The sequence below is a fragment of the Canis lupus genome, chromosome 29 (assembly GCF_011100685.1).
Source record: "Canis lupus familiaris isolate Mischka breed German Shepherd chromosome 29, alternate assembly UU_Cfam_GSD_1.0, whole genome shotgun sequence".
Taxonomy (NCBI): Eukaryota; Metazoa; Chordata; class Mammalia; order Carnivora; family Canidae; genus Canis; species Canis lupus.
The window spans coordinates 4,599,922-4,672,010 of record NC_049250.1 but is presented as its reverse complement, the minus strand read 5'-3'; the positions used below and the strand labels follow the sequence as shown (position 1 = coordinate 4,672,010).

At 38.8% G+C, this 72,089-nt stretch overlaps 1 protein-coding gene and 2 long non-coding RNA genes across 5 annotated transcripts; 2 read left to right on the top strand and 1 right to left on the bottom strand.

The window, feature by feature from the left end:
• Positions 1-22,177: 22,177 nt before the first annotated feature.
• On the top strand, positions 22,178-25,512 carry LOC111093188. The gene is made up of 3 exons (XR_005380953.1): positions 22,178-22,415; positions 23,768-23,842; positions 25,162-25,512. It is a non-coding gene; the product is annotated as an uncharacterized LOC111093188 (long non-coding RNA).
• Positions 25,513-35,809: 10,297 nt separating this feature from the next.
• On the top strand, positions 35,810-49,874 carry LOC102154400. Of its 3 annotated transcripts, none has more exons than XR_005380952.1 (6): positions 35,810-36,078; positions 36,905-36,955; positions 43,743-43,793; positions 44,435-45,714; positions 46,641-46,830; positions 49,736-49,874. It is a non-coding gene; the product is annotated as an uncharacterized LOC102154400 (long non-coding RNA). The 3 variants fall into 3 exon arrangements; XR_005380950.1 differs by having other exon boundaries at positions 46,482-46,830; XR_005380951.1 differs by having other exon boundaries at positions 46,482-46,830; positions 49,722-49,874.
• Positions 49,875-65,445: 15,571 nt separating this feature from the next.
• LOC100685309 (general transcription factor IIH subunit 3-like) lies at positions 65,446-66,403 on the bottom strand. Its single transcript, XM_038579296.1, is given in 3 exon segments — positions 65,446-65,799; positions 65,801-66,253; positions 66,255-66,403. Coding segments are annotated over 3 exon segments (801 nt in total). The 5' UTR covers positions 66,366-66,403; the 3' UTR covers positions 65,446-65,562.
• Positions 66,404-72,089: the final 5,686 nt, after the last annotated feature.

The following is a 72,089-nucleotide window of genomic DNA, read 5'->3' as shown; positions in this document are numbered from 1 at the left end:
CACAACCCTGTGATCAAGAGTTACATGCTCCACCCACTAAGTTGGCCAGATGCTCCCTGTTTACAATTTAACAACATATTCTGATACATTAGAATAGTTTCATGTAAAAACAACAATGAAAAAATGAGAACCCTACAATAAAATATTAGAAAACCCCCATCCTTTTATTTTTTATTGCCATTTTTAAAGATTTTATTTATTTGAGAGAGAGAGAACATGAGTGTGATTGGGGGAGAAAGGGCAGAGGCAGAGGGAAAGGGAGCGGGACAAGCAGACTCTCTATTGAGAGAGAAAAGTCCTATGTCAGGCTTGATCCCAGGACCCAGGATCATGACTTGAGCTGAAGGCAGCCACTTAACTGACTGAGCCATCCAGGCACCCAATCCTCATCCTTATAAAGTAGACAAAGCAGGGCATTGTCAGTACAGTAATGGACTTTGCACTGCTCGTTTCCACTGTTTGTGTTGGTGTCACAGATGCAGTGTGTCTGCACTAGCCAGCGCTTTTCTTTTGCAGTACCTTTGGTCTCTCCCATAGCTGGTGTATCCTGTCTTTGTATATAAGCATACATACTCCTTTATCCATCAGCAAAACAAACTCAAAAATGCCCTTTGGTTTCAGGAATACTGTGAAACTAGATTTTCAATTTTTATTTTTATTTATTTTGCCTATGGGCAAAGACAAATAATTATGTTTAAAAAACATCATGGGAGGGGCAGAACAGAATTTTGTGATAATGCTATGTAATAAAGAATGGGAATACCATATTTTTAGTTCATTGCACTTAACATAGTAATTATGATATTTACAACATTTAGAAAAATGAAGTAGTTTTTGCTCATAACCATTTAAGAGCTGGTGCACTATTTTTATAAAAGTGAAGAGGCGATTGAATAATCACAAGTAAGAACTTAATGATGAGACATATTTGGCTGAAATCAAGAAAATAGCCTAAAGAGCTTCATGATTAGTATGGTTTCAATAAAATACATGGTTTCAGATGGAGTTCTGTGAAATTAGATTTTAAGCGTTCCCATAGATGACTGCTGTGCCTCAGAAATGTATTCTATGCCATATATATGGCATATGTAAAATGTATATATATTTAAAGCCTACAGGGATTGATTAAAAATATCTCCAGTTAAAAAGCTGTTTATTTTATTGCTTGATACTCATTTTCTTTATATTATACTCAACAGGGAGAGCTTGAGAGAGTAATGAATAAAGAGACCCTTAATTTGTCTCCATAGAGAAAATTTTTCTCACATGGGGAAATAAGTGATTGAAAGATTAATAGGGTCGAATATTCATGGTTACTTAGTAACAAAGTAACATCCACACATCACAGAATAATATCATTGTCTAAGCAGCAAGACAGGAGGTTAACAATGTTTACTTCAGAATACTGAGAGCTAGATCAATTAAGTTGGCTGCTCTTCATATAGTCACCTAAGGGCTTCAGCAGGCAGCCCAGTGAATCTCTGAACTACCTGCATAATTACTTGACCTTCCAATTCACTTTCTATTTTTCATCCTTTGCTTTGTTTCTTTTCTAAATATTTTTTTTTATTTATTTATTTATTTATTTATTTATTTATTTATTTATTTATTTATAGCATGAGCCAGGGTTAGGCAGAGGGGCAGAGAGAGAGAGAGAGAAAGAGAGAGAGAGAGAGAGAGAATCTTTTTTTTTTTTTAATTTTTTTTTAATTTTTATTTATTTATGATAGTCACACACACACACACAGAGAGAGAGAGAGAGAGGCAGAGACATAGGCAGAGGGAGAAGCAGGCTCCATGCACTGGGAGCCCGACGTGGGATTCGATCCCAGGTCTCCAGGATCGTGCCCTGGGCCAAAGGCAGGCGCCAAACCGCTGCGCCACCCAGGGATCCCGAGAGAGAGAATCTTAAGCAAGCTTCACACTCAGCATGGAGCCCCATACAGGGTTCAGTCTCATGACCCCTGAGATCATGACATGAGCCAAAATCAAGAGTTGGACACTTAATTCACTGAGCCACCCAGGTGTGCCAGTACAACCTTTGTTTTGAAAGGCAAGATCCATTTACTAAAACTAGTCCTTGAGAGCATCTAGAAGATAGGAAGCGTGTGTGATTTTTGGGGCGAAGGTAGGGTGGTGTAGGTATATGTGTCTCATCACTTTTCTGCATGTTAAAAATTAGAAAATCCAGGCTTGTTTGAAGTAGCCCTTCCCCACATTATCTTGCTTAATTTGTTTCACATCATTTATCACTCTGTGATTATGTTATTTGTCTCTTACCTATCTCTCCACAATGCACAAGGTCTAAAAGAGGAGCACCTATCTTCTGAAGTATTTTTAGAGCCTAGAAGAGTGACTGGCTCATAGTAGGTGTTTTACATAATAAAGAATAAAGTCTAATGAGTGAGATTAAAGAATATATTTTAAATTTATAATAAAAAGCAAACAACGATTTATGAAACACTATTGAAAGGTTGTCTAGTTATGCAGTAAACTCATGTTTTGTGTTTCACAGAAAGACACTGAGACAAAACCCACATGACAGATTTTCCTACCTCATTTCCCCTTTGTAACTGCTTCAGTTTATCCAACTCAGAGGCATGAACATGGTAGTAAAACGGGGAGAGCCATTTAACCTTGTGCATGGTGAATCAAATCCCTATAGGTCCAGGTGACTAATGCAAATGATTCAACTGGGCTCAGGGACAGTGGCTGGTGTTCACAACCCAACAGCAGCAATGGATTTTGGCACTGATGCCATGTTAGAATTCAGCCTCCTTTGAGTTTTCTAGGAACACTGGAATCTGGACTTTGACATTAAATATCTCAACTTCTAAATGTTGGCATTTAATTCGAAAAATGCTAATACACCGTGCCAGCCAAATAAAAAATTTTGCGCCCCGTATGGCTCATGAGCTGCCATTTTTTTGACGTCTTATGAACATTTGGACTTGGGGGTTGTTTTCAATTTGATTTCCTTTTATCCTCTCTGAAGAATCTTGGCTCCCTCTTCTATCTGGTCCCAATAAAGATTTAGTGATGAGTTTCTGCATTTTACCTTGGCTTTGCCCTGGCAATTCCCTAATACCCTGTTTCTAGAAATTTCTCCTGGGACCCATGCTTGCCTGGGCAAGACAAACCATATGTCCACATCTCTCAAAGTACCCTGATATACCTCTTGATCTTTGACAAAGATGACAGTCTTTAGTTTCTTCAGCCTGTGCCAATAATGGGCAGGAAGGTGGATGGAGGGGAGGAGAGAGAAGAAGAACAATCTGAGATATAGAAATGATTCTCTCCACTTGTCTTCATCTGGCCAACAAAATATTCCCTCCTGCACATCTCAGGAGCTTGGTATTAAAAGTACATTTGAGTGAGTGGTCAGTTAATTAGTACCAGGTGATATCATCCTTGCAATTTTCCTTCTCCATTTAGTGGAGCAGCTATGTCTTCATACTTGTGGGTTGTGGAGCAGCGGCAGTTACAATGACCAATACCAACTCCGATGAGTAGTTGTAGCTGGGAGGCAAAGCCCATACAAACTGGGAGAGTAATTTTCAACAATGGGGGATTAATCCCTCATCTGAATAAGGGTGTGTCCAGGCAGGTTTTTTTCAGTTATATTACAAAACAAAAAGGAAAACAAATAATGTTTAAAAAACTTCTTGAGCGTCCTCATCACGATGAGTAGGTTGCAGAATGCTAGAACATCCCTCACTACCAAGTGAAAGTTCTGTTCTAAGGCAAGATCCACTTTTTGTAAAGTGACCTTCCACACGTTAGAACTTCAACTCAGGCTCCAAGCTTGAGGAAAGTCTGTCTTTGATATTTATGTGCTATTTGGTGTCAATACAAGTATAGAAACACAGAAGGGCAGAAAAAGGCTTGGCGGAGGGAGTGAAACTATATGGGGACAAGCGGCCATTGAAGGCATGTGGGGCATCCAGGTTGGCATAGCATAGAGGCGATTGTGAAGACGTCATCAGAATTCAGATGAGTTCTTATCCTCAGGCCAGTGGTATGCTACCAGATGATCTGTGAATCTCTTCTGAAAGTGCATGGAATACACACACGGAGGTATATGTACATATAATTTGTATGTATATTTTATGTTATCCATGCTTCATTTTTCTCAGGAAAGTATCCATGACTTCCATTAAATTGTAGAAAGGTCCATGACACCCTGCTAAGTTAAGAATCACTGATTTAACTGAAGCCTCTGAGAGCAAATTATAGCGTGAGATGCAAAAGGCCTCAAACAGGCCCTAAGGAACAGCCTTTGGGGAATGGAGATGTCACTGGTGATAGCAACTTCAGTAAATTTGAGAAGATTTTAGGGTAGTGGGTTGTGGCATAATGGGAGAAAGGAAGTGGAGGCCCTGAAATGTAGATTATTGTTCAAAAAGCTCAAAGCACCTGTCCAAGATGAGAAAGAAGGCATAGTTGGAGGGGAATGCAAGGCCCAAGGAGTTCTGGGTAAGATATGGGAGGTTTGGTCCCGTTGAAATATTGAGAAATACACAAATCAGTAAAGCAGGCTTTGTAGGAGGTGGAAGGTGATGGGTTCTGGAACAAAAGAGAACAAATTAAGGCTCTTCGTAGGCATTTGAATAAATAAAATCCTTGTCATATGAATGTTTTGGATAACTTTTTGTTTTTTAAATATTTATTATCAGGCTATTCATTTATTTGACACGCAGAGAGAGACCATAAGCAGGGGGAGCGGCAGAGGGAGAAGGAGAGGCAGATTCCCCGCTGAGCAGGGAGCCCGATGTGGGTGGGACTCCACCCCAGCCCTCTGGGATCATGACCTGTGCACAAGGCAGATGCTTAAACAATTGAGCCACCCATGCGCCCCTGGGTAAGTTTTGAATGGATAAGTTACTACTGATGTAGGAACTTGGGATAAAAACAGTAAGCACCTCTTGAGAAACACATCAGCTAATATTGAAGTGTAGCAAAACATCAGAACACACTGAGCACAACATATTGCCACATCAGTGAGTGAAATACACCTGACCCATACTATGCATTGTACCCACGATTATGGTTTTAGGCGTTCATCATCTGGTCGCTAAAATATTGCCCTGAACTTCTGACTAGAGGCTGGTCCTAGGCTTGCCCTCCGCGCATGATCCCAGGACTAACACAAGTCATTTCCCCTAGACAGCATAGGAAAAAACAGCTCTAATAAACATAGTTATAGTTAGTTGATTCTTGTTACAAAACCTTTGTGTTCCGTAATTATCTGCTAAAAACTGGGAAATGGACTTGCTTTTGAACCATCTCGTGTTATTCTTTGCAATTTATGTGGAAAATAATATGCAAAAGTGGATCAGTGAAGCACCTCTGAAACCTCGCCATTTCCTTTGAGCAAAGCAGATAGTATAATTTGCTCAAAAAAAAAAAAAAAAAATATTTGCTCCAAATGGCTGTCTAGACCAAAAACCCAAACGGATTCTTTACGGAAAATGCACGTCCGCAGAAGCTTGAATTCCTGTCGTGCTCTGTACTGACCTCTGAATCAGACTTGGGCAGATGGCAGAAAAGTACATTTTCTGAGTGGAGATGGAAGAGAAAGCTCCAGATGTGTAAAGAGTAGCTGCTAAAAGTTGTGTATCTTGACTGATGATTAAATGTTCCGCTCTGGAAAAAAGCTAACGTCCTTCAGAATTTATTAGAGGCTTGTCTTAACAATTACTTTAACTGTAATGAACATTTATTGATTTTTCTTTAAATTTAGTGTTCTAGTACCCCACTACTTTGCCTGGTTGCAGCTTATCTTTCCAATCTTGGAGGAGATTTTACCTTCTCTGGGAAGACTTCCACTTCTCCCCCTACATTTTCTAGTCCCTACCATCAAATGGACTGAAGCCCGGATGGCAGATAAGTTTGCTATAAATATTTTGACTTTTCTTCAACAAAGATAATTACAGACTAAAGAAACAGCAAGAAGACTCTAAAACCCTATAAATTAATTTGAAGGCTTTTTTTTTAATATTTATTTTATTTATTTATGATAGTCACAGAGAGAGAGAGGCACAGAGACACAGGCAGAGGGAGAAGCAGGCTCCATGCACCGGGAGCCCAATGTGGGATTCGATCCCGGATCTCCAGGATCGTGCCCTGGGCCAAAGGCAGGCACCAAACCGCTGCGCCACCCAGGGATCCCTAATTTGAAGGCTTTTAATGGGTATTTTCTCATTATGAATTTATCATTAACAATGTTTTCTATTATAGGACAATCTATATTTTATTTGGGGTGCTTTTAAAATTTAGGAACTTCTCTATGGATTCTGTACTTTATTTTATTTTTATTTTTGGTTTCTGTACTTTAAAACTTAATTTTAGTTCTTCATTATTGAAATAATTTAAAATAACTTAAATACATTTCAAAAAACCTGAAAAATAGAAAAGTCAAGACAAATTATGTATGCTTTCCTTGCTTAACACAATCATTCTGAGAGTTGGTTTGTATTTCTTCTGCATTTTTTACATAATTGTATCCTGATTTACTTTAATATTGTACAAAAAACCCCCATTGTGTCTGGTGACAATGTGGCCTATATTAGAGATATTCCCTATTTTATTTTAAGGTAGTTTTGCCTATGTAAGTTATTTCCAAAATTTTACTTAAAAAGAAAACTTGAAAACATGTCTAAGGCTCAATTTTTTTTTTCCAATTATCGGTTTATGCCTCTTCTAAAAAATATAATAATGAATATTCTGTTTGATTAATATAGAAGTAGCTGTCCATTTAAAATTCAACCTACACTGAGTGATGTGGTTTGCTTTACATACACTGGAGAAAATTCAGCTGAAATCCTTTCTTCCCTCTGGTGGATTTTAATTCCAAAACAGATAAAACAATTTTTTAGTTTTGCAACAGAATATTTTTACAGAAATCAATGTTTAGTTCATTTTAACAAATGTATTTTTGTAGGTTTTAAAAATTACTGAGGTTCTAAATAACAGGAATAATCTTATGTAGATTAAGCAAAAAGAGAGAGTTTATGGAAGGATATGAGGGTAATTATGGGTTCAAGCTTTGACCTTGGGAAGGACGGGAATCCAGGATCCTGGGACCTTAGCAGTAAGAATTTATGGAATTCTCCTTGGGAATACTGCCATTGATAAGATTGAGCTCTTAAAATGCTCAATTTCTAGATTTTTCCATTCAAAAGTTAAAATTCTTTAAGGGAGATGCTGATTGGCCCAGAGAGGATCATGTGTTGACATCAAAGAATGAGCTTTTCCTAGGAAATAAAGCTGCTCTTCACTGGCTATTTTGCCTCTAAGTGGTGACACCTTTCCAACAGTATGTCAGAGCTTCTCACTTCTGTGAAATATTGAACATCTCTTTAATCTATGTGCTTGAGTTAAATGCCAAGAAGAGAAGCTGTAATAGAGACAAGAAGGAAGGAGATGGATTCTGTTTATCTTACTAATTCTGTTGCATTGCTGATTTATCATCAGTGTGCAAAAGAACCTTAAGTGATTCAAGGGATGTTCTTGGTTTGCTGTAAAGACTTAGAATCTTTCTCCATCATCATCTGGAGTTATGTCACTGTTGTTAAAACAGCAGCTTCCAAAATTAGAATTTTAGTTCAGCAGTTTCAAAGCATTTGTGGAATGACTTTAAATATGAAAATATCAATAAATGAAAGATTCCTGAGCTGTGTTCTAATGGAAACTATTTTATGTGTGTTGAAGTGAAATACAGAGACAATAACAATTTCTCTTTGAATGTTCACTATGTATAAAAACATCAGACTGAGCAGTTTCTCATCTTATTTAATTCTTATGAAATTCAATTATGAGGTAGTTTTCATCAGTGTTCAGCCTTATTTTAGAGGTGAGAGAACTAAACTCAGGGATTTTTAGTAACTTCCTCAAGTGTATACAGACATCAACTAGCAGAGTTAAGATTTATTCTCGTGTTTTTTGATTCTAAGCCTGATATTTTTTGGACTGTATAGTATTGCTCACATAGTCTGAGTCCTTCCAGTTGAGTCTAAATGTGCCCAGTGGGTGTGTCATCACATGTCCTGGTATCTGTAGGGTAGACCTGACAGGAGGGGTACCTTATGAATCATCTGGGACAGACAAAATGAGTTAAGAGAGAGAAAGAGAGAGAGAGAAGAAGGAAGGAAAGAAGGAAGGAAGGAAGGAAGGAAGGAAGGAAGGAAGGAAGGAAGGGAGGAAGGGAGGAAGGAGAAAGAAAGAATAAAAGGAGAGAGGAAAGAAAAAAAAGAAAGCCAAAGTCATAACCAGAAAAGGCAAAAGCATGCAGCAAATCTTAGATGTGAGTCTAGGATACAGCAGAGACATAAACTTGGAGTCTGGAAAAATGAACTGAGAGCAAAGGAGATTTATGGAGGCTTTAGTTTAGATTTTTAGGAGACAGTGTGAATAGGAGTAGATTAGATTATATAGAAGCATGCAGGAGAGGCACTAAGTGAGATTCATTGCTTGAAAAAGCTACATGGAGCTTGGAGTTTGTTGCCTCTTTTCTCTCCTTCCCCTGTAATTTGCCAAACCACACAGAACAGGGTTTATCTGGAGCTTTTTGGTTCTATGTTATAAGTCTATTTTATGTCTGGAAGCATCTGTGGAGTGAGATCCCCAATATATCCAGCCAGTCCTCTTACAGAATCAGATACTGGCAACTATTGTTGGTGGTACTTAGATGTTAGGATTTCTTGTTCCAAGGATTTTGGTTGTATCTTCCAATGGTGTGTGTCCTGGGGTCAAGGAATGAAAATATTATGCTTCTAAGCATGTTGTCTCAAGAAGTTGGTAAGATGGGTTAGATGTGGATGGAATGGGAAACTCTAAGATGTTGGTTGATAGGTATATGATTTCAGATACCCAGGATATCCCCAAAGATTGCTGCTCCAGATGGTCCAAAGCTGTTTCCCATTGAGGGAACTCAGACACTTCTGGCTTAAGCAGGTGCAACATGCAGATTCATTCATAGACCAGATAATTCTTTCAAAATTTTCTCTGATGGTTAGGCACTTTCACCTGAGCTCGACCATCCTAGAACTCCATTGTTTTAGGAAATCAATTCCATTATAGTGTTTCCCATCATTATCACTGCCTACAGAGCCAGAGACCTCTTCAAGGATGTTGATGGTCCCTTTAGCAATGCATTTCATGTTGACTTCGTAATGGAATTTCTTCAGGGCTCTCATAAGGATGGCTAGCAGATTGCCCTTAATAGAATCATATGAAATATCCATTTACAAGAACCTTAAGATTCCTTCTATTCAGGGTTCTATAGGCATCACTAAGTTCAAGCTTCAATTAGCCAACTGAATAGACTTAATTCACATGGGCTCAAACCAATCCAGTAAATCCCAGATCATAGATGATATTGTACCCATGTCAATGAACTCAGGCTGATGGCTAGATTTTTAGAATTTAGAATTTAGAATTTTTTTAGAATCCCCTTTCACGTTGCCCCAGGCTCTGACAAGTTTGACAAAATCTTTTAACCCTTTGATGTATACATTGCCTTTCTAGAGTAGGCCTCATTCCTCTCTCCTCTGATACTTGGGGGTATAACTCATAAGGGCCTGGGAACAGAGGCAGTGGGGTGTGTCCTGAGAAGAGTCCATATGAGTTTGCAAAGCAACTTATACAGATATATCATTTAAAGACTTGAGTGTAGAAGAGGACTGATTTTCTCAGAGTGAAGGAAAGTGGAGGGAGAAAAGAGAAGCTCAGTGGATTTGGAAGATGAGTTTTTAATTTCATCCATTTCTGCTTAGATGTTGCCATGCTATGATTCAGAGTCCTGCTTCTTCTAAACAGGGTCTTTATTTTAGCAAAACTACCTGAAAGGAGCAAACATTTGGTTGGAGCTTTAATTCTGCTAATATTGCAATTAGACTCTTGCTTAATTACATATTAGCTGTGTCTACTCTGTGACTGGGGACCAAGACCCAGTCAATGTCACCACAAGGACTTTCTGGTTCTTCTTCATGAAAGCTCTTAATTGTATTCTTGTATTCACGTTCATGTTCAAATTTGAATTCGTGTTTATATTGTTTAATTTCCATTTTTTCCCCACTGTGCTCCCTAGCTGTCAGGAGAAGCAACATGGCTCCATAATTTTTATCATCAGTACTATGTCCATAGTACCACAGACACTTGATATCCTAGTAACTTGCCCTCCATCTGTACACCATATAATGCTGCCAATAGGGGCAATTTGAGTGACTCTGATGTTTTTATACATTACAGATCATCTGTATCCCATTTTTGCCTGGCTAAGAAAATAGTCCTTGCATTCTTCAAATATATGAACAAGTCTCACCCAATTCCAGGATCCAGTTCTGAGAGTCTGTTTTCTGGAACTATGTAATTGTCAATTTTATGTATAAAACTGGCTAGGCTGTAGTCTTTAGTTATTAAATTCAACATTAATCTAGGTGTTTCCATGAAGTTATTTTGTAAATATCATTAAGTTAAGGAACCAGAGATGGGGAGATTATCCTTGATTATCTGAGTGGGTCCAATGTAACCGCAAAGGTCCTTATAATAGGAAGATAAGAGGATCAGAGTGAGTAGTAGGAGATGTGACAATGGAAGCAAAAGACTGGGGTGACACCAGGAAGGGACATAAACCAGGGAATGCAGATGGCCTCCAGAGGCTAAAAAGAGCAAAGGAATGAATTCTAACCCGAAGCCTCAAGAAGTAATGCAGCCCTGTGACACCTCGATTTTAGACTTCTGACTTTGGGGACTGAAAGAGTAAATTTGTGTTGTTTTAAGCTGCTACATTAATGGTCATTTGTAACAGCAGCAAGAGGAAAGTAATACAGATTTTTACACCAGTAGTTGGTATAACTTTGGCTATATTTATCAGGGTGCCAACAGGAATGCATACTAAAAAATAAGATAATCTGATACAAAAAGGACTGTTTATAAGATGTAGTTGTGGAAGAACCACAAGTGATAGTGCAGAAATAAGGGATCTAGTGCCTCTTGGACTGTAGTTACTCCTAGAATGAAAAAAATGAGGGAAGGGAACCATTACCAGATCCTAAGGGAGATTATTATATAATTGTATAGTTGTATAGTTCATCTGCCTGATGCACAGCAAGGAATGGGTTTATTCAAGAATCAGTCAAATGAAGAGACTGGAGGCTGGCTCAAATCTATCTCACTCACCTGAGAATACAACAAGTTTTTATAACCACAGGGATTGGGATTATATACATATTGATGAAAAGGGCAGGGAAGTTTATGACTCTTCATGAGGAAAGATGGAGTATGTACATTGAGCAAACATATATGTAACATATATCCCATGTCCACTTTGCCTTAAACACTTAATATTAAAATGAAGCAAGATTCAGCCCCTGACTTCAGGAGGTCATCTTAGGACAAGAGGGGTATGCACATGCTCTGAGAGCTAGTATGGGCTGGATAGGGTCTTGGGCTTGATGTCTGGGGTAAGGAACACAAAGCTTTGCTTGTTCAAAGGCTGGAGCCATATCAGTGACCTTCATTTATGTCGGCCTGGGTCTTTGCAGAAAAGCAAATGGATTGTTAGTGGAGTCTGAAAAGACATAATAGTTGATTAGAGAGAAACAGGTCCCTGGCAAAAGCTTTAAGTTTCCTGTTAGTCTTAACCTCATTAATCCTATGGGTCTAAGGTCTATTTATTGCTCTCTACTTTTTTTTTAAATTTTATTTATTTATTTATTTATGATAGTCAGAGAGAGAGAGAGAGAGAGAGAGAGAGAGTGGCAGAGACACAGGCAGAGGGAGAAGCAGGCTCCATGCACCGGGAGCCCAATGTGGGATTCGATCCCGGGTCTCCAGGATCGCGCCCTTGGCCAAAGGCAGGCGCCAAACCCCTGCGCCACCCAGGGATCCCCGGCTCTCTACTTTCATATTAAAGATGTCTAGATCAAAGTCCAGTAGACTATAGCTTGCAGGCCAAATCTTGCCTGTGGCTTATTTTTATACAGCCCATAAGCTAAAAATTGCTTTATACTTTTTTAAAGGCTTAGGGTAAAAAGGGTAGGAGGAAGAACATGTGACAGAGATCCTATTGTAAAACTTAAAATTATATAAAAAGTAAAACATGACAAAAATAGTAAGGAAGAGAAAGAGGTAGAAATAAATCATATACACAAAGAAATCTGAAGATGTATCTAAGATGTCTAACATCTGAATAATAGGAGTTTCAGAAAGAGAGAACAGAAAAAAACACGGAGGGGTGAAACCATCAGTAAAATAACTCAGAAAATATCTCAAATGGAAGTACATGAGTTTTTATGTTGGAAAGTTTCTCTGAGTGTCCAGTACAAAAATTAAGATAGACCTAGACATCATTATGAAATTTCTGAACACTGAGTATAAAGCAGAAATTTTTCTGACCTTCGGAGAGAATATAACAATTCAGGTCGTCCATACAGGATCAGGATGAGTTTGGATTTCTCAACAGAATACTTGAAGCAAGGGGACAATGGAAAGGTATCTTTGAGATTCTTTTTTTTTTAAAAGAGATTTATTTATTTATGGGAGGGGATGGGGCAGAGGGAGAGATAATCTAAAGCAGACTCCATACTGAGTGTAAGCCTGATATGGGGCTCTATCCAGTGACCCTGAAATCATGATTGGAGCCAAAAACCAAGAGTCAGACACTTAACTGACTGAGCCACCCAGGTACCCAATATCTTTGAAATTCTGAAGAAAATTATCTCCTCCCTCAAATTCTTCACCAATGAAACAAATATATTTTCAAGCATTTGAGCTTCAGAAATTTACTGCCACACCCATTTCCTCAAAATCTGTTGGAGGAAGTGATCCACCAAGTAACAAAAGTAAGAGTAGAAAGAAGAAAGCATTTCATACAGACAACAGAGTATCCAACAGATGAGGGAACCTGGGAATCCCTGGTATGATAATAAAGAGAGATCCCAGGATTCTAACTGGGCACCAAAAAGAAGGTATAGATCAGGTCAAGTGACTCAAAAGGCAGAATCATGTGTTTTCACTGGGATCTCAGGAGCCATTGTGCCTTTTTTTTTTTTTTTTTTTTTTTGAGAGAAAGAGGGAGCAAGCATGAAAGAGCATGAGTTGGGGGATGCAGAGAGAAAGGGAGAGCTAGAACCTTAAGCAGGCTCTACATTGACCATGGATCCCAACATGGGGCTTGATTCCATGACCCAGAGATCATGACCTGAGCCGCAATAAAGAGGGGGACACCCAACTGACTGAGCTACTCAGGTGCCCCATTGTCCTTTTTTGTAACTTGAAGACACAATACCCAGTACTATCTGGCCAAGACTTTGATCAGTCTTTGGCTTATCTTGATAAAGTTCCTCTAGTCCTCTGCACGCTCTCCTGCTTGGATCAGTTAAGACATTCATTTCACCTCATGGAAGTGCTGTTTTGATTTGAGAGATGTTGGCAGGTCAATGTGAACTTCAAAGCAGAATGCACTAAGCAACTCACTGGATCTGACCACATTTCTCCTAGATGTCAGTAGCTGGTCTACACTACAGCCTTGCTGAATGCCTTCAGCCCTATACTTCTCAGGTTCCACTCATGAGTTTGCCCACTTGAGTTTTCTACCACTTTTTGGTTTCCCAAAAAGAAGTCTTTTAAGATCACAGGGTCAGGGATCCCTGGGTGGCTCAGCGGTTTAGTGCCTGCCTTTGGCCCAGGGCGCGATCCTGGAGTCCTGGGATCAAGTCCCTCATCGGGCTTCTGGCGTGGAGACTGCTTCTCCCTCCTCCTGTGTTTCTGCCTCTCTCTCTATGTCTATCATAAATAAATAAATAAATAAATAAATAAATAAATAAATAATAAATAAATCTTTTAAAAAAAATCACAGAGTAGCACATTCCCGACTATGGTAGAGAGATACTAATTTTTGTTCCATAAGGAAATTTTATATAGTATGGGAAGTATTGGCTTATCTTTATATGGATAAGTTCAGTTTTTCAAACCTGAGTAATATTTTATGTGGGGACACACAGTGGTAAAACTATACAGAGAATTTAAAAAGTTAAGATAGTGGTGAGTACCTCAGCAAGGGATGCAGAGGAGGAAAGTGAGGGCACAAAGTTGGAGAAAGATTATAAGATGTCTCTTAAGCTTTTGTAATACTTTTACTTGAAGTGGGTAGTCTGTAAATGGTATTCATTATTCTTGAAATTATTCTTAATATTTTAATTTGGGGCAAAAAGAGGTTAGATATAACAGAGACTGATTTTGCTTAGCATTTTGTGATTCTGACACTGATATCAAATTTGGAATTCACAGGAGAGATAATACTTGAGCAGTGAGCCTTTTGGAATGCTGTGATCAATTCAAGTTCCTATTTTTTGTGTATGGTTCACAATTAAAAAAAAAAGATGATTAGCATTTCCTATGTCACCCGAAGAAAATCAATTTACTGCTTCACTTGACATTTATTATTGGGTAATGACCATATGCAAACTTCCTGTTGTAAGCTGGTAATGAGAAGAGTAAAGACAAAGTGGTCCTTGGCTTCATGGAGCTCCTAGTCTAGGGAAAGAGACAGATATGCCCCTCCATAGATCATAAATGCTAGGCAGATAGTGAGTAAGCTAATGTAACTCGCCACCCCATACCTAGAATTGCTGAAGTAAAAAATAACCAGAATACTTTAAAATGCATAGCTTGGCTTTTCAGAAATACTCAGATGGTGGAAATTAAAATGTACACACATGAGCCCATGCTGTGGCTTCTGTCACAAGGAAGGTGCAAGGCTTCCTGCACACAAGGTGTGCAAGGAATTCACTGGTCTCCATGACAGAGGCCTTGATGTAGGAGGAAGTGTTAGGTCCCTGCAAGGTGGGCAATTATTTCAATGCACTTACCTAACTCATTAATTACAATCCTGAAATCTTAAAACATTAAGAGCAGACAAAAAGGAAGGATGAACAGATGTCAATCTGAGGTTCTATACGTGGGCAAAAAGTGGCAAGATATGGATAAGAAAAACTTTTGCTTAGCATTCTGCGATTCCAGTGCTAATACATATGGAATTTCTGGGGATGATAATCCTTAAGCAGTACATCTTTTCTAGGGGTCTGGCTAACCCTAATGTATAGTTATAGATGCCCTTCTGATCTTTCTTCTTTACATATCAGAAAGAACAGGAAAATACTTCTCCTAGGTTCAAAAATCAAAGATCAAAACAATAGCAGCTCCCAGTTAGCTAATCTCCTCTAAACTGAATTTACTGAAATGTAAATGTTTATGTCAAACCAATTTCCTAAAAGGTACTGTTTGTACAAATTAATTTAGGACCAAGCTGCCTTTGGTAAAATCTGAGTTTTTGGTTGCCTTTCTCATAAGTAGATTTATTTCCTAACCCTTATGTCATATAAAATTAGAAATTTAGACTCAGATCCAGACTTTCATAGTTAACAAGAAGTTAAAAATGTATCCCTTAGGAAGAAGTGAAAAGTCACTTAAACTTTTTCTTTCTTCCTTTAGAAAAGTTAGTATTCCTTGTAAGCTCATCTGTGATCAGCAAGTAGAAGGAGCAGAAATTCCTGGCATGTACCAGTTTAACAGTCTCTCAACTCAGCAAATAAACCTCATAAAATTCTGCTATTAATAGTAACTATAATGATAATAATGTATAATTCAGATATGATCAGTCATTGTCTTATTACATTTTTTAATTATGGAAATCTCCAAACATACAAAAAGTAGAGAAACAGTATAGAATAGAAAACACGTATGTATTCATCACCCAGAGTCGATAATTATTTACATGCTTCCTCTACCCTCACTGTTCACTTTTCTCTGTTCCTAAGTCATTTTGGAGCAAATCTCAGTCACTTATTTAATGAACAAATGCTTTAGTATACATTTCCAAAGACATGACTCTTCATAAAAAAATTAACATGACCATAATATTATCACCTCTAAAAAATTAATCAGTATTCTTTAATATCATCAGATACTCTGAGTTCAAAGTTCTCCAGTTGACCAGCTATTCTTAACTTGCATAAGGCCTAACAAAACAGAAAAAGAATTCTAAACTGTATCAGGAAGTTTTACAGTGATGACTTAACACAGAGAAGAGAATATTTTGACATTAATGGTAAATGTTAAATGCAGCGTGAGTTCATCTGACTGCTCAGCTGAACAACTTAGTCACTGCACTTCCATGTATTTACTTAAAATATGCACAGGTTCCAGAACTTTCTTAAGGAATAATGTGAATGGCTGGCTTTGTAATAGTCCTGTGGGGGAGATAGTTTTGTTTGGGGAATGCAGGAAAGCTCATTTAGTGATGCAAGATTGGAGAACCTGACTAGGAAACAGAATTGGGGAAATTCAGGCAGTCTAGGTTGCAGACTTATGAGAGCCCAGCTACTGGAATTACAAAGTGGCATATGTTAAGTCCCTCTGTGCAGATTTCAGATTCTAGGCAGGCAGTAACGTTGTCCTAACTTTGAACATATGTCCTGTATTGGCTGGGGGGCCTTACAATCTGATTCACAGTCTTACTAGACACCACTCAGCCTAGCTCCCAAAACAGTCCAGGTGCTATTATTGAAATAAGATAGAATGGTTACTGGGAAACCAAAGAGCCGCAGGAAGAAGTGGAAATGGCCATGAGAACAATGCTCCGCTTCACTGAGGAGATTAAGAAAAATCTAGAATGACGAGCAGAGACAAACGTCTTTTTAAAATTTAATGTACAAGAATATGACTGAAGGAAAAATAGAAAAATAGCTGAGTACTATAATGAAATGATGATGAGAGGTGTCATTCCCTTTTAATTCTGCTGAGAAGAACCAGATAATCTTTGGGTTTTTTGGCAATGACCTGGTCATACTTAAAATTTTCTTTTTTTTTTTTCTTAAAGATTTTATTTATTCATTCATGAGAGAGAGAGAAAGAGAGAGAAAGAGAGATGCAGAGACACAAGCAGAGGGAGACACAAGCAGAGGCTCCTTCAGGGAGCCTGATATGGGACTTGATCCCAGGACTGCGGGATCATGGCCTGAGAGAGAGAGGCAGAGACACAGGCAAGAGGGAGAAGCAGGCTCCCTGCGGGGAGCTCAGTGCAGAACTCAATCCCAGGACCCCGGGATCAAGCCCTGAACCTAAGGCAGATGTTCAACCAGTGAGCCACCCAGGCCTCCCGTCTACCTATTTTTAATCCATGCCTTGCCCTCCTTATTCTCAGCCACCTGCATATCCCCTAAGGATCACCAGCTGGTTTTCACGGTCCAGTCACTGCCTCCTGTCTTCCCTCTGTTCCCTCTGCCAAATCTACCAAATTCTACATGTAAGATGATGTTGGCAGGGTTCAGGACACACTACTGAAAATATGGTGCCTTGGCATATTGAATATTTTAAGTTGAAGGAATTTGAGAAACACCGGGTTGAAGAAGGACTCCAGAGAGTCCTAATTTTAGATGCTTAACCACTGAGCCACCCAGGCACCCCCACACTTTAAATTTTCAATCTGTGTTTTCCTTACATTATTCATGAACAGCTAATGTTATGTGACTTGCCTTGTTATTTTCCTATTTCTTAATTACTAGTGCAACTTCTATAACAGCAGACTTTTAGAAATAAGCTTTTTATTTTAGAATAATTTTAGATTTGCAGAAAAGCCTGCAAAGATACTAAATATGACTTGCTTCACTAGCTTCCACCATCACTAAAATCATATATTACTGTGATTCATTTGTCAAAACCAGGAGATTGACATTAGTACATTATTATTAGTGTAATTCTACACTTTATTTAGATTTTGCCAGGTTTTCCATGAATATCCTCTTCCCATTCCAGAATCTAATAGAAGGTACCACTTAGTTGTCATGTGTCTAGTCTCCCCTGATCTGTGACAGTTCTTTCTTCTCCTCACTCTTATAACCTGGACAATGTTGAGGAGCAGGGGCCAGGCAAATCCAGTCTGGGTTTGCCTGATATTTTTCTCATGGTGAGGTGAGAGTTATTGGCATTAGGAATGAAGACCAACCACAGAGTGGAGTTTTTTTCTCATCATGTGATATCAGGGAATACATCATATCCATGTGAAAACACAGATGCTGTGAACCTTCATCACTTGATTAAGGAGGTGTCTAGGTCTGTCCACTGCAGAGTCACTGTTTTCCCCTTTGTCTACTGTTATTTGGGAATGAGCCACTAAGTCTAGCCTATGGGGTGGGTGGTGGGGATTAAGCTCCATCTTGTGGACAAGGGAATATCTACACATATCATTTTTTTTTTAATTTATTTTTTATTGGTGTTCAATTTACTAACATACAGAATAACCCCCAGTGCCCGTCACCCATTCACTCCCACCCCCCGCCCTCCTCCCCTTCTACCACCCCTAGTTCATTTCCCAGAGTTAGCAGTCTTTACGTTCTGTCTCCCTTTCTGATATTTCCCACACATTTCTTCTCCCTTCTCTTATATTCCCTTTCACTATTATTTATATTCCCCAAATGAATGAGAACATATAATGTTTGTCCTTCTCCGACTGACTTACTTCACTCAGCATAATACCCTCCAGTTCCATCCACGTTGAAGCAAATGGTGGGTATTTGTCATTTCTAATAGCTGAGTAATATTCCATTGTATACATAAACCACATCTTCTTTATCCATTCATCTTTCGATGGACACCGAGGCTCCTTCCACAGTTTGGCTATCGTGGCCATTGCTGCTATAAACATCGGGGTGCAGGTGTCCCGGCGTTTCATTGCATTTGTATCTTTGGGGTAAATCCCCAACAGTGCAATTGCTGGGTCGTAGGGCTGGTCTATTTTTAACTCTTTGAGGAACCTCCACACAGTTTTCCAGAGTGGCTGCACCAGTTCACATTCCCACCAACAGTGTAAGAGGGTTCCCTTTTCTCCGCATCCTCTCCAACATTTGTTGTTTCCTGCCTTGTTAATTTTCCCCATTCTCACTGGTGTGAGGTGGTATCTCATTGTGGTTTTGATTTGTATTTCCCTGATGGCAAGTGATGCAGAGCATTTTCTCATATGCATGTTGGCCATGTCTATGTCTTCCTCTGTGAGATTTCTGTTCATGTCTTTGGCCCATTTCATGATTGGATTGTTTGTTTCTTTGGTGTTGAGTTTAATAAGTTCTTTATAGACTTGGAAACTAGCCCTTTATATGATAGGTCATTTGCAAATATCTTCTCCCATTCTGTAGGTTGTCTTTGAGTTTTGTTGACTGTATCCTTTGCTGTGCAAAAGCTTCTTATCTTGATGAAGTCCCAATAGTTCATTTTTGCTTTTGTTTCTTTTGCCTTCGTGGATGTATCTTGCAAGAAGTTACTATGGCCGAGTTCAAAAAGGGTGTTGCCTGTGTTCTTCTCTAGGATTTTGATGGAATCTTCTCTCACATTTAGATCTTTCATCCATTTTGAGTTTATCTTTGTGTATGGTGAAAGAGAGTGGTCTAGTTTCATTCTTCTGCATGTGGATGTCCAATTTTCCCAGCACCATTTATTGAAGAGACTGTCTTTCTTCCAATGGATAGTCTTTCCTCCTTTATCGAATATTAGTTGCCCATAAAGTTGAGGGTCCACTTCTGGGTTCTCTATTCTGTTCCACTGATCTGTGTGTCTGTTTTTGTGCCTTTCAGGGATCATTTCTATAGTTTGTTACACATATCATTTTGAATTCTCCTATAAGGAAGATCTGTGAAAGAAGACTTTTTGATTCACTGTAGGTCATTTAGGGAAGATTGTACATTTTCAGAACATAGGCATTTACTCAGTTACCTCTTGATGGAGAAATCTGTCACTCTCTCCCTCCCTGCCTGTCTCCATCAATGCGTACACACTGTGGTTAAAGAAGAAAAAGTTAACTTTGTCGGTTGAAAGTCATTCAATATTACTTGTCATTAAATGACTCATAAACGTCTATCATAGGCCATGTTTCTATACCAAAAGAAATAGTCAGAAAACAAAGTTGGAAAATCCAATCTTTTGTAAACACCAAAATAATTAGTCTGACTACTTTTGGCAGAATAAGTTGATGAATTTGGTATATTTTATGTTGTTCTATTAACATTTTTCACTGAAGAAGTCTGCCCAGCTATTGCATCTGTTCAATCATAATGTACAGTTCACATTGGCAGAATCGTGGTTCATGACCTTCTTTCTGCACAGAGTGTGAATTTGTTTACAACTTATGCTACACTTTTCCTTATTAAATATATGACCAAACCCAAAGAATCAATTAAATTGAAATTTTGTCAATAAAATCTAATTTGAAAAAGGAGCATGTTTTTGGACTAAAACTACAAATAAGTGCTAATTTTCCTGTGTCTAGGATGTGAAGGTTTTGCCAGTCTTGAGGAGGATCTCTTGGTTTACCCTCTCACTTCTGAAGGCTGATCAATTCATGATCCTTCCTGGGCCAGAAAGACCAGCTGATTCACTGACCAGTGTATTGATAAAAATCAAAGTCCCTTCTTCATGGGGAGATTGGGCGGGAATGGGGTTTGTTATTCTAGGCACCGTCCAGGGTGGTAAGGTATCAGGTTTGATAAATTAATTGAGAATGAAATATGAATGTTTGCATTTAGGTTTTCAAATGTTCTGTCCTCATAGGTATCTCATCTTCCAAGTCCAGTGTGTAACAGAAAGCAGGTAAGTCATAGGTCTTGGTTGAAAGAATGCTCTAGCCTTGTTCTAGATAGGACCAATAACAAGACAAAATGAGAGGGGGTGGATTACAAATGTATGTAAAGTGACATTAGTGGGCTCCTTTTCTCTACCCAAGCTTTAAGTGCTAGGAAAAGAATACCAAACACAAAGCAAATGGGGCCCACTTGGTGTGAAATCTGAACCTTTCTCTGTCTATAAAAAAGGAAGGTGGTGGTTTATTCTTCTTCAGACTCTAGGAATAGAATCAGAATGATTTGGCTCAGAACCTTGGCATCTGCAAAATTATGCAAATACCATTTTTAGCCTCTGCCCACAGCTTGTGGTGATTTCTGATGCTGCTACACATTTTAAACTCCCCGAGGAAGCAAAGGCACATATTTGCTGAATAGTCCCTAAACACACATATTTACACTGACAAATTTACAAAGATGTAACATCATTATGATCATCGATTTATATGATAAACAAGAGAACTCCACCATACACTATGCAGTCCGCAGCAGTTGATAGCTGAGAAAAACGTAAAACATATCTCAAGTGGAATAGTTTCATAGAAGATAGATATTCTCAACCATACTTATGGAATATAGGTAAAGTATCTGTACTTAATAGCATTTTTAAAAAAGATTTTATTTACTTGAGAGAGTGCACAAGTGGAGGAGGGGAGCAGAGGGAGAAGCAGGCTCTTTGCAGAGCAAGGAACCAGATATGGGGCTTGATCCCAGAACCCTGAGATCATGACCTAAGCTGAAGGTGGGTAACTAACTGAGCTACTCAGGCACCCCTGTACTCAATAGTATTTCAAAGACCATTTAGAGCTATAGGTTCTATAGGCCTGTGTTTATTATTATTTTTTTTCAGTCACAATATATGAATTCTATCCTTGTACTTTGTCTGTTTCCATGGGAAGACTATAAGTCTATTTGATCAGAGACTACTCACTCTTTTATCTGTAGTGCACAGCATTGCACCAGGCATACGTAGGTACTTGATATATGCTTATTGAATGAATAAAAATACTGAAAAGATGTAAGATTTACTTATTTCTAGCTTTGTCATTCAGAAAATGTTTACTATCCTTAAATATAGACCTATATCTTGCTTTTTTTGAATTCAGATATTTTCACAGAATCACTGGCAAAGATTGATTCCAATCTAATGCCATCTGATAGAGTGTTTATTGAGAGTGCATTTTGAACAAGGCGCTTTTGGTAAGTGTTTTGGAAGGTGGTGAATAAGGCACTGTCCCTGCTTGCAGAGGTTCAAACTCCTCCAAACGTCCCACCCTCCCTATGAGCACTGAATCCTGATCCTTTTGGGCGTAGACTGTTGCCATCAAGCCCTGCACATCCCTCCTGTGGCCCCCCCTGCTGGCCTCTGAAAGCCCACTACTCAGTGGGATATTACCTAATGAGCGTAGAATCCTGTCTTCTTATAGTAGCTTCCTTCACAAACCCCTTCCTGATCACAATGGTCGGAGGTCATTCTCAATTCTAGAGTCGTTCTAAGATCTCGCTGATCAGTGCTGTATTCACTGGCTAGGTTCTCCAAGAGCTTGAGCAGTTTTCCTTTGAAAGAATTGGGAAAATATCTCTTTTTATATTCTCTCTAGGTTTATTTTATACTCCTATTTTAGGGGATACCGTTTGCCACCCCCTCCCCCACCCCTGCCCCGCATTATGACCCTGTCAGTACCTACCCAAGGCAGCCAATCCTCACCTCCACTCTAGAGGTCACTGTTGCTGGTTTTATTCGCAGTAAGTTAACCAGTGCTTCTCTCCAGTTCTGGCGGCCTTAATATAACCCCAACTACTGAGGTGAAAACTCAGTCTTCAATTTTCCAGGTGTCTGGAGATACTTCCATTCACAGGCTCTCATTTCTTCTTGTGTTCTGTATGAACTTGTGTAGATTTATTCATACCACAAATGTAGTAGTTTTATTTCAGCCAACATGTAAGGATTAAATATAATAGTTTTTCTTGATATTTAACCCATTGCTCTGACAAATCTCTCGGCCTCGAGATCTGTGAACTAATTACCCCATAGTTACTTAGATTTCATTTTATTTCCACTATGGGATTATTATCTATCCTTTTTAAAGAAATGTTTTGAGTTGTTGCCCTTAAGATTTACAACACACAACTTTATTGTCTAACTTCAAATAATATTATGCCATTTCATGTGTAGTAAATAAATTATATTATACTTTTGTCCCTGTTAACAGAATTTGTACATTTTTGTTGTACAATATTTGAAAAATATGGAGGTTAAAGAGGAATAATAAAGAGAAACAAGCATATAAATTCATTAAGTTTTATCTTCTTTGCCTCAAATACATAGTATATTATGTTTTACCTATACTAGTGTGAGTTATATTTTCACTTTTTTTCATGATTTAGATTAAGAGTTGGTGAATTTTTTCTGCGTAGGTCAAGATAATATATATATATATTATACGCTTTATGGGCCATGCAGTCCCAAATACTCAAACTGTGGTTATAGCAAGATAGCAGCTGGAGACCTAGAAAAACACGCTCCAATCGAGCATTTCTATTTAACTCTTCATATCAGCTGGATAGACAATGCTGTCGCATTTATTTTGATAAAAATACTGTTTTGTAATTAAACAAGAATAAATGTCATAGACCTGTGAGCTGAGCTGTTAAAGTGGGTATCAATTTTTAACCTGCTTGACAGAGGTCTCTTTGACATTGTTGTTGAAAACCGACCTCTGTCCTTTGGAGAGAAACTATAACACCAAGACAGAGTTTGGGATAAAGAGCTTTATTGGGATAAATAGCTTTATTGTTTTGCTGGGTAAAGGAGGCGGCAATAGGCTATGACCCTCAAAAAACTGCATGCTCTTCCAGAGGAAAGGACTGAGAGGTTTTATAGGGAAATACAGGATCTAGCCAGTTTCAACAGGAATCATGTACATGTACAATGCCTCCTCAGGATTTTTCAGGTTCCTACTGGGTTCCTGAAAAAAATAGGCTAAGAAGGGAGGAAGGGAGGTTTGCGGAAGAGAGGAGAAAGTTTACTTTAAAATTGAACTTTGCTGAAGCATTAGTGAGCCATTTTGATTTTTGTTCAACTTTATGTTTTTAAGCGGTTTTAATATGGTCACAGAAAATGTTCTTCCTCACGAACCCTGGCACTGCAGGACGGGAGCAGAGCTGATGAGGTTGGTGGCCATCTTTCTCCTTAAGTTTGGGCTTATTGGAATCATAAGTTAATAAACAAGATTTGGAAGCAAGAGAAATAGCCCACAAGGTAAATCAGAATCCTAATAAAGTTATAACCTTCAGAGGCTTCTCTTTAAATCATATCGCTCATAATATTACTTAGCACCTCTACAGAAGTCCAAAGTAAATGTGCCCTTTTCTCATATCAATGATCTCAAATGTGGAAAATTGGCATTTGCTACCCAATAAGTTCTCCTAAAGGTAGATATCAAACATCACACTACTAACTTGGATAAAACTCATTTAGGTACATCTAGAATTTCACTTCAATAACCAAAGTCTTAAAATGATTTAATAGTATCTTAAAGCTCTTACTATAGTGCAAATATTCTATAGATCTTAAATTCTATTATATATTGCATTTTACAAAAGTATTAGGAGATGAATGGGAATTTAAAGACAGATATACTCACCAAGTCCATCAATCCCTGATAGATAAAAGCACTTAGTAGCATTTGCTGAATAAATACATTTTGCACAACATCAATTAATTTATACGCTCCTAATGTAGTATACTTCCCTCTCACTGCTGCATGATCTAATACATTGCCTCAATATTGGGTCACTTGTGATGGAATCATTTTTTGCATATGTGTGTATTTGACCTTTTTTGAAACCCTTTAGGAGGTACAGGTTGAAAAGAAATGAGGGGGAATGAATTATGCAGTTAACAACTTTATACAGCACATAGACATTTTGTTTTACAATCACATCATTCTTTTCTTTTATCAGTCTGCAGTTTGGCCCATGTCTTCTCTTCTGTTAGAATGAAATTCCAATTTTAGTATATGTGCTGCCGAAGCGAGCACATAGAATGAAATTCCTTCATTGGTGAACTTCTACTCAGCCTTTTTCCTACAGGTTAAATGCCATTTTCTTGAGGGAAGCCCTCACTGACATCCCTAGAAGAAACCAAGTCCTTGTATACATTTCTGCAATAGTATTTTACTCCTTTACTAGCAGTTTTATCTCACTGTTTTCTGTATATTTGAGCACATCTCCTTCATCTCCTTTATTCTACTAAGAACTTGGAGGGAGGCATGCAGGTTTCACATTCATGTTTGTGTCTATAACCTCAGCACTGTTTTGGCATATACTTATTTTCAATACATGTCTGTCAAATTAATAAAGAGTTAACATACCAACTGGCTATTCTGTAACCTCAGGTACCCAACTTTCTAGAATCTCAATTTTCTTTTCTAAAGCATTTAGATGATTAGACCTATTGATTCTTGTTTTTTTTTTTTTTTTTTTCCAGGAAAGAACAGCTCCAGCCCTCTCCCTACCCCTCCAAACTCTACAGGAATTTTCCCTTCCTGATAATCCTTTTGTTTGTTTGTTTGTTTTTAATCTCAAACCATAATATAGTTTTCATGGTTTTCTACAACAATGGTATAGAAAGATATGAAGAAAAATGAATATCCCCACAGCTAGATCATTTTATGAGCAATTTACAATTTAAAATTTAAGAAATCAAGATTTCAAATTTGTCAGGAGCTTGTTAAAATTCACAACAGAAAAAAATAAGTACTTGTCACCCAAAATAATTTAATTAAATAATTAAATAATGATTTAGGTATCACTTAAAATTTATAATTAAAAACTAAAAGTGGGGTGGCTGGGTGGCTCAGATAGTTGTGTCCAACTCTTGATGTCAGCTGAGGTCATGATCTCAGGGTTGTGAGATCCAGCCCCTTGTTGGGCATGGAATCTGCTTAAGATTTCTTGTCTATTTCTGCCCCTCTCCCAACCTCTCTCTCCTTCTCTCTCTAAAAAAAAAAAAAAGGAAAACTAAAAAGCAATAGAACGTTGACAAAAATGTTAAATCTGCAAATTAAAAAAATATTTGTTCAATCAATTGCAGATGAGTGTGCTAAATAACAAAAATTCAAAGCAATAAATTTTAAAGATGTAATTGGCTTTAACTAATCAACTCATGAATCAGGCAACATCCCATCTAGCAAGTAGAGGGGAGCTTCAAAGGGCTACAGAAAAGGAAAGTTTTTTTTTTTTTTTTCAAAGGTGGAAAGGGAGTGGAAAAAAAGGAAATTACTAGCAAAGAATCCATTATTTTAGGTGAGGTCTCCCTCCCAAGGAAAATAAAAGGGGCTCATCTGTAATTTATATGCTGATCAGAAAATTTCCATGTTGATTGGTTAAAGGTTACATTTTTGGGGTCCTGAAGCTACAGTCAGGTTAGGTATCAAGTCTTGGTTTATTGACTTGGGCCCTTAATCTAAGTGAAGCCATTTAGGGCCTGTGGTTTTCTTTTCAACAAGTAGCTTGAGAGCTTTCAACCGTCTTCCAAAGATACAAACATTACAAGTTGTGAAATGTTAGGGGTACCTGGCTGGCTCAGCCAGAAGTTCATGTGACTCTTGATCTTGAGGTTCTAAGTTCAAGCCCTATGTTGGGTGTAGAGATTACTTAAATAAAAACTTAATTTTTAAAAAGTTTTTATTTATATTCTAGTTAGTTAACATATAGTGTAATATTGGTTTCAGTGTTGTGCCCAAGATTGCGAATCTGAGAAACCACCAAGGAGCTGACATTGATGCAAGTACATGAGGGTTTATTTACAAGCTCGAGCTTGGGTCCAAGTATACTCCGTACAGCAGAGCAGGGACTTGGACTCCGAGACTAAGAAGCACAGCAGTGTTAAGGGGCCAGTGGCCAATGAGATTGTAACATACTCAGAAAGTTGAACAGTCATGTTGGTCCACACGCAGGTGGCCAATTGAATTACAATTCACCTTATAGTGACCATTTGAACTAGCCTATTATTCTGGTTGGAATTGGTGCACAGGTTTGGCGGGCAAAGGAGGGGTTTTCATTTCTTGGCAGTTAAAGGTCAGAGGTCCTGCATTCCTATTTGTGCTAGTTTCTGATAAGGGTGTGCTTAATAGCTAAACTAGGGTGAGGGAGTGCCTTAAACAATAGGCAGGTCGTGTGGGGGGTTTTACATGAGATGGCGATGTAGCACAAAATGGAGTTAGTCCTGCTCTGCTTCTCCAGGGGTAGGGGATTTTTGTTAGATTTCCTGGGTCCCACATCAGGAGTAGAATTTAGTGATTCCTGACTTGGAACACCCAGTGCTCATCACAAGTGCTCTCCTTCATATCCATCTCCCATTTAGCTTATCTCCCATTCATCTCCCCTCCAGCAACCCTTAGTTTTTTCTCTATAGTTAAGGTTTCTTATGGTTTCCTTCCCTCTCTTTTTCTTTCTTTCCCTTCCCTATGTTGAATTGTTTTGTTTCTTAACTTCCATATATGAGTAAAATAATATGTCATTTATCTTTCTCTGACTTATTTTGCTTAGCATATTACAGTCTATCTCCACCCACGTTGTTGCAAACTGCAAGATTTCATTCTTCTTGATGGCTATTATTCCATTGTATATATAAATAGCCCCTCTTCTGTTCCTTTCTAGTCTTTGTTGCTTTTGGTCTTTATTTCCCACTCAAAGAGTCCCCTTTAATATTTCTTGTAGGGCTGGATTAGTGGTCATGAACTCCTTTAATTTTTGTTTGTCCGGGATACTCTTTATCTCACCTTCTATTCTGAATGACAGCCTTGTAGGAAAAGGTTTCCCAGCTGCATAGTTTTCCCATTCAGCACAGTGAATATATCATGCCACTGCTTTCTCGCCTGCCAACTTTCTGTGGTTAGATCTACTGCTAACCTTATTTTTCTTCCCTTGTAAGTTAGAGTTTTCTTTTCCCTTGTTGCTTCCAGGATTCTGTCCTTATATCTATATTTATATTTTGCAAATTTTACTATGATATGTCTTGGCATTGGCCTGTTTTTATTGATTTTGATGAGAGTTCTCTGTGCCTCCTGGATTTGGATGCCAGTTTCCTTCCCCAGACTAGGAATTTCTTCAAATAAACCTTTTGCTCCCTTTCTCTCTTTTATTCTTCTGGGACTCCTATGTTATGAATATTATAATGCTTTATGGAGTTGCTGAGTTCCCTAAGTCTACATTCGTGATCCAACATTTTTCTTTCCCTCTTCTTTTCACTTCATTATTTTCCATAATTTTATCTTCCATATCACTTATTCATTCCTCTGCTTCTTCCAGCCTTGTGGTCATAACATCCAGCTGGTTTTGCATCTCGGTTATAGCATTTTTTTTTTTTATATTGGCCTGACTAGCTTTTAGGTCTTTTATCTCTGTGGTAAGTGACTCCCTGGTGTCTTCTATGCTTTTCTCAAGCCCTGCTAATATCCTTGTGATTGTTGTCTTAATTCTAGTTCAGGCATCTTACTTGTATCTGTTTTGATTAAATCCCTGGCTGTAACTTTTTCTTGTTCTTTCTTTTGGGGTGAATTTCTCCATCTTGGTATTTTGTCTAAGTGTCTATGTTCTATGTGTTAGTAAAGGCTGTTATGTTTCCTGCCCCTGTAAGTAGTGTTTATGTTAAGAAGAGGTCCTATACTGGCCAGAGCCTGGTGCTTTGGGAAGCGTTTCTGGTGTGTGCTGTGTGCACTTTGGTATAGTGTTTTGGCTGTTCTTTCCCTCAGGTCAGTCCTCTATAGAGTTTCTCCTTGTCTGCAGTTTGAATCTTGCCCAGTGAGTGGAGAGTTTTAACTAGGTGTGTGTTTGGTCTGCTTGTTAAAAGAGGCTAGATCCTATTACCTTTAGTGCTTAAGTTTTGCAGCACTCTGGTCAGTAGACTTGTTGCCTGTGTGGATTTTGTGCTGATCTCTGGGGGAGGCCTGCCACTGTTCTAACTTCCACGCACACTTGTCCCAGTTAAGAAGCACCTGCAGAGTGCAGGGGGGTTGGGCTTGGTGTAAGCTGTTCAAGCCTCCACTGTGGGTGCTGTGCTACTCACTGAATGTGCAGTCACAAGAATGTGCAGGGGCTTGGAGTTTATGGTAAAGCATACCAAAAGGCCAGTTTCCAGGTTAGCTGCCCTCAGCTGACATCTCTGTTTGTATGCTAATGAACAGGGCAGCTCAATGGTGTGTACTGCTCTTTTGTCCCATGAGAGGCAGTACCACCTCTTTCAAATGCACTCCAAGAAGAGGAACTGTTTCTCTTCACTCAGAGGGTCCTCAGACCATGCTGTCTACTCCTGGACTTCTGACCTCCAATGGCACAGACTTCTAAAACATTAGTCTTTGAGCTCTACTGCTTGTAAAAACTTAATCAGTCCCTCTCATTTTCCCCTTGAAGAATTTTGGAGGAATGTTTCTCTTGTGTGATCCTCTGGGCTCTGTTCACTCTCTCTTTCTTTCTCTCCTATCTCCCTGATCAGGGCTTCCTTCCCTCCACAGCATCTGTGATTCTTTTCACCCTCAGATCATATCTCTGCACCTCCTACCTTCCCGGATGTGGCCTCTTTTTTCCCTCTAGTTATGCTGTGCATTTTCTCAGTCCTCTGATTTCCTGGGTATTCAAAATGATTCGATATTTATCTAGCTGTGTTGAAGGGACAAGGAAACCTCCTACTACTCTGCCATGTTCTAAATAAAAAAATATTTATCTAAATACCTAAATTATTTAAATTTAGAAATTTAAATATAAAAATAAATATATATAAAATATAAGTGTATTTTATAAAAATATAAAATTAAATATAAAATTAAAAAATATAAAAATATTTATCTAAATTATTTAAGTATTTTTAAAAATAAAAAGTGAAATGCCTGTGTTTTAGGGATGATGATAGGAAAAAAATTTATTTTAACATTATTTTTATTAAACTCACAATAAATTTTAGGCCTAAATAATCATCACTTCTGTTAATTTTTTTAAAGATTTTATTTATTTATTCATGAGAAACACAGAGAGAGGCAGAGAAATAGGCAGTAGGAAAAGCAAGCTCTCTGTGGGAAGCCTGATGTGGGACTCAATCCCAGGACCCCGGGATCACGACCTGAGCCAAAGGCAGACGCTCAACCACTGAGCCACCCAGGTGCCCCACTTCTGTTAATTTTTTCAAGTACATTTTTAGGCAACCGCTTAATGGTCGATCGTTACTTTGTTTTAATTTTTTTTATTTGTTGGGACACCATTTTCACATTTCATAATGCAAATTAATGTTTACATCTGCCATTTAGGTTGACTGAATTCCTGCTTTCTAGATGGCTTTTCTCTAACCAGCCACCTATTTTTCTTTTAGCCATTGTATTGAGTTTTTAACACTCCACCACTTAATTATTGTGGTGGTATTGTGTAAATGGTACTGAAATGTCAAATGGAAAGTAAATAATAAAAAGATAAAAAGCAAATGCAGAGGGTTTTTTTTTATAAAAAATATCTTCAGTTAAATAAAAAACAGATTGTTTTCGGAATATGAACTCTTTCTTTTTGTAAGGGGAAAATGAAATAGAACAAAACAAAACAGAAACAGCAGACAAAAATTTTAAATAAATATCAGAAATTTTATGAGTGCATGGTGATGGGGTGAGAAGTATCTCTTAGTCTCCACAGTGGTCAATTCAGAACCAACCCAGAATCTGTTTGCATTTAAACACACATTTTTCTGTCTTTTGGCAGTCTAATAAAGGAAACCTTTTCTACAAAAATAAAAGATCTTAGGAGTACAATTGCACATTAAGCAGTGCAGTGCTAATCAAACTGAACTGAGGATCCATGCAAGTCTGCAGGAGCTTTGCTGCCCAAGATGAGAACAGAGGTGAAAGGAAGCCTTGGGAAAGCCATAGCAATTGGAATCTAAAACCAAAACATTGTTTTGTGCTTTTATTTTGTGCATTCTGTATGATTTCCTCATTTAGGTTTTCTAAAACTTCATTGTGTTTCACAAAAGGATTTTAGCCAGTGACAGATTGGAGGAAAAATAAAGCAACAAACAGAACTAAACAAAACCCCCCCCCCCCCGCCCCCGACTGTGTCCACTTTGCTATTATCATGCAGTGTCCGCACTTGGCCACAAGATGTCGCCTCGCTGCCAGAGTCGCTCTGGAAAAGTCGGCCGCGGCGGTGGGCGATCCCGAGCGGGCTTCGCTGCGCAGACGCTCTAGTTCGGAGTCTGGGACGGGACGTCAATTCTTAACATTTCTTAACGCTCATCAGGCAAACGGGCACGATTCCACCGATGGAGGAGCGAACCTCCCTGAGAGCCCCCGTCCGAGGTTGCAGCCGCGGCTCCCGGCCGGGGAAGGCCGGACCCACCGCGAGGGCCTCGGCCTTCCCGCCCGGAGCTCGGGCGTGTCTCGGGGCGGCAGGTGTCACCTGCCCGAGGCCCTCCGTGTTCGCGCAGACGGCGGGGCCCGAGGAGGTCGCGGCGGGAGGCCCGGCTGGGGGCGGGGGGGGGGGGGGGGGTCCGCGCCGGGCTCCCTCCCTGCTCCCTGCTCCCTGCTCCCTGCTCCTGCTCCCTGCACCGAGCCGCTGCGCCCTCCGCAGGGCCGTCTCTCGCCCCCTCCGTGTCTCTCAGGAATGAATAAATAAAATCTTAAAAAAGAAAAGAAAAGATTGGGGCAGTCTGCGGGGCGCTTCAGCAGAGAGCCCGGTCTCCGGAGAGCATCTGGGTTTTGTGAGGCCTGAGGCTTACACAAGTTTGAAAAAATACATAATTGAAACGTAAAATCAGGTTCATGGTTGCATATTCATTTAGAACTAGAAAATGAAAGTGAATCTAGACACCTGAAAAGCCTGAATGATGTCACAATTGCCAGAAAACCAGATTAATGTCACATTTTTTATTAATGGCTTAACTCATCTCTTTCATAGTTATTCTTTTCTCTCATTTTTGCCTGCATGTTCCATAATTGCCTCTTCCTCTAGCAATTATTCTGTACCATGATTTTCTATACCAAAATTAGGAAGATAATTCAGCCTTACCTGTGGCATGGTTGATCAAGATTTGTTTTTTATTATTAATAATTATGAAGTTTCTTCCTACTTCACAATGTCATGCAGAGTTTTAAGATTGTCATCAAATTGGGGAAAGGCGCTGTCGATGCTCCTTCACGTGTGAGCTCCAAGATTTCAGGGCATTTCAAGTTTTTCCGTGAAGAGAAGCGCTATTAGGATTGCTGATACTCAAGCCACTTGGTTGCAGATTTCCTTGTTGCAGTATTTCAAGTTTTATATTATTGTATTATTGCTACTGTATCAGGTCACTACAGAACAGCACAAATTCATTCTCTTACAGTTGTGGTTGTCAGAAGTCCAGAATGGATCTCAGTGGGCTAAATCAGGCATCAGTAGGGCATGTTATTTCCAGAGGTCCAGGAGACAATTTGTTGCCTTGATTTTTTCAGCTTCTAGAGGCCAGCTGCCTTACTTGGATTGTAGCTCCTTCTTCTTCAAAGCCCGCAGCATGGCATCTTTCAATCTCCGCTGCCCCTTCTCAAGTTTAAGGACCCTGTGATCACAGCTGGCCCAGGGAGGTGATCCAAGATGTCCCTCCCCCCATCTCAAGGCCAGCTGAGCAGCAACCTTAATTCTATCTGTAGCTTTGATTCCCCTTGACTTCCATGTGACCTAATACATACCCAGGTTCTGGGGACGAGGGCATGGCCATCTGTCTCTGAGTGACCCATTATTCTACCTATCACCGTTATTTTCGTGAATGTTGATGTTTTATGTCAAATCAGCAAAGCTCATAATTTTTTTTCATGTTCTTATGATTCACTCCTGTATACAGACAATGAAGGAACTGATGCATTATTTCTGTTTGAAATTAATTCTCTTTCTTAATGAGAGACTGCTGCTGGTTGCACCTGAAAATTTTAAAGATTTTCTTTTAATAGCAATATAATTTCTATGGATTTTATTGCTGTTCTTCATTAATATCATATCATATGCTATTAATTTTTACTTGGCTTTTTTCTATGTAGAGATGACAAAATAAGGTACTCTCTGTGATGTCCAAATCAGGAGTCTGTATGTTTTCACTTGCTCTAAAGGAGTGCTCCAAAGCTTCTTTCCAAATTGCACATTGAAATGTTATCAATTTTTTGAATAAAATTTGCATCTTGTTTGCATTCATTTTTTTCTAGTTTTAGAAAACATATCTTAAGTTGGTAAAACACTGTTATTGCCTTGTTGCAAAATTCAAAGAGCTGTAAAATGAGCATGTCATCTTGTTACACTTAAACTCTTTAAAGAAAAATCCAATTTGTATGACACGTGAATATGAAAGCCCCTAACTGTGAGACAGTCTCCAGGAGACAATATACATCAGCTGCAAAATACTGAAGTTGTTGTGTCTTCAGGTGCTGTGATGATTATTTTTCTCCAACAAGGTTAAGAGAATAAGTTGTGTAGGTGTATCTCCTTCCACATCCCCGCGGCAGGCTACTTGGTGAGTTGCCACGGTGCATGATGCAAGAATTCCTGGAAGCTGTTCCCATACTGGAGACCCCCCTTCAATGCTTGGCCAGACCATTTACAGCTTTTCTGTAGCCAGCACTTCCTGCTCGCACCCTGAAAACTAGACAGAAGTAAAAGCTTGGAGTCTTTTCTGACCTCTTCTTACATATGTTCTGTTCTGAGCATGCTCTCTCTGGCTTTCCCCTTTCACGTGGTAGTTTTTCAAAATCCCTATTCCTCCCCCAAAATATTGCTCTCTGACTATCCTCGGAGGCTTTGGGAATCTCTGTTGTTTGCCCCAAGTGTTATTTTTATTTTTATTTATTTATTTATTTATTTTTGCCACAGGCAGCAGTGGCTTGTTCATTTGGCTTTTATTATTTTTTATTTTTTTTTATTATTTTAAGCTTTTATCTATTCATGAGAGACACACACACACAGAGGCAGAGGCAGAGGGAGAAGCAGGTTCCCTGTGAGGAGCCAGATGTGGTTCTCGATCCGGGGACCCGGGATCACGCCCTGAGCCAAAAGCAGATGCTCAAACACTGAGCCACCCAGGTGCCCCTTGGCTTTTATTATTTTTAAGAACAAAGTAGCCATTGGGCCGCAATAGTGATAGTGTTAAGTCAGCAAACACGGGGAAGCCCTTTGCAGGGTTCCTTTGTGGAAATCTCGGTCAGGTCAAGGTAGACAAACACAGGTTCCTTGAGGACAAGGTCCACTTGGCTCCTTTCAGAACTAGGAACACATACCAGGAACCTAGGCCCTTGTCTGCAATGTTTCCATCAAGCCAAGGGGGTAGGGTCAGACTACAAAGATCTTCTACCCTGTGACAACCCCAGAGCTGGTTAAGTGTTCACTTGATTGATGTAAACCTTTAGCTATTTTCCAGAGTTCTGATAAGGTTGATTCTTACAGTTTTTGTCACGTTTTTCAGGGTCTTTGGGGAGGGATAGCCTTCAGATGTTCCTACTCTGCCATTTTTGCTGACAGCACTCTAAATATATATATATTTACACACATATATATAGACATATATAAGCACATTATACCTATAAATATATAAATTAATATATATTTTATATGTCTATAAATATATATACATTGAGATATAACTGACATATAACTATATAACATTGTGCAAGTTTCAGATGTGCAACGTGCTGATCTGATACCTTTATGTGTTGCAACATGATTATCACCTTAGCGTGAGCTAACACCTCCATCATGTCACATAAGTACCCTGTGTGTGTGTATGTGGTGGGAACGAATAAGATCTAGTCTCTTAGCAGTTTTGAAGTTCACAATATTGTTGTTCATAATCATTCTGTGTGTTAGATCTCCGGGACTTCCTTATTTACCAGGTACAAGTTTCTATCCTTAAACAACCCCAATTCCCCCACACCCTCTGGTCATCACCATTTTTCTCTGTTTTTGTGAGTTCAGCCTTTTTAGATTCCAAATATAACTGATACCAACCAGTATTTATCTACCTCTGTGTGATTAATCTCACTTAGTATAGCGTCCTCAAGGTCTATCCAAGTTGTTTCAAATGGCAAGATTTTCCTCTTTTTCAGAGCCAAATTCTATCTATCTATCTATCTATCTATCTATCTATCTATCTATCTATCTATATCTATCATCTATCATCTGATTGTATCCTTTATTTCTAGGCAAGTCAACATTTACTATGGATCTGAATAGTCGTTCCTTCATAGTGTGTTGGGTTTATTTGGAGACTTCAAGGTTTTCTGTCAGTCCATGACCTCTCTGAGGGCAGGCATCTTACCTTTTGCTCCCTCCTGTCCCTGCCAAAACACCTCCACCAGGGTCTCAAAGTTAGTTACTGCTCAATAAATTTTCTAAATCCATGAATATGCCTCCACGTCCATTTATAAAGGATGAGTTTAAATTTCATAATCTTGGAGGTCTTTTCAGATTCTGATCTCCTAACACAAAGCATTTTAAGCCAGTTATTTTGATACATGTGTTACATATTCAATAAACCTACTAGAAAGTTCTTTTTCTTTTATTTAAGAAATGATATTAAGCATGATGGTCAGGCAGGAGAGGTCAAGAGCACGGGCTCTGGAGTCAGGCCCAACACTGAATCCTGACTCCATCCTTATTGCCAGGTGGCCCTGGCAAAGATTGAGATAATACTTAACAGTGCTGCTATGTAGAGTGAGTAGCAACAGCAATAATAGTAAAATAATAGGTTTTGAGCCCTTACTCTGGGTGAGGGACCTCCCATACACTGCATATCCCCTATATCTATATGTCCTGTGCCCCCACAGTTACCATTATTACCCCATTTTACAAATAAGTCACTGATAGAGCAACACACTGAAGTTTACACAGTCTGTGGGTGGTGAACAAAGGATTGAAACCCAGGCAGATTAAAATGAGGTGGTGCAAACAGTAAGGGTTCGGTAGATGGGCAGACTGATGGCAGTGATTGGGGGGCTGCCCAAGGTATCCATACACCTGTGAACAAGGCTGAGTGTCTTCTCTTCGAGGGCGTGGCCACTAGTAGGGAAGAGAAACATTGAGACCTAAATGAGGTAATAAAGAAATAATCAAGTGCTGTTGGGGCACAAAAGAGAGTAATTTGGGCTAGTGAGGGGGATTGAAGCTGCTTTCCCAGGATCTGGCCTTTCCGAGGACCCTTGGGGAAGTTTGACAGGTGCACAAGAAGGGCATCTCAGGCCGAGAGAGTGCATGGAGGGGAGAGAGCTTGACGTGGGTACCCAACGATGACTGCTCCAGTGGAGTGTGGCTTTCAGGAAACCAAGTGGTTGGGGGCCAACTTGGAAGGTTGTGCAAGACAGGAGTGTGAGGACCCCTGAATGTCATGCTAAGGAGTTTGGATTCTATCCCACAGGTAATGAGGATTTTAGTATCAGGCTGCATAGCATCTTGTGCACTTTCATGGACCGTCCTGCCTTTGGCGAGGTCGGAACCACTGTAGCTATTGGCCTGGAATGTGCGCTGAACAAATGGGTGTAGTATAGAAAACGGCTGCCAGGACGCACAAGCAGACCAGGACGGGGAACAGGGGAGCATCTGCTCCTCCGCGCAATGCTCTACCCGGCTTCTCCCCAGCTCCACGGTTTTAATACCAGAATCATTTGGTAGTGTTTGCCACCTGCTGAAAAATCTCAAAGTCAGGTTGCTGTTCTCCCCTCAATCTCCCCTCCCCTATCACTACTCCACAGGCCACTTGGCTTTGTAGAATCATTTTCAAAAATGTTTATAATGTCTTACTACTGCCTGTTCCATCTGCTCCTCACTCATGGAGGCCTGGCTCCTTCGCAAGGCCTGGAAGTCAGGCATGCAGAGCCAGGAAAGGTTAAAAATGCAGCTTCGACTTTTCCCTTCTTCCTCACTCTCCTTTCATCCATCCTTCCACAGATGACTAAATGCAGTCTTTACTTCAAATGAAGCCAAGCCTATGGTTAATTCTCAAATAAAGAAAAAATAATATGAGCCATCTTCCCGTTAATGTCAGTGGGCCAGCACCATAGCGCAAATACACACACAGAAACACAGCTTACAGCACGTGCACACACACACACACACACACACACACACACACACACACTGCAGTTCAAAATAAATCTTCCATAGGGGTATTTTGCTAAAATTCTGTATGTATTTATTTTTATGAAAGCCTAATTAAAATTCATATAAAAATCATTTTTACTTAGAGATGGAGAGAGTGCATTCACAATGATCAAGGTCATCTGAGTGAAAATTATGTAAGTGTGAAATCTATTTCTACAGATTTGACAGGAATATATTTGATCAGTAGAATTTAAGAACTATTGGCCAATAGAAATGGAATGTTTTTGAAATAGAAATATTTTCTTCAAGTTTTAAGAAAATCTCAGCATTATGTTTTTCTGTTAAAATATATTATTCTTTTGAGGGTAATAGTCACATTTAATTGTCTGCAGATGTATGTCTTTATGTCCTAATTTAGATGGGGACACCAGTTCTATGAACAGTGGCCTAGATTATCATCCTTGCTAATAAACTCTTATTGGAATACTTTCAGATTTGCATCCGATGTGTATGGAGTGTACATTTTGTTTGCCATTTGAAATATGCAGAAAAATTTAAGGCAGACACCAAAGGTCTCAATCAGCAAACAGCAAAAGATCTCTTTTGTTTTATGGTTGTAGCAAGAACTCCTCCTAGTGGACTTTCTCAGAAGTATTTACTACATGTGCAGAAAAAGGCATGAAGAAAAGTAATGGCATAACATCAGTAAATCACACCAACTGGTATCTTTCACCAGTGATGCAGGAACATTTCTTTCTGCCTTTGTGGAATAAATTAAGAGAATGTGCAGAGTACATAAAACAAGTATTGCTAATCAGAAAAACCTGGATTCATCTGGTTATTATCTGCCCTTATACTGTGCTATTTCCTTGGGAAACAAATACAATTCTAATTATAGAATTATTCAAAAGCACAGATGAATAGATTAGCATTTCCTAGGGTACTCTTGATATTTATGGATTTGCTTGAAAAGCAAAAGGTATGTTTGAAAAGGTATGTTTAACAGATATAGACCAAGATAAATGTTAAAAAATGTCTGATTTTTTAAAAAAGAGTACATACATGTTGACTGCTAATGATCATTCAGTCAAAAAATGTACATTCCAAACACTTCCTTGCTGAAAGGTAAACAGCCAAAGCTTTAAAAAAATGTGGCAAATTATAGAATTTTAACACAAGAGCAATAAACTAAAGTTTGTAATTAAAGAAAATGTTTTATGTGGGATAACTTCCAGTATGTTTAGCCTGAAAGCAATGACAGGGTTTAATAGAAGATAATGTAATTGTAGTTATCAGAATGACACAAGACACTGGTTTTTTTTTAAAAGATTATTTTAAAGAGAGAGAATGCACACATGAGTGGGGGGAGAGGAAGAGAGAGTATCTCAAGCAGACTCCCCACTGAGCATGGAGCCCATTGTGGGGTTCCATCCCAGGACCCATGGAATCATGACCTGAGCCAAAACCAAGAGTTGGCTGCTTAACCAGCTGAGTCACCCGGTGCCCCAAGACACTATTTTTTTAACTCTGTTGGTGAAATGTTGCTTAGCTTCTTTTTTAAGATTTTATTTATTTATTCATGAGAGACACACCAGAGAGAGGCAAAGACACAGGCAGAGAGAGAAGCAGGCTCCCTATGGGGAGCCCGATGTAGGATTTGATTCCAGGACCCCGGGATCGTTGACTAAGTTGAAGGCAGATGCTCAACCACTGAGCCATCCAAGTGGCCCACTTACCTTCTTTCCAGAACTCTGTGCTGGACATTTTCTCTAAAATTCTATTTACTGAATATACATATGAAGTAAAATCCCTAGCAGAATTGAGTCCTTCACTACAAAATTTGCTTTTACTCTATTTGCTGCAACATTACTACCCTAACTTCCTTCCTCTTTTCATATCTACAAAATGATTCTTGAACTTAGCTCTTAATATTATTACAAGGTGAGCAAACACAGATGTTATCAAATAGTGTACTCTATATTATGAAAAATAAAATGAGACATTAAAAAAAAAGCAGTACTCCTCCAGCTAACAAACTGAAAAAGACCTTGGATCTAGGCACAGTACTTCCTTGTTTTCACTTTTACAAACAGATTAATTATAGTTCAGGACATTCCCCCATACGTTTGTAATATGAGAAGTTGTAAGCCACATTCTTGACTCAAATTATTTCTTATTGGTAGTTCAAACAGTCCAAATGCCTTTCTGAAATAAAGCATTTTGTGATTAATGTACCCCTATTTTACAATTCAATGAACTCATTTTCAAATTTTTTACTAAGTACGACTCCCCTTTAATCATGAGACACCATTCTGTACATGTAACATATTGGATGCACATGTAGTTTATTAAGCATTTACCACTTTGAAACCTGTTGGCTTATTACCACTTTCAAAGAACACCCTCTTTTTTTTTCCAGTATCTGAACAAATTTATGATTTAATTGGCACAGATGGAATGCTACATGTAAACTAATCAAACACTATAAAACATAACACCGTCTTACAGTGGTCTTTATATACAGTCATGATTTATTCAGATGGCTATGTTTTAAATATGAAACCATTAAGAGCAACTGTTCCATCCAGACTCCTTTTTCACTATGACAGTCTGACTGTGAGTACAACGGATGGCCAATGGTCAGGACAAGAAAAGGGCTTGTGCTTTACAGGTAACCACCATACAAAAATAATGAACTAGCATGGCAGGAATAATCATTGAAGTGGTTGTTTAGGACACGTTTTACTTTTAATATATTACCCATACTCCATACTCTGGAGACATCAGGTGTAGATGATCTCTGGACATTTCCTTGGACTTTTGCCTGAATGGTCCCCAGTATCTGACTTCTCCCCATTTCAGTGGTGCTCAAATCTGAGCTGGAGGCTTCATCGAATCACAGATTACTGGACCCAGTCCCAGAGGTCCTGACTTGGTAGAGCAGGGGGCCTTGGAGAGAAGCATTTCTAACAAATTCCCAGGAAATACTGATGCTTCTAGATCACTGTATTTTGAGAAGCACCATGCCACCTGAATCTGACCTTTATTAGGCCTAAGACAAATCTTACATTGTCCACATAAAATATACCTCATTCACTTTTCTTTCTTTATCATCATTCCTAAGCCCCTGGGTATTTAGTGCATACCAGAGTATTTTATTTCATATGTATTGGGACTTGACTCTAAACAGCTTAAGAACAGAGGATGTGACATACATTTTATTAGAAACATGTATCTGGGGGCACCTGGGTGGCTCAGTGGTTGGGTGTCTGCCCTTGGCCTAGGTTGAGATCCTGGGATTCTTGGGATCAAGTCCTGTATCAGGCTCCCCTCAGGGAACCTGCTTCTCTCTCTGCCTATGTCTCTGCCTCTTTCCCTGTATCTCTCATGAATAAATAAATAAAATCTTAAACAAAAGAAACATATATCTAGAAGTGTGGTCCGCAAGATATTCTTGTTAATACTTCCACAAAGCTTGCTATAAGCGAGTTCCCAGCTGTGTCCCAGAAAGGAGGCTTTGGGTTTGGGGTTGCAAAATTTACATATGAATAACTCCTCAGGTTGTTCCGAATAATAGAAAAGGAGAACAAGCTTCTGGAAACAACACCATGCACATCAGGGGTTGGGGGGGGGGGTGCTCCATGTCCCGTCACAGACTAAAAAAGTACACACTGACTCCACACCATCCAGGAAGCTGAGATGTAGGGGCTTTGTCAACAATGGCTGGGAGCAGATGCCACCTCTCCTGCCACCTCCAGGGTCAAGAGAATGTGCTGGGACAGTCCAGCTCTGCCTCTCCCCAGTGCTACTGAGCAGGCTCCTTCTCTAATCTCTGCTACAGAAGGTTAGGATGGCAAGAGAAGAGGCATGCTGCACTAGCCTGGAGGTCAGGTGATGGGGAAGACCACACTCAGAGCATCTTGCAGATATCAGCTCTATGGTCAAAGCTCATGACTCATCTGTACAGGAAATACAGACAGTATAGGGAACAAGTAGGTTTGGATTCCATGATAGTCTCTTAGACTGTTCATAGACATTGGCTTGGGAGCTATTCTTTTCCAGAAAGGCCTAGTGGGAGTGCAGAGAAAAGGTCATGTTCAAAGGCAGCTGGGGCTGGAAGATCATATTCCAAGATGGCCTCTTTGCTTGTGTTTCTGGTGCCTCTGTGCTTTTGATTTTCTCTCGCTCTGCTTGTGGCGTCTCATCTCCTGGCCCATTTCAGGTGGGCTGGGCTTCTCACAGCAGGGAGGCCTCCAGTGATCAGACATGGTGACTGGCTTCCAAGAGATGCCAGTGGAATCCACCTGTTTTCCTCCTGCCATGTCCCATTGGCCAACGCAGCTCCAGCTGCCTGCCCTCAGGGTAGAGAGACAGACTCAGCCTCTTGATGTGAAAGTGGCCAGGTGTCCCTGTAGACTAGCCTCTTGGGTAGGGAATGTTGTAGAGAATGCAATCTGCTTACTTTTAGGAATGAAAATTGGCAAAACATAATGACTGATGGAACATATAGATAAAGTGAGAGAAATGAGTCAGAGACTATTCTAATGTTTTTAAGTTCAGGGATAGAGCTGATGGTGGCTCCACCAATAGTGCTTTAGGTAAAAGATGAATTGTTTTGTACATGTTAGAATGGTTGACTGTGTGGTATTAGGGAATATCTAGGTGGAAATATTCAGTAATTAGCTTGAGTCTGATGTTTGGATCTGGTGTCATTGGGTAGATTTAGCAATCAGCATAGATTTGGGAATCTCAGTGTAAATAGTGGCACATAGGTTGCCCAAATCTGTAGGCTGCAGACAGAAAACTACAACAGCTGTCATATGAGGAGTAATAGGAAACTGAAGGGTGGGCAAGATGGAGGATGGATTGTTCTAGAAAAGAAGATGATGAAGTCCTTTGAGAAAGGACTGATCTACAGTGTGACAGAGACATGAAATAAGGGCAGCCTGGGTGGCTCAGCGGTTTAGCACCACCTTCGGCCCAGGGTGTGATCCTGGAGACCCAGGATTGAGTCTCACGTCAGGCTCCCTGCATGGAGCCTGCTTCTCCCTCTGCCTGTGTCTTTGCCTCTCTCTGTCTCTGTGTCTCTCATGAATAAATAAATAAAATCTTTGAAAAAAAAAGGGAGACATGAAATAAGATTAGGACTGGGGCATGTGGGTGGCTCAGTGGTTGAGCACCTGTCTTCACCTCAGGGCATGGTCCTGGAGTACTGGGATTGAGTTCCACATCGGTCTTCACTTGAGGAGCCTGCTTCTTTCTCCCCCTGCCTATGTCTCTGCCTCTCTCTCACTCTCTGCATCTCTCATGAACAAATAAATAAAACCTTTTAAAAAAAGATTAGGTCTAAAAATATTCTTTTGGGGGAAAGATTTATTCATTTACTTTAGAGAGAAAGGGGGGATGGTGGAGAATCTCAAGCAGACTACCTGCTGAGCATGGAGCCCAACATGGGACTTTAGCCCACAACCCTGAGATCATGACCTGAGCCGAAATCAAGGGTCAGACCCCTAATCGACTGAGCCACCCAGGGACCCCATTCTCTGACCTTTTTTGATTGGAGTTAATTGAATGTACATGTGAATCTTGTTGCAGTAGTACTGGGGAATCAGAAGACATGAGTTAAAGGATGGAGAGGAAAAATGGGGGAAACTGCTTCCTGGAAGTTTGGATAAGAAGGTGGGGAGAAGGGGCGCCTGGGTGACTCAGTCAGTTAAGCGTCTGCCTTCAGCTCAGGTCATGATCCTAGGGTCCTGGGATTGAGCCCCACATCAAGCTCCTTGTTTCTCAGAGGGCCTGTTTCTCCCTCTCCCTCTGTCCTGCTGCTCCCCCTGCTTGTGCTCTTTCTCTCTGTCAAACGAATAAATAAAATCTGTTAAAAGAGAAAAAAAGAAGGGGAGGGAGAATGGATACTTTTGGTAGTAGCCTGAGGAAAAGTCTTTACAAAGATGGGAGATAAATATACATATTGGTGGGCCAAGGGAAGGGGCTGGAGGAGAGAGGATGTGGATACAGGACAGAGTGCTGTACAGTTCAGACTGAGCTAGTGAAGAGAGGTGGGTGGAAGTCAGCAGGAGAGGTAGAGCCAGCACTGGCAGGAGGGTCCCTTCATTCTCTGAAGATGGAGGAGGCACCTTGCAGCAGGTTTGGCAATGAGTAGGGTGTGAGGTGGAAGGAGAGTGGGGTGACTGCCTCTGAGGGCCTCTGTTTTGCTGACAAAATTACAGGCAAGTCATATTCTGAGAGTGAAGAAGTTAGAGACTGCTGGTATTTTGGATATTCCAAGATTTGGAATAATTAAGAAAAGAAGAGAAAAGGTCAGGGATAAGAAAAATCACTGGTGGTGATGATTGTCCAGTTGAATTGAAGATTACACATTTTAATGGCAGTATTCTGCATGACTTTCTGAATTTCTTCATTCCCATTGGGGCAGTATGGAGGGAAAGGCAAGGGTATGGAGAAATTAAGGGTGTTTGTGAGTCAGTTATGGGATCCATATAGGGCAGCAAAGGAAGAGAGAGAGAGAGAGAGAGAGAGAGAGAGAGAAATGAGCTTGGCCACCTAACAATTAGTGTATAAAGCTGTTATTAATGCTTGAGTTGAATCATTCAGTTACTGACTGAATAGTTGGCCTCTTTCTCTCCTTTTGTTTCTTGGGTGTAGAGTCTATGGCAAAGATACTTTATGGATCATATGAAATCATACTTACAGAATATGTGAAAAATGTGATAGCATGCACACATAATAAAATGAGCTAAAACACCTCATGGCTACTTAGTAGCTTACAGTTATCAGATTATTAAAATGCTTTTATCCTTTTTAAAACTAACCGATGCATAAATATATTCTAGTTTTAAGGTATTCAAATGATATTTTAAAAAAGAGCAAAAGATGCAAGTCACCTGCCAATGCTATTCCCCACCCCACTGGAAACATCACCAAGAACTTGGGGTGCAAGCAGTGATTTTTTTTTTTCTTCAGTTTGTAGACAGGTATCTGCAGGACAGCCAGTGGAAAGAACAGGATTTGGAGGTAAGGAGCCAGCTTGAGAGCCAGCTCTGGGCATGAGGGTGATCTGAAACTACCAGGTCCTCAAGTTTCCTCTAAAATGGATTAGGGGGAGAACTTATAACTGGAATCTATTTTCAAATTTGGGACAAGATATTTGAGGATAGTTTTTAAAGTTTGTTTTTTTTTTTTTAATGTTTTGAGTCAGGAAAATCTCTACTCTAAGAAAATATGTCCTTTCTAAGCTTTAGTTCTTCTTACAAAGTTAGCATAAACAGCAAACAAGATCAAATGTGAGAATGCATATTGTAAAAACAATACCACTGTCAGGGTTTATTATTACTATTATTATTATTATTATATTATTATTATTATTATTAGAAAAAAGTGTATCTGTGAAATGCCAATCAATGTTCCCAAAGTCATTTGTTTCATTAAGTTACCTTCAGAAGAACAGGAACCATACCACTTAAACATGGCAAAAAAATAAGGCAACATAAATCAAAATGCAACTTAATTGCAGCGAGGGTCAGTGCTTCACATGTACAAAGGCCAACTGCTATTCTCCCCTGGTGTCTCCAAAAAAAAACCCTTAGATTTTTGTTTGGGTAAAGTTGACCATTTATCTACTGCAAGCTGTGTTTTTCTTTCCCCTCTCTTGCCAGGGATGATTATACTGTTTCTGACCAGAAATTCAACCTTTTAAGAGGCCTCACTACAAGTTTTCCACTACCTATGTTTGTTCAGGAGAATTTCCCTCTACATTTGTTCCATCAGTGTTCAAAGAAAAGACTTGGGAGAACCAGTGACATTGAAACGAAATGACAGTCCTAGGGCACCTGGGTGGCTCAGTGGTTGAGCATCTGCCTTTGGCTCAGGGAGCCTGCTTCTCCCTCTGCCTCCGTCTCGGCCTCTCTCTGTGTCTCTCTTGAATAAATAAATAAATAATCTTAAAAAAAAAAAAGAAAAGAAAAAGAAACGGAAGTCCTGGCAGCTAGCCCACGCCTAAGCTCCCTGGATGGTGCACGTTTTCTGGAACATGCTCAGGGGATGGAGTCTGAAAGCAGCAGAGGATCCATGACTTAAGGGCACCAAGGAATCACTGTACACTGTGAAGAGCCCAGGGTGCAGTATTTGAAACATTAAACATTATCTGGTAGTCTTTCAGAATCAGAAGCTTTACTTTCGGGTCATTTAATCTACTCTCTTTTCCTCAGGAAGTCACTCAACATCTGTTTGTTCTATATTGTGACTTACTCTGTCAGAATGAGGATGGGCCAGTAGAAGCACAAAAATTAAAACATGCACTTTCTCAAGGCCACAGCCTTTCAGCTCATTCCTGGTTCTCTGTGAAAACCTCAAGTCCTTGCCATTCTCTTGTTTTGCGTCGGGAGTTGCATTAACAGAGAGATGAGAAAGAGAGAAAGGAACAGAACAGGCTGATCTTGGCTTTGTAGCTGCCAGCTACTTTATGGGCTGCTGTTTTCTGGCAGATGGATCACGGGCTCTGTCTTAAGATGAACTGTCTTTGTGCCTCTCTGAGCTTCACATCTTTGCTCCAAAGAGAAATAAAGGCTGAACACAAAATATGTAGAAATTTGGATTTGGGAAGCATTACTGAGAATGCCACAGTGGAAGCCTGGGCATTACTGAGACTTTTTCAGTTACAGACACTTCCAGAGACATTCCATCTTTTGACCTTCAACTCATCCCTTCAGGAGGATTGCACAGGTGTTGTTGGCCACCCCATTCGGGTATGGAAAGTTTAAAGCCAGCCAATCAGTGATGGGCCAGGACATGGGGGTCAAGACCATTAGTTCCCACATTAAGCAGCTTTACCAGCATATCCAGCTGGAATTTCAGAGGCACAGAGTGATATGCCGACAGTCACATACAGTTCCCATTTCTATATATGAAAACTCAAAATTTTAAGAAAACAAAACAAGTGAGTCTTAGATTCTACCTGCTTTGCCAAATAGAGTTTCAACTATTTTAATTTTTAAATTCACCTAATAGATGAACATTTGTTTATACTTAATGTATTCTGTTTCTGGGAAAAATTTAATGCTCTTAAAGTAGATCTATGCCTTATATTTACTTGGTGTTTCTTTTCCAGGATAGTACAATAATCCCCAAATTGTAATTCTTTAATTAATATTCAATTGAAGAGTTAGATTATTTGTTTGAAGAAACAGAACCCAAGTCAAAGTTCCTTAAACATAAAGGTTATTCATTGGCTCATGCAACTGGAATTCCAGAGATAAGGAGCATTCAGGAACTGATTTACCCATTGGCTTATTGGGGAGCAAGAAATTTATCTCTGTATAAGGTTCTTCTAGCTGGACTAAGAATTAAATTCACATAAAACAGATGAGCAGATTAATTTAATTTGGGGACTCCATACCATCCTGCAATTCCAACAGCCAGGCAACAAACACAAGGTTTATATAACACCCTGAGTTTGGGAGAGGGGTAAGGGTCTGAGGATACAAAGGAGAGGAAGACCCTTAGCAGGAAGTTGAGAGGAGATGTTTCAAGAACAAAGGTTGCCCTTTATGCAGATGTTTTAGGTAACAAAGAATCTCTGTTAATAGCTCTCTTTCTGGTATACCTTTCCTTTCCAATGTAAATTTAGGCGGTTGGGGGGGAGATAAAAGAGCTTTTTCCTGGATTTTTTGGGTTTTGATTGCTTTTAATTCTGAATAATTTTAGGTAGCCAAGTCACAGAGCAGAAACTTGTTGGGCCCGTAAATCAAAATAATCTTCACACCAAGGTAGCCCATCTTGAGGTGGTCTGCCCTTGGCGCCTACAGGTTCAATAATGTGGCAACGGGACAAACTCTTCCTGATCCTTCACTCTGCTGTCCCCAGTGTCTCTCTACCTGTGACGCTCAGGATTTATGTAAGTGGTTTGCTAAGGCTCTACACTTCCACATCGGTCCAGTAGAGCTGCCCCCTGAAGCCTCTGTAAGCAGTGATATGATCCTTCCTGGAAGTCTCTACTCAAATCTGATGAGCCTCAACTGCATCGTGACCCTGGTCCTCAACCTACTGTTGCCAGGTAAACTGAAGAGACTCTTGGGTCCTGGGGTTTTGACTCAGCCTGTCCCAAAGATGTCACCAAAGGCTGTTGGTCTCATCATGAGAAGGAATTCAAGGACAGACACAACATTGCCAATGAGGGACACAGGTGGGAAAGTTTGCTAAAGTGAAATGTGAGAGCAGGCAAGCTCAAGAGAGAGAGAGCTGCATCCTCAGGGTTCAGGTTTCTTTTCTTTTCTTTCTTTCTTTTTTTTTTTTTTTCCTCAATATTTGTTAACAAGAAAGTAGAATATTCATGACTTGAGGAAGGGATTTCTTAGAAGCAGGGTTTCATGCTTTTTCTTTCTTATTTGGTCAGGGGTTTCCTGTTATGGCACCCACTGTCTCAGGCTTGTCTGGTTTGATCCAGCTTCTAGTGGATGGTTGCCAGGGCAGGCCTGACTTTCTTAATAGCTGGCAAGGACTTCCTCTTTGTTGGCCTCCAGGAGTCTTGTTAGATCCTGACTGCCTACTCTAAAACTATGACCAAGAAGATAAATGAACCTATTCATGATGGATTAAGCTAATCAGGGTCCACACCTGGATCTAGGGATAGATTCAGCTTTCCAGAGTTGCAGGGACTCCATCAGGAGCAGTTAGAATAAATCCTAGAAAGAGAGAGTGAGAAATGGATGCCTGAGCAGAACCACATCTCAGTTGACATTCCATTTCATCTACATTAGAGTGAACACCATGACTGGCCCTGTGTCTGTTTATGTGAAATGATCATCTCTCAGGATGGTTACAGGTGATGGTGGAACAGTCTCAGGAAAAACAATGGACTCTAGAACAGACAGACCTGGGCTTGAACCCATTTTCCACCTACAAGCAACAGAACATTTGGCAAATGACTTAATCTCTTAGAGCCTCCATTTCCTGATTTGTATAGTGAGGGTTGTGGGACCCAGGAAATTTAACAAAAATCCCCTGCCCCTGGACAAGCAAAGCAGGACTGATTCCATTTTGTGCTGCACCGGCCACCTCCCGTATGACCCCCACATGACCTGCTTATTGCTTAAGGCGCTGCCCCACCCTAGTCGAGCCTCTGGGCACACCCTAATCGGAAATCGGCTCATAACAATGTAACCCCGCCTTGTGCCCCCCAAAACTGTGCCCCGATTCTGACCAAAGTAATAGACCAGCTCAAGTGGATCCTATAGGGTAAGGTGTAATTCAATCGGCCACCTGCGTGTGGACCAGCATGACTGTGCAACTTTCTGCGTATCCCACTGGCCACGGGCCCCTATAAAGCTGCGCCGCCTCTTAGTCTCGGGGCCCAAGTCCCCGCTCCGCTGTGTCGGGTGCACTTGGACCCAGGCTCGAGCTTGTAAATAAACCCTCGTGTGTTTGCATCGGTGTCGGCTCCTCGGTGGTTTCTCGGATTCGCAATCTTGGGCACAACAAGGGTAATAACAGAAAACCATTGTAAACAAAAAAGAAAAATGTAAGTACACCAAAATATGTCTGATACAAATACCCGATAGCTGGAAATACCATGGAAACAACAGAGCAAAGAGATCTTCCGCCTGTAAATCCTCTGAAGTAACTCTGTAACACTAATGTAAATTCTGGGTTTGGATCACTTTGTTACTTCCTACAGAAAGTAGGAAGTAACCTTTAATCAACCTTTAATCACCTTTAATCAACTGTGTGGAATAGCTTGCCATATGCTATGATCTTGTCAGTATTAGAACCACTGTCAGGCCACCAGACTTCCTAATCCTCTGTTGTGACAATTTAGGTATTTTACATGTCGGGTGACCAAGAGTACATTCATTTGACAAATATCTATTGAACACTGAATATATGCCAGGCAGGTTTTCAGGATCTAAGGTCACAGCATTGATACATGGTACGCATGATCAGATCACAGTTTAATTTCCTGTAAGCAGCATCATTTATGTGTAGGAAATTTTTGGTGATGCCTTATGTATGGCTTGAACTCTTTGAATAATTTTATATATTTCAAACACTTGTCCACAACCAATTTTAACAAAAAGTCAGATAAGGATTTCATACTGTTATTTACTCAAGGACAAGAAATTGTTAGAGAAGGCTTAATACTAGCTCCTATTCCTTGAGGGCTCACTATGGGCCAGGCCTTGGGCTAAGCAAATTCCAACTCATTTATTCCTAAGGATAGAGCTTCCTGGGATTCGCTCCAGTAGCTGCAGAGGCACTGGTATTTGTGAAGGCTCAGAGGAGCTCAGAACTGACTAGATAGTGAGAAACAGAGTGGCGGGGTGCGGTGGTAGGACAGCAGGCTGACTGTTAGGGCCAGTGGATCTGGCCATCAGCTATCTGGCCATTGGCCATGGGCCATTGTCCGTCATCTCTTGAAGCACAATATCAGTCATGCCATGATGTACCAAATGTCCTGGTCTTGGGTGGAACAGGATAGATCTTTTCAACATATTCACAGTCAGGAGCTCAGTCTGTTCTGGAATCCAGGTGATATTTGCATCTAGACAGAGGAGAGCTGGGCCACTCATGGATGTCAGGAGGCAGTTGACTTATGAAATGGACAAGCAACCATGGCCAGCAGGACAGTTCATCATTGGCTCCTAAGGTGCTAGCAACCCCTAATTGCCTCTACTGGTTCCTGACAGAATTTTAGTTTCTTTTGCTGTTTAACTTGTTTGTTCATTTAAAAAAAAAAAAAAAGATTTTATTTATTTATTTGACAGAGAGAGAGAGAGAACAAGCAGGGAGAATGGCAAGCAGAGGGAGAGGGAGAAACAGTTTCCCCAATGAGCAGGGAGCCCGATGCAAGGCTCTATCCCAGGATCCTGGGATCACGACCTGAGCCGAAGGCAGATGCTTAACCAACTAAGCCACCCAGGTACCCTTGTTTGTTCATTTTTTTAACAGAATTCTGTTTCCAGGAAAGATGGGCCACATGGCAGCAAACAAGCAAGAAAAGAGCAGGTGGAGAACTGCTTTACACCCCGACGTACAGCTGATCCTTGAACAACATGGGTGTGAACTGCACCGGTCCACTTATACTCAGATTTGTTATGATAAATGCAGTATTGTAAATGTATTTTCTCTTCCTTATGATTTTCTTAATAGCTTATTTTATTGTAAGAATATAGTAGTATACATCACATATAACATACAAAATTTGTGTTGAGTGTTTATGTTACCAGTAAGACTTCCGGTCAATAGTAGGCTATTAGAGGTTAAGTTTCAGGGAAGTTACAAGTTATATGCAGATTTTTTACTGCCTGGGGAGGGGGGATTGGTGCCCCTAACCCCCACCTTGTTCAAGGGTCAATTCTATATTTCTTCCACTTCTGTGCTGTTACACCCACCCCCATTTCAGAATAGTCAATAACAACTCAAGTGTCAGAATGCCAGGCTTGAACCAAAGGGCCTTCTGGCACATATAATGTTGGGTCTAGTGTTCTATTTGTAGAGATTTGACCATAAGAGTACAAACTATAATACTTAAATTATTGATTACATTTCAGTTATTAAAAATCAGGCTAAGTAGAACATTCCTCTATACATTCTTTTCATAGGTTTTGTTTTTGCTAATTTCCTGAGATGAGATCTGATACTAAAATGATCTGTGAGGAGAAGGATTTTGATCAGTTATTAGTGATTAATACTGAAGTTTTCTCAGGTAGGTGCAGTAGATCTGAGAGCTCTGTGACTCAAGACGTGGGAAGGGGATCCTGGTAGTGCCTGGGGAATTGAAGGGGCAGGGCCATGCTGGGAAGCTGGAAGCCTCCAGTGAGCATTGAGGCCTTAGGATGCAGAGCTGAGCTGGAATGCTGTCTGGTGCACACTGTGTCTTGAGGCAGCCTGGTGCACGCAGTAAACCCACTATCTTCAGATCAAGACTCTTCTTAGAAGCTTTTCCAAGGGTTGTAGGATGATCACTGCTACTGGAATTGAACCTGATTAAGTTCTTATCAAAAACAAAAGAAAAAATACCTTAAAAAGAAGTAGCCTAACTAGTACTCTTTAATTATCAAGATGCTGGAAATAGCATAACATTCAGCAGGGTCACTGGAACATAGTGGCTAGTGTTGAAAGGATTCCATGGCCAAAGCACTGTGGGACTTGCTTCATTTACTGTTTTCTCTTGTCCGATACATACCAGAGCAGTAAAAGCACTGAGAAGTTCTGCAGTAAATAAATTTGCTTCAAGTTCACTTAAACCAGTGCTTCCCAAATGTATTTGACTACAGGCCACTTAATCTGAGAATCTGAGAAACACAACTCTACAGGTAGGTTCAGCATCATCCTGCCACATGTGGGTTCTGCTTTTGAGTATCTTGTAGCCTACAGCTGGTACTAAATTGGAGTTGCTCTGCTGTCAGAACTATGGAGTCATTCATTCGATCAGTCAGTTTGTATCAAAGGCCTTGCCTGTGCCAATCTTCATTCTAGGGATTTCGAATGCTCTCTCAGGGCTTCTGTTGCATGGAAAAAGGAGATGGTGAACATGCAAATGTCTAATGTGCAGGATGTGGTCAATTTCTCTGAAGATAAATGAAGCTGAGTCATGAATGGTTCCATTTTTTACCTGGTGTTGGAGGAAGGCCTCTGGAATAAGGTGACAGTTAAGCAGAGTGAGCCATGAAGACACCTGGGGAAGAGCCTTCCAGACAGATCAGGCAGTGGTTGCAAAGCCCCTGCAGTGGGAGCCCACCTCCCCAACCTGCTCTGGAAATAGCCAGGAGGGTAGTGACTGCAGCTGGAGAAGGCGGGGAAGGGTGAAAGATGAGGTTGGAGCTGGACAGATAGGCCCTCCAGGCCACAGCAAAGACCCAGAACTGGATTTGAAGGGTGATGGATCTTCAGAAGGGTGTGAGCAGGAGAATAACAGGCCGGCTCTTCGTTTTAACAGGATCCCCTGGCATATAGGTGCAGGGGAGACTGCACAGAGGCAGGAATAGAAGCAGGGGATGGTTAGGATGGTTCTCCTTTAATCCAGACAGGAGGATACAGGGACTGGGCCTAGGCTGGTTGGCAGCAGATATGGTGAAAAGGCTTGAATTATGTAGCTATTTCTAAGGTAGAGTTGAGTGTGTTGATGCATATGCATATGTGATAGTTAGGACCTGGGGTATTACTGCCCTCAAAATGTCTGATAAGCAAACAGGAGACATAAACTAGCTGGTTTCCCAGGACCACTCTGGGTCACTCAGGCTCTACTACTAACCAGCTGTGTGACCTGGAGCTTCTCTAACTCCCCCTCCTCTGTTCAACAAAGGTCAAAATAACCACTCCACAGGATGAGATGAGACAACACAAGTCCAGGACCTAGATGGACTCAACCACATGACTTTTTATCATCCGTAGTAGGCATATTTAGAAATGGCAGCGATTGCAACTTAAATATTAACCACAATTTAAATACATGCAAATCAATTAAATAGATATAATTGAGGAAATGGACATTGGCAGGGGGAAAAAGTGTGATCTTCTAATATAAGTTTATTCTGATATATGACCATGGGAATAAGGATGCATAAAGAGCTGAAGGGAAATAGTGGGAAATGCATCCACATTAACAAACCCAGTGAAACTTGTTGGAGTCTGTGAGCAAATGGGCAGCACCAGGTGTGCATAATTAATCTTTTGTTCCAATTCCTGAATACAGAGCAGGAGTCAGCTCTTTAGAAATCCTTTCTCACTTACTGTTGAAGCTGTTGTGGCCAGGTGCCCTCAGTCTGGAGTAATTAAAAACCTCCAGCAGCAGAAACCCCCTCCTTGAAAAACAATGCCAAGCTGTTAGAAAAGAAACGCTAGGATAGGAGAGGATTAAATGCAGGATCTCTGTGAGGTAGGTTTATCATGGTTTTCATGATTAAGGAGGTGATGCTCCATGATTGCTTAACTTCTGCCCAGCCAGAGCAGTACTCAGTTCTTGGAAGGGAAGACTAGATTGCAGGCCCAGGAGAGCAGGGAGGAGCCTGGGGGATGGGGAGGATCCCGGAGTGGATAGCAGGCACCTGTTGGGGAAGATAAATGCTACTGTGGCCATTTATGCTGCGTGAATGTGTGAGTGCTCAAGTTGCTTGGCAATCTTATTTAGACAATGTGGTATTGCAAGACTGGCAAGCTCTTCAGATGTGAACTTTACCTATGTAAATAAAACCATCTGCCTGGTCCAAAGTTTTCTTTTGTTTTGTACCGAAGTGGCTTCTTAGGAAAATGACTAAGTATTCAGCTGTTTCAGGAGAAACAAGAAATTCTGCTTTCTTTTCCCTTTTTATCTTAAAAATAACGACTTCAGAATTGAAGAGTAAAGAAAAATCTACAGAATTCAAGTTCAACAGAGTGCAAATTATTATTTTATAGAAGAATTCTAGGGCAGTTTGAGAATTTTTGCGTTTCTTGAGCTTTTAAAGTGGGTACCACCCAAGGTAACTAAGAAAAACTATTTTTTGTGTATTTATGGAAGAGCCATGTTATGCATAATTTATCTAAGACTTTACGAATCAATATAACTACTATTAAATGTGGAAATAATGATTTGCAGTACTCCACCTCAAAAATTTACAATTCCAATCCCTGGAATGATGCATTTTAAAATTTCTAAGTCAGTTTGTAAAATGACCAAGAGATTTTTCTCATACTCCTTATTTTTACAATTACCAAGTCATTACCATCGACAGGAGGTGTCATCACAGATTTAGTGAGGCCATAAATCAAATATAGGAAGCTGTGGCAAGCTGCTCAAATGAAAAGCAATACCAGGGAGATCCCTGGGTGGCTCAGCAGTTTAGCGCCTGCCTTCGGCCCAGGGCATGATCCTGGAGTCCCGGGATTGAGTCCCACATTGGGCTCCCTGCAAGGAGCCTGCTTCTCCCTCTGCCTATGTCTCTGCCTCTCTCTCTCTCTCTCTCTATGTCTTTCATGAATAAATAAATAAAATCTTAAAAAAAGAAAAGCAAGGCCATTTTCATTTTCAAATTGAAAGTAGCTTGTAGCAAAGTAGACTTTGATCAAAATTTAAAAGAACTATTTTTTTTTGTTAAACTAAAAAAAATTAGGCTTCAAAGTTGTTACTGAAACTTTATTCCTTTTTGGAATTAGGTTATGCTGATAATATGTCTTGTTTAAGTAAAATGGCAAAACAATATAGGTCATTAACAAAAATACTTTTGAACAGATCCAGATTCAGTTGGTTGGATTAAGATTTTATGTTTCAGGGGCACCTGGGTGGCTCAGTAAGTTAAGCCTCTGACTCTTGATTTCAGCTCAGGTCATGCTCTCAGGTCGTGAGATTGAGCCCCTTGAGGAGTTCCATGCTCATGGGGAAGTCTGCTTGGGATTCTCTCTCTCCCTCTCCCTCTGCTCCTCCCCCCACTGCTATGAATAAATAAACAAGTAAAATATCTTTTTACAGGATTTTACATATTTAACTTCTTTGTCAAATGAAAGAGACAAATAGACAATTTGGTATTCTATTTGAAATTATCTAAATTTTGTCAACTTCCAAAAAGAAAGAATATCCAATTAAAAAAAACTATTGAGGAAAGTATTTTCCAATGAGGTTTTTCAAACCTATCTAGAAATATTCATTCTGAAGTTTGTCAATAATGCTGGATTTGACATAAAATTGGACAGAATGCTGTCTGGTTTTAAAACAAATGCGACTTATGAACTTTTATAAATTATGCTTAGCATCTTTCTTGATTCCAATCCTTTATGAAGTAGAGAGAAAACTGAAAGAAGAAAATATCAAATTGAAATGGATAAAGTGGCCTCATGTCTTAGGAAATCGACATCACCTTACTGACACATATAATCTTTGAGTGGGAAAAACTGGTAAGAGATAATGTAGCATTGTAGCTTTATTCAGCACTATTCAGCAATGGCACAATAGATACAAGTAAAAGAAAATTGAAGCATTACAAAGATAATCTTGAATCCATCCCTTTTTAAAATAGATCACTCACAAATTTTGATACCTTGCTAATAACGAATAGTTTGATGTTACTTGGATTTGTAATATATCAGCATATCTGAATGTCATGGTTGAGAACCATTGATTTAGACAAGCCTTTTAATCTTTATTTGCCTCAGTTTCCCTTTCTGTAGAGTGAGTCTTGGGATCTTTTTAGCAAGTGAAGCAATTGATTTTGCTATTGAATATTGAAAGACTCACTAACTGAATGTTGATTATTGAACATTTTTCCTTTTGTCCAACTGAACTTGTAGGTGCAGTTTAACTTGTTTTTTTTTTTTTTTTTTTTTTCTTGTTCTTTGCTCTGAAAATATCCATGTAGATAAAGAGTAGACTTTATGGACCAAAATAACTGAAAAATTCTTTTTTTTTTTTTAAATTTTTATTTATTTATGATAGTCACAGAGAGAGAAAGAGAGAGAGGCAGAGACATAGGCAGAGGGAGAAGCAGGCTCCATGCACCGGGAGCCTGATGTGGGATTCGATCCCGGGTCTCCAGGATCATGCCCTGGGCCAAAGGCAGGCGCCAAACCGCTGCGCCACCCAGGGATCCCTAAAATAACTGAAAAATTCTTAAAGATCATTTGCCCTATCCTTTCTCTCCAGCATATGTTTTATAAACTATTTAGAAATAGTTTGTGTTACTTTTAGTGCTTTATGTAATTTCACTTTATTAGTATCATTATTTTAAATCAGAAAGAAATGTCTTGCATATAGATAAAGCAAATTTCTCTCTTTTGTGAGGCATTTCCAACTATGAGTATTGCATTTTGCCCTTAAATAGCACACACAGGCAGGTCTAAGGTATTGGGATCATGACCTCTGAGTGCCTGCTGTGCACATCCAGGGTAGGTGATATGTAGTGAAAGATGAACCCAGGAAGGTAAACAGCATTGGACTGTGGAGTGGATTTACCAAAAATTTTTAAAAACTGGGTGAGTGACCTGTCCACATCATTGTTAGCTCTGGTAAGTAGTAGGAGGGTTGAAATGCAAAGAGGTCAGCAGGCTTAATTAGCAGGTTCTTGCAAAATTTAGGCAAAAGATTATGGGAGCTTGAATCAAGGCAGTTGAGATGAGGATGGACAGGAGGAAACATATCTGAGTGAAATTGATTTCATGGATGAAATTTGTGGGATTTTATGGCAAATTCAATGTTGAATCAAAAGGGAAGAGGATTGAAATCTCTGGTAAATTTACATGGCCACATGATAATGTCATTAAGTACAGCGAACAAGTAATATAGGGGAACTGGAATGAGGGTGGCACATTAGTGTGAAAATTACCAAAAAAAAGTGCAGTATACTATCATATCTCAAAGAAGAGTTTGAAATGTTATAAGCCACATGCATGAAGGTTTAACAACATTATCCCAATGGTAGTCAACACTGAACCACTTCCTCCATCGTATTTCACTTCTTCATCTAGATGAGCAATTAGAAAAATCTCAAAAATCTGTCTACCTGATAAAGAGAAATTTAGGTCAGGTCTTGCAAGAGTAAGTAACAAAAATAGCAACTTTTATTGAAAAAAATGCATCTCATCTTTACTTGTGTCCATTATCAGGTAGAATTTGTTAGAATATGCCATTGAAATCACGCTGAATGTTATTTTAAATGCTTCTGGGTTTAATTAAACGGAGACTTCAGGTTAAGGAAACCAAGCACATAATATGAGTTGCATTCTGATATAACCACTCATTTCACAAGTGTTTGGTGAGCACCTCCTACAGGCTTTCCCTTCAGTGAGAGGAAGTTCACTCTGCTTCTAAATTATGGCAATATTATTGAGCACCTATAGCATTTTAAAAATTTGGAAGAGCATAATATAGCTCATATTTTGATAGCTATGCAAGTTAGTGGCAATTTTACTAAACCTTAAAAATAACTCCTGTAGCATGCTAGATACATTGTTGTTGTTGTTGTTTTGTAAGATTTTATTTATTTGAGAGTGAGAGATAGTGAGAGACGGCATGAGCAAGAGAGAGAGGGAGCTGAGCAGGGAGCCAGACGTGGGGCTCATCCCAGTACACTGGGATCCTGACCTGAGCCAAAGGCAGAAGGTTAATGGACTGAGCCACCCAGGTGCCCCACTAGATCTGTTGTTTTATGTTTAACTTGTTTATATTTATTTAGGTGTCATCAGGTTAATTTCCATGCTTACTTAAAGGTTGGATCACTTCAAAATGTCTCTATCAAAGTAGTCATTGTACAATTCTCTTGAACTGAATTTAAAAAAATATATAAAGTTTCATTCTGATTATTGGGTTTAATATTTATTTTTTGCTTATGGTGGAATTCTCATTCCTAACCATGTAGCTGAAAAGATAACTTTGTACATGTAAAACCAATGCAAAGTCGCTCATGCAAATGTTTTTGAAATTGCCTTGGCTGATTTGACTACTATTTTGGATCTTTTTTTCCTGTTCTGTTTTATTGATGCACTTGGGTTCCAACTAAATTTCCAAAAGTCGAATACATTTAAGGTTTAACACACCTCAAAGTAATTTTCCTTGATTTTAAAATGACATATTATCCACTGAAAAATTCTAATATGATAGATGTTTCAAGTTATTACAGGCAGCACTCAGAATTTCAAGCCAAATTTCAGAACGGATAGTCTGAAGTGATTTGAATCTTTGCCAAGAAGTGCTATAAAAGTTGACCTTTAAAGTTTTACAAATATTCAGTTTATTTTTCTGCTCTTTCTGATTGTTGCCTGAAGCAGAAGAGAGGCATTTTCAAGAAGGAGTCTAACCAAGATGTTTTGAAGGCGATCCCTAACTCTTATTATTGTTCATTCTATTTCTATAGCAACAGGAGGCTGGGTATTTGCTTTTTAAATATATTTGGTTACACTTATTAGTACTATGCAGAGCTAGTACCCAACTGTCTAGGGCTAAGGCTAACCATGAACACCTGTCCTATACTTCAATGATAATAACTTTACATTGTTATTTTCCAGACTTCCTAAGCAGGACAGTATGAAATTGTGATTGAATAATGGAAAAAATAGGTTACTATATTTTTGGTAAATACATCTTGCTACTGAATGAAAGTTACATCACCACCTGGTTGAGCCTGGTGATGTATATTTTTCAATTGCCATTTTCCTAGAAATGACATGTTTTAAGTTTGTTCAGTTTTGATGGCTATTTTTAATCCTATGGAATCTAGAAGATTCCAGACTAAATTCTTTGGTTTGGCCTTTAAGAATTTTCTCCAGTTCATTTGTTTCTTACTGCACTTAAATCAGAGTCTCTAAGAACTATCTTTGAAAAATAAATTTAACATAGTTTTTATAGGGGCTTTGGGTGGCTAGTTGGTTAAGTGTCTGCCTTCAACTCAGGTCATGATCCCCAAGTGCAGGAATTGAGGCCCGTATTGCATCAGGCTCCCTGCTCAGGGAAGAGGCTGCATCTCCCTCTCTTTCTGCCCCTTTCCCTGCTCATGCTCTCTCTCTCTCTCTCTCTCTCTTTCACTCACTCACTCTCCCTTTCAGATAAATAAAATCTTTAAGAAAGACATAGTTTTATGATCTTTCCAGAAAAAGCAGTCTTAGATTTAAAAAAAATAAATGGTTAATAAATTTTATTAGTGATGTCAGTAAATATTTGCCATTTAGCTCCATTATTCACACTTAACACTGAGGCGGAGTTGAAAATAAGTTCTGTGCTTTAAAAAACAAAAGTTGAGGAAAGCCTCAAATTTAGCATTTTACCACCCTCCCCCACCCCCCACCCCCGCCCCCAAGAAACTCCTTCCACATTTTGATCAACTTAGATTGTGGCTAATAATCTTACTTAAAAAGTCAAATTTCTCAACAGGCATAAGCCTGAATCTTTTACACAGCAAAAGGAATTTTTAAGCTTTTACTTTCTCTCTGCACAACAATAGCATTGGTCTGTTTTGAAGATGAAAGAGAAAGGAGTTTCTATATGGACCTACGCAGGACAGGGCTAAAACTAGTTTGAGAAATATTAAACCCGGAGACCATATTGCAATAATTGGGTATGGGTTTTGTTTGGTTTTGCTTTTCCATGAACACTAATATCTAAAAAAAAGAATATCCTACCTAGCTTATTTGGGTCCCAGATTACGTATGGCATTTGCTTCTTTGGTAAGAGTTAAAAATAATTAAAGGTAATGTTAAATACTAAAGCTGTGCCAAATACTGCAACAGACAGTGGATTATAAATGAACCCTTCACTATGTTTTTTCTGACAGGGTCTGGTAGCCTCTCTCCACAGAGGGTTCTACTCTGTAGCCGGGGACATGCTGGGACCAGGGTTTCTTACTGACATTTCTCCTCTTGGATTTTCATTTACTGTATACTTTTGAATACTAATACCCTTTGATAAATTAGGTGAAACTAATGGCAAAGATATCAAAGAACAATGGAAATACTTTTGACCTACCTGTAAAATGACAGTAGATTATAATCTTTACAATAATGAACACTCATAGGAAAGATGTTCAACTTTTTACCAAAAGATATTACTTAATTTCTAGTTCATACTTACACAGAGAAGAGCTAAATGCAAACCACCTGCTTATAATAAATAAATCTGTGTACATTAGCATGGAAGTTTTGAATATGAACAAACAGAAAAAGGAGAAGTTGCTACAGGACTAAAGTTGGAGTCACGTGGTTTCAAAGTTTGTGGAAAGGGTTTTTTTTTTTCCCCTTTTTTTATGCTCTGTGTGTGTGTGTGTGTCAAGATTTTAGATGTGAATCCTTCAAAGTTGTCAGACTACGTTTCCCTCCAGCTGGTTTGGAGCTGATTTTCCAACTTCTTTTACAAGTAAGATTTTTAAACAATTTTAAAGAAATTATGTGCTGGCTTTTAAATTCAAAATTCAGATGAATGTAATGCTGTGGTTTCATTGCTAAGAATTCTCCTTGTTCTGCCTTTCATTTTCTTTTTGACACAAATTGATTAGGACATTTAAGAATTTTACTGCCTTTGTAAAAAAGAAAACAAGGTTGTTCTTTTTAGTGTAAGGTTAATGATGTTTGGTTGGGGATGCTTCTCTTTGTCTTTGTTATTTTTGACTAGTTTGTGCTTACTTTTAAAGGGAGCTTAGTGAAAAAAAAAAAAAAAATGGGGCAGCCTGGGTGGCTCAGCGGTTTAGCGCTGCCTTCAGCCCAGGGCATGATCCCGGAGACCCGGGATCCAGTCCCATGTCAGGCTCCCTGCATGGAGCCTGCTTCTCCCTCTGCCTTCGTTTCTGCTTCTCTCTCTCATTGTGTCTCTCATGAATAAATGAATAAAAATCTTAAAAAAAATAATAAAGGGAGCTTAGTGTTCACTGCTGTGTCAAAAGCCTCAGTATTGTTTACAGTTGGTAACTAAACTACGTGAAAATTTCTAGATGTGTTCATAAAACAAGGTGTTCCTCCTGAAATATCTGGTCTATACTGGAGGGTAGGGGATAGGAGAGGAGACTGAAAACTTTGCTACTCTTACTAAGTTGTGAAATACATATTTTTCCAAATCTCAGTGAGTCATTCCACCCTCATGGAACTATTCTGGGTTACTCACCAGCATATCTGCCAAGCTTCTTGAAATCCCAGGACATGGCCTAAGGCATGTCCCCAGGAGTGGTCCCCTTTGCCCCACTTCCCCTCTGTGCTTGTGCTTGAGACACAGAGCCCATAGTAGTCCTCGTGGTTGTACCTCTCTTCACACGTGTTCTCGGATATTTCAGGGATTTGGGTTTCTCTGTTCACCTAAAGTTATGAACCTCCTGGGACCAATATCATGTTGTCTTCTTTAAAATTTGTTCTCCTTTTCCAGCTAGCCTATTACAATGCAGTGTTGCATGAAAAACAGCCAAAATATTACTGCTGAAGCAATGGAAGTAAACATCTCTTTGTTAGTATATAATTGTTATTTTTTGGTATTATAAAATTCTCTTAGGCTATAGATTCAGTTCATTAATTTCTTGATTCTAATGATATAATATCTATCCCATAATCCATGTAGAGTTTGTGACAAAAGTATCTTCTGTCTTTTGCAGAAGAAAAGGTGTGAGGTGACTACTTTTTCTTTAAAACAATTACCCACAAAACTAGCAGGTAGACTGTATGATGTGTGGTCACTAACACTCCTTCCTAGTAAGCCTTAAATCCACTCTTTCTTCATTTTTTATGGAAATATTAGATTAATGGGTTGCTGAATGCAGGTAATTAAATACATTTATATTTGATTTCATTCCAGTGAGTCAGCAGAAGGGAACATTCTATTAACATTTTACATCTTGGCTGATTGGGCACGTGTTCTGGAATGTCCTTTACTGAAATATTTCCTTCCTTCTTTAAAATAGCCCTTTACTTTATTTATTTTAGTTACTTCAAAGGGATTAATTATTGTTTTTAAAATATTTTATTGATGTATTTGAGAGACAGAGAGTGAGCAAGTGAGAGAGGGAGGGAGGGAGAGAGAGAGAGAGAGAGAGCACCCAAGTAAAGGAAGGGGTAAGGGGAAGGGAAAGGGAAAAGCAGACTCCACACTGAACAAGGAGCTGGAATACATGGGGCTTGATCCCGGAACTCTAAGATTATGAACTGAGCCAAAGGCAGCTGCTTAACCAACTGAGCCACCCAGCTGCCCCAAGATGAAATTATTTTTTATGGTTTTAAAACATAACATCAAAGATATATAAATAAACAGAGGGACATAGTGATAACACAAATTAGATCATGATCACTAGTTATATTAAGGACAAAATCTATTATAGGAGCTAATTTGGGTTAAAAAATAACGACCTCATTTTAAAAAAGGGTATGAGCCACCACAATGAAACATAGAACATACTCTAGTATAAAAAATGCAGATAGAAAGTATGGGGATGGGAAAATAAAGGTAGGAAAGTATTGTGATTTTAGAGTGCTTATCTACAGGTTAGTACTCATCACTGGGTTGCTTGTAGAGGGGCACTGCAAGTTTGGCTCTGAGCTCTGCAATTAGATATAATATTCACACTATCCATATAACAATAAACCAGGCACTCAACATAAGTTATACTTGTCCTGAAAAGAAATCAGTGAAAAGGCTATATTAGGTTCTCAGGAGGCAGGCACTGAATGATACTGGATTACGCTGTCAGCAACATCCTTGTAATATTTAATGAAATATTAATAATGAAATATATAATGAAATATTAATAATGAAATTCTTACAAGACACTTTGAAATCCTTCAGTGCACAGCTAGAAGATAATGCCATTTCTAGGGAGGAACCGAACAATATTGTGTCCACTATTTTGATAAAAATGTTTTTAGATTTGTGGTGGTCTGGCGTGATCCAAAGAGAAAGGTATCTTTCAATGAATGAAACTAATTTTTTTCTAGAAGTGACAGGAAAAGAACCCATTTTGTTGTTAGTGAAATGTTTGCAAGTTTTGACTGCCAATCTACGGTCAGTGAGACCTCTTTGAGGAGTGAGGTGCCTAGAACTGGCTCAAACCTGCTCATCTTCCCTGTGCAAGCAGCGTAAGCAAGTTCATTTAAGCAGGGCCGAATATTTCTTTAGAAAAAACTTCTGGATCCAATACAAGGCTCTGAGGCCTTTATAACATAGAACATGGCCACAAACAGGTTATCTCACTTATGTCACTGAGCTCCCTAATTGCGATTAGCACATATACGTGCATGAATACTTGTATATAAACTCACACACAGAGATACATAAATCTCCCCCCCAAATACATATAGTTCATAAGAACACCTAATATTTTTATTTTGAAATATGCCAAGCATATGACAAAATTCAAAGAACTTTACAGTAAAAGCCCATAAACCCAAACAGATTCTACCATTAACACTTTATTATTCTTGTTTTATCACATGTATATTCATCTGTGTAGTTCTACATTCATCTAAGTAAATTGCAGACACCTATACACTTTTCTCTAACAACTTCATATCATTAGAGTTCAATATTTGTTCATGATTATCATAACTAGATAATACAGTGTTATCTAGTATAATATACATTAATATTATGTAACAGTATTGTATTATTTTAATGTAAAATTTATGCATAAGAATATACAGATTTTAAGGGTATATTAGTTGACTTTTGAAAAATGTATATGTCAGTGTACCCAAATAGAACATCCTTACCCTAGAAAGTTCATCATATAGTTCCCTGGTTAATCCCCATCTCTAACATCCAGAGGCAATAACTGTTGTGATTATTTTCTACCATATATTGGTTCTAGAAATTTATATAAATGGAACCATGAAAATTACATTCTTTTATATTGTCTTTTTCCACTTAGCATTGTTTTTCAGGTTCATCAGAATTGTATATATCATCTTTAAAAATTTTATTTATTTATTTATTTTGAGAGAGAGAGAGCATGGATGTGCATAAGAGTTGTTGAGGGGTGAGGGGCAGAGAGAGAAACTCAAGCATACTCTATGCTGAGCACAGGGCCTGTCGTGGGGCTTGATGCCATGACCCATGAGATCTATGACCTGAGCCGAAACCAAGAATCTCAACCGATTGAGCCACCCAGATGCCCCTGTATATATATCATCTTTTGTTAAAAAGCAATGCAAATTAGTCTTCTGTTGTATGAAGATGCCACTATTTGTTTATTCATTTTCTTATTGATGATTGGATATCTAGGCTGCTTCTAGCTTTGGGCCATGATGAATAAAACTACTTTTAACATTGCTTATTTTCATTTCTTTTGGATAATGCCTGGCCATGTATTTAGTTTTATTATTAACTTTTAGCCCATTCTGCTACTTAATAGAACCATTTAACACTCTCAACAACAACATGTAGGTATTCTAGTTGCTGCTTATCTTTACCAGCATTTGGTGTTCTTGATCTTTTAAGTTTAGCCATTCTTGTGAGCATGTAATGCTATCTCATTTGGTATTAATTTGGATTTCCCTGAGAATCAATGATCTTGAGTACTTTTTCATGTACTTATTGGTCATTTCTACATATTTTCTGAAGTACCTGTTCAAAATTTGTCTATTAAAAAAATTGGGTTGTTTTATTCTTAAGTACTTGGAATTCTTTATATATCCTGAATGCTAGTCCTTTGTCAGTTAAAGATTTTTTTTTTGAAAATTTAAATTATTTTATTATAAAAATTTATATAAACCATAAACAACAGTTAAAAAATAAAACCTAAACAGAATTAAGCCAGTAAACAAATGAAAAAGTAGCAACAAGAACCTGACCAGCTTCTTTGAAATTATTCATCTTTTAGATATTTGATGACTTCCTAGACTTCCTACACTAAGGCATGAAATATTAAATATTATTTCTAAAAGACAAATAAAATTTTCAAACTCAAGGATCAGTATTTCCCAAGTGACCACCAAAACCTGTGTATATTTAACAAAATTATAAATCCACAAAGTACAAAATCTACCTGAAATCATCTAGGCAAATAACAAATTATTTATTTATTTATTTATTTATTTATTTATTTATTTTTTATGATAGGCACACAGTGAGAGAGAGAGAGAGGCAGAGACACAGGCAGAGGGAGAAGCAGGCTCCATGCACCGGGAGCCTGACGTGGGATTTGATCCTGGGTCTCCAGGATCGCGCCCTGGGCCAAAGGCAGGCGCCAAACCGCTGCGCCACCCAGGGATCCCAATAACAAATTATTTAAATGAGACTCAGCTTCTGAGTTGGTATAAAGAGAAAATTAAAATCTTATTTACGTACAGGGTTGTGTACACAAATGGATTTTTGTCAATATACAAATGTTTGTTTTTATCAATATACGTTTAAAAACAAACCAAACCAGCCACCACTCCTGAAAATCCTTCATACACTGTACTGGAATTTAAAAAGACTTCTAATATCTTCAAAGTTACATACAAAAATAAGTTTTTTCTTGTTCAAATTACAAATAATTTTTCTTTTCAACCTATAGCACTTGTCAGTAGTAAATCCAAAGCTTCTAGAGAATAGTTCTCCAACATTAAAGCTTTCCCCCCCCCTCATTACAAAAGGAGAGAATTCTATCTGGGGGACAACACTGAACTGTAAAGAATCCATTCTCCACCAAGAAATTCCCCCTCCAAACCCAGACACTGGCTTTCACATATAAGCTCTTCACACAACTATCTCTGAAGAAAAAGTTGCTGCCAGAGTACTGCACCCCCCTCCTCCCTCGCTTAAAATCAAACTTTGTACTGATTGACAAACAGTTAATAGTGGATGACTGTGTCCAGACACACATGTGATGTCAGTGATGTCAGGCAAAAGCAAAACTACCTGCTAGTCTATGAAGCCAAATCTCAACTTAGACAATATAGATTTTATTTACATGACTATCGTCAAATTCAGCTGTTGGTTCAAGGAAGATGGTCTATCTTGGTTAATGCTGTTACTGCATGGTCGCTTGTTCGTTTTTTCCAAAACTGCGCTCAAATTTCACTGGTCATACATTTCACAGGCAGAACCCAACAGAGACGGGTAAGAGTCTAAAGCCGGTAATCAGGCAGGCCAAGCTGACAAATGATCACCCCATTATTAAAAAAAAAATCTCACTCACTAATTTGTGCTTTCTTCTCCTTCTGTGGGCAAAAACCAGTCTGAAAAGATTGCATAGAATGATTCCCTCAAATAACACAGTGCCCCAAAAGCACAGCATGAGGATAATGGTCTAGAAATCCTTCCTGTAAGAAACTTCATTCAAAATTATTCCATATGCACTGTATTTTTTCAGGGCCTCCAAACACAGATCCCACCACACAATTCCTAGTAATAGGCTCTAGGGGCGCAGGAATCTTATGATCACACGGACACTTTCAGTTTCTTTTTCTTGGCCTTGAGCACCAGAGGCAGAGAAATCTTAAAGGCTGTCTCGCAGGTTGGGCAGATGGGACTGAAGTTGCAGAATATTGACAAGCACACAGAACAGACATAGCCAATTTCAATAAGATTTCGATGACAGAAGCAGGCAGCCTGGTAGTCCACATGAATTGGGGGTGGGAGGATTAGCTGAGATCCTTGATCTTGATCAGGAAGAAAAAACCCACAGTAAATACTGCAGAAGAGAGGGCATCTGAGGCACCTTCAAATATAGTCCCCCTGTGATGTCACAGGCCTGCTGGAGGAGTCCTGAATCCGAGTCTAAAACACAGGCATCAATCAAAATAGTCTGCTTCTGTGCTGCAAAGATGACATTCATGAAATTCATATACTGCAGTGCGCTGTCTTCTGCAGCCTTAATCACCAAAATCCTTGATTTCATTTCCTGATTATCTTTAACCTCTTTGTTCATTCTATGAATGTAGCAAAGAGCTTTGGCAAGGGATCCTGCCAGCAGAGTTTCTGTATGTTGACCCTTTATATCACTCTTGATCGTGAGATCTTTAATCTCTTCGACAATAACTTCATTCGCTGCTGTGAATAGCTCGTATATCCCATCCTTGCTCCCTGAGGGGCTGAATTCAGAAGGGTTGCCAGGATCTCCAAAAAAGTCTTCCAAGTTTGCCATTCTTTCCAGGATATAAGAATCGACTTTCTTGAATGTGACTTGCTATCACAGCAAGTTTGTTGGAATGATTCATGAATAAAGAATTTCCCAGCACCATCACAGCATCTACGCATTTGATAAAGTAAACTGAGACTCCTTTAAGGCTTGCTTTCCCCACCAAATTGGGTTGGTATCAACAATGATAACTAGAAGATTCAATTCATCTTCGTCTGACACCAGGGCGGCCAGGATCCCCCAAAACAGAGCCAGCGAGCAGTCAAAAACTCTTCCTGGTCCCTGCACACCCCGACTTCCGGCCTGTCAAAGATTTTTGATTATTTCCTTCTTGTTTATCAATCTCATTCATTTTTTAATGATATCTTTTCATGAGCATAATGTTTTAATTTTGACGAAGTCTAATTTTTTCTTTCATGGATTATTACTTTCTGTATCTGAAAACCCTTTGCCTGCCCTCATATATGGAAGCTAATTCTGCACTTTCCTGTAAAGGATTTATGGTCTTAACTTTTACATTTAGGTCTGTGGTCCATCTTGAATTAATGATTGTGTATGGTATGAGATATGGATTGAGTTAATTTTTTTCCATAAAGATATCCAGTTATTACAATTCCGCTTGTTGGATAGACTATAACCTTTCTCCAATGGATTATTCTCATGACTTAAAATTTTTTTTTTACTATTTTCTTTTAGAAGGAGGGGAGGGGCAGAGGGAAATTGGGAGAGAGGGAGAGAGAAACCTAAGTAGGCTCCATGCCCAGAGCAGAGCTATCACAGGGCTCAACCCTATGACCTGAGATCATGACTTGAGCTGAAATCAAGAGTCAGCCACATAACTCACTGAGCCACCCAGGTGCCCCACTCTGGTTTACTTTTTTAGAAATCAGATTATCATTTAAGTGTGTATGTGAGTCTATTACAAGGCTCTTTATTCTTTCCTTTGATCTGTTTATGGATCCTTTCTTACGTACTGTTCTGTCTTGATTATTGGAACTTTGCAGTATTTCTTGGCATCAGAAAGTTTAAGTACTCCAATTTAGTTATTTTTAAATAAGATTGCTTGACACATTTTAGGTCCTCTATCATTTTAATAAAAACTACAACCAGTTTAGGGGTGACTGGGTAGCTCAGTCAGTTAGGTGTCTGACTTGATTTCAGCTCAAGTCATGATCTCAGGACGGTGGGACTGAGCCCTGAGTCAGGCTTTGCATTCAGCAGGGAATCTGAATGAGATTCTCACTCCCTCTCTTTCTGCCCCACCATCCCCTGCTCTCTCCCTCTGAAATAAATAAATATTTTTAAAAAATCCCAAAAAACTACAACCAGTTTATCGAAATGTACAAAAAAATCCCCCAAATGCTGCTGAGGTTATTTTCTGATTCTTTTGAATCTATAAATAAATTTGAGGAAATGACATCATAAGAATATTGAGTTTTACAATTCTTAAACATGGACTACGTCTTCATTTTTAGAATTCTTCTTAACAATGTTTGAAAGTTTTAAATGTAGAGGACTTGTCCATTTTTTGTTAAATTCATTCTTGAATATTTCATATTTTTGGGGGGTATTATAATTGGATTTTAAAAGATTGGTAGTATTAAAATTGGATTAAGTTTTTTTTTTAATTTCATTTTTATTTGTTTTCTGTTAGCATATAAAATGCATATGGTTTTAAATATTCAATTTGTATCCAGCCAACCTTGTTAATATTACTAGTTAGTGCAGTTGTTGTTTGACTTTTCTGTATAAACAATCATGTTATATACACATAAAGACAATTTTACTTTCTTTCAGATTTTATGCTTTTTAGTTCTTTTTCTTCAGTCCTTGCAATGGCTGGCATCTCTAATACAATGTTGACTAGAAGTAGAAGGAGTGGGCATTTTTGCTTTGTTCCTGATCTTAGAAAAAAGTGTTCAATACTTCACAGTTAAGTATGGTATTAGCTGTAGACTCCTCTTAGATGCTTTTTATTAAGTTGAGGAAGTTTCCTTCTATCCTGGTTTGCTGAGTATTTTTTAAAAATCAAAAATGGATTTTTTTGGGGAGGGGCAAATGCTTTTGCTGTGTCTGTTAAAATGATCATGTAGTTTCAATTTTATTCTATTAATGTGGTGAATTACAATGATTCTCAAATGTTAAATCAAACTTGCATTATAGGGGTTAACCCTTCTTGGTTACAATTGATGGGTTCACTTTGCTGATTTTGTAAAGTACATTTACAACTATTTTCATAAAAGATATTGGTGTGTGATTTTCTTTTTTATTTTTGTATTGTCTTTATCAGACTTGAGGTTTAGGGTTATGCTGACCATATATAATGAGTTGGACAATATATCTTCTCAATTTTTGGAAAAATTTATATCAAATGAGTTTAGAAATCTTTTTTTTTTTTTTTTTTGAGTTTAGAATTCATCAGCAAAATCATCTGATCCTGGAGTTTTCTTTGTAGGAAGGGTTTCAAAAACCAACTCATTTTCTTAAATAATTATGGGGCTATTCAAAATTTCAGTTTCATTTTTTATCAGTTTTAGTAACATGTATTTTTCAAAGAAATTTTCTATTTCATCTACATTTTCACATTTGGTGGCATGAAGTGTCATAAGATAATCTTACTGTCTTTTAATATTTATATGATCTGTATCAATCTCGTTTCCATTTCTGATATTGATAATTTATGTTCTTTCTCTTTTTTACCTTGACCAATATAGTTTATCAATTTTGTTGATCTTTTCAAAGAATCATCTTTTGATTCTGTTAATTTTTCCTATTGTTTATCTCTTTTAAAAAAATCTATTGAGTTCTGTTCTTCATTATTTCCTTTTCCTACTTACACTGGTCTTTCCTCTTATCATATTCATAAAGTGGAAGTTTATTATTATTTTATTTTTTTTAAAGTGGAAGTTTAGTTATTGATTTTAGAACTTTCTTTTTTTTATATAGGCATTCAAATCTACAAACCTTTCTCTAAAAACTTCTTTAGCTGCAAATCATACATTTTTTATATGTTATTTTATGTCTTTATTCTGATTTAGTTAGGAATATTTTCTAATTTTCCTCATGATTTCTTCTTTGATCAATGGATCGTTTAGAAGTGTAGTGTTTAATTTTCTTTATTTTATTTTATTTTTATTTATTTATTTATGATAGTCACAGAGAGAGAGAGAGAGAGAGAGAGAGGCAGAGACACAGGCAGAGGGAGAAGCGGGCTCCATGCACTGGGAGCCTGACGTGGGATTCGATCCCGGGTCTCCAGGATCGCGCCCTGGGCCAAAGGCAGGTGCCAAACCCCTGCGCCACCCAGGGATCCCTAATTTTCAAATATGTAAACATTTCCTAGTTGTCTTAATGATTTCTGATTATATTCTATTGCGGTCAGGAAACATTCTCTTTGGAACTTGAAACTTTTAAGTCTATTTGGACTTGTTTTATGGTCCTGTATATGATATATTGTTTTATTTATTTATTTATTTATTTATTTATTTATTTATTTATTTATTTTTGATATATTGTTTTAAAGTAATATGTGCACTTGCAAAGAATGTGTATCCTGCAATCATGCTATAAATACCAATCAGGGAAAGATGATTGACAATCTTCCGGTTATCTTTGTATTTATATTTTATCTAATTGTCTTATCAGTTTGCAGAAGTGTTAGAATCTTTATAGTTGTAATATTGTCTATTTTCTCCTTTCCTTATGTCAAATTTTGCTTCATGCTTTTTTTAATTCTGCACTAGGCAAATGTACATTTGTTATATATTCCTGACAAATTGACGCTTTTATCATTATAAAAATGTCCTTCTTTATATGTTATAACTTTTCCTTGAAGTATGTTGAATCTAATGTTAATATAATCATGCCTTCTTATGCTTATTGTTTGTATGGCATTTCTTGTTCTGTCCATTTACATTTAACTTATCTGGATCTTTATTTTTATATGGTGCTTTTGAGACAGCACATAGATGGCCTTGCTTTTTTTGTCTTCCGGCAATTCCTGCCTTTTAGTTAGAGCCTTTAATCTAGTAAATTTATTTTATTTTTTAAGATTTTATTTATTTATTCATGAAAGACAGAGAGAGAGAGAGAGGCAGAGACAGGCAGAGGGAGAAGCAGGCTCCATGCAAAGAGCCTGACGTGGGACTCGATTCCGGGTCTCCAGGATCAGGCCCTGGGCTGAAGGCAGCACTAAACCGCTGAGCCATCCGGGCTGCCCCTAATCTAATAACTTTAAATGTAATTATAATTACATCATTATTAATGATTTATTACTTATCCTCTGTGCTTTCTATCCCTTTGTTTCTTCTTTCTTGCCTTCTTTTGTACTTTTGAATATTTGTTAGAATTCCATTTTAATTATTTTATTAAGCTTTTTTAAAAATTTATTTATTTATGATAGTCACAGAGAGAGAGAGGCAGAGACACAGGCAGAGGGAGAAGCAGGCTCCATGCACCGGGAGCCCGACGTGGGATTGATCCCCGGTCTCCAGGATTGCGCCCTGGGCCAAAGGCAGGCGCCAAACCGCTGCGCCACCCAGGGATCCCTATTAAGCTTTTTTATATCTTCCTATTTATGTTATTTTTAAGTGGTTCTACTAGGGATAGAGGGTGATATGTGGCTAAGGGGCCATGTGTTTTAAGCATAGAGGTCTGTAAGTGACCACTGGTTTATATGTGTGTATATAAAACTGTTATTATATTTCTCAGATTGGTGTTATCTGTGTTTTTCAAGAATATTCACAAAGTTGTACAACCATCAGAATTATCTTTTTTTTTTTTAAAAGATTTTATTTATTTATTCGTGAGAGACACACACACAGAGAGAGGCAGAGACACAGGCAGAGGGAGAAGCAGGCTCCATGCAGGGAGCCTGAAGTGGGACTCCATCCCAGGTCTCCAGGATCAGGCCCTAGGGTAAAGCTGGCGCTAAACCGCTGAGCGACCCAGGCTGCCCCCATCAGCATTATGTAACAACTATTTAGTTCCAGAACATTTCCAACACCCTCTAAAGAGACTCTGTACCCATTCGTAGTCACTCTGCAATTTTCCCTACCCCTAGCTTTGGCAACCTCGAATCTACATTCTGTCCCAATAGATTTCCTCATTCTGAATATTTTATAAATAAAATCATACAATATATGATTTTTATATCTCGCTTCTTTTACTTGGTATAATGTTTGCAAGATTCATTTACATTGTAGTATATATCAATGCTTTGTTTCTCTTTATGGCTGTATAATATTCCATTATATGGGTATACCACATCTTATTTTCCATTCATCTGTTGATAGACACTTAGGCTTTCCAGTTTTTGGCTATTATGAACAATGTTGCTATAAACATTTTTATACAAGTTTTTATGTAAATATATACTTTCATTTCTCTTGTATATATCTAGGAATGGAGTTGCTGGGTTCTAAGGCTTTTTTAAAGAAATTTATTCTGTTAGTATACACAGAGATAACACAACTAATGATCATATTCTGGAGTTATAACTTTTTTATTTTTTTATTTTTTATAACTTTTTTTAAAAAAGCAAAGTAGATTTTTTTTTGTAATCATTTTTTTTAACCTACATGGATATGTGGAGAATTTTTGTCTTTATCATAAATTCAGGTAGCTAACAAGGATGCCACTTTAGGGAGAAAAAAAGGTCACAATATACCTTCTGATTGCACTCTTTCCAGCAGCCTTTGTTTGTGTTGTGTGGTTGTGTATGTTTTTTGCAATAAAAAATATATATTTGGGGGGCACCAGGGTGGCTCAGTGGTTGAGTATCTGGCTTTGGCTCAGGTTGTGATCCTGGGGTCCTGGGATCGAATCC